Below are 72,089 nucleotides of genomic sequence, written 5' to 3' on the forward strand. Positions count from 1 at the left end.
TAGGTGGGAGTGGACAACTGCAGGAGGCCATGAAGACTGGGACAGATGCAGTTTATGGAGCTGCACAGGTCTGAAACATAGGTTGGTGTTGGTGTTAATGTCATCTCTTACTTTAATGTTGTTTACAGCCAACTGAGAACACTGATTCCAAATAGTCCGCTTAGGTTTCTATCGTAGTGAGAAGTTATTGTTTTGCTCACATTGACATTTTTGAGGCTGCAACGTCATCTAGCGACGGTTCATGAAACACTAAAGTCAAAAAGGCTACCCACTCACCGGCCTGTCGCTTTAAAAGGCGTGGCGTCTGCGTGACAACTCAGTGCAACGTAGCTAACACCCACTATGCAACATCCTGGTATAACGTTAGATGTACTTCAGTTTGGCGCTTGAGACCCGGAAATTAAAATAAAACGTTAGATAGGTAAGTACATTTGGGGTTCCCGAAAAGTCCCCATATATCCTGCATATAACGTTGAAAGGGGACTAACCACCTTACGACTGTTTGTATGTTATCTTTGAGCTGACGCTGTTATTAGCTCTGCAGATTGAAAATGGCCACAGATGAGCTCTCGTCCAAGCTTAGTCGTCGCCTGCAGATAGAAGAAGGAGCCGAGGATCCTATTGCCGTTGACGTCCCCGAACAGCATAATGGGTCGGAAGTGAAACCGAGCACGGCCAACGCAGACTCGGAGCTGGGCGCAAAACTGGTGCGGCGAGGAGAGTTGAACGAAGGGCAGGGTCAGCACGGGCAGCCCATTATGAAGGTCTTCAACCCATACACCGAGTTTAAGGAGTTCTCCCGAAAGCAGATAAAAGACATGGAGGTGATGTTCAAAACGTGAGTGTGTGTTAGTAATGTACAATCATACATGATTGTTTTTATATGATTAACCAGGGGTTCCTCTTTTTAATTGCATGCGAGTCCAGGAAGTAACTGTTAGACTGTTGAATAATTTTACTGTAATTACACCGAATAATACAGAATAACACAACATTTAAATATTAATTTAAGTATTAAGTATTTGTGCTTTTGGAAGTAATGGCACTTATGAAGATGCATTTAAGAAGTAAACGTATTTCAGGTGTTGACATAATATGTGTGGTTTAAGTGATGACAGGGCAGGGATATTATTTATGTCAGGTGTAAGGAAATCAAATAACCGTCTCTCAGTAAATAAAATTAAGTGTTAGTAAATGGAGCACATGTTGCGCCATATGAGGCTGTGCCGGATACTGACGGTGCCGATCATGTACGTCACGCGTGACTGTACATGGGATATGCGCCTCACAGAGGCTGTGCGTGGCACATATACCCGCAAAACCCCTGTGTGACACGCCAAATTTTCAATAATTTTAGCACATATGGTGTGGCATGTCTTTATGGACCTTGCTTTGTGCATTGGTGCGCAGTCATATTGGAACAGGAAGGGGTCATCCCCAAACTGTTCCCACAAAGTTGGGGTCATGGAGTTGTCAAACATTTATTGGTATACAGAAGGATTCAGAGTGCCTTTCACACAATCTAAGGGGTCAAGCCCAGCTCCTGAAAAACAGCCCCACACAATAATCCAGTGCAGTCAGACAACTATCATTTTTCTGGCAACTGCCAGACCAAGATTCATCAGATTCAATCAGATTGCCAAGTGGAGAAGTGTGATTTGTCACTTCAGAGAACATGTCTTCACTGCAGAATCCAGTGGTGGCGTGCTTTGTACCACAGAATCTGACTCTTTGCATTGCACTTGGTGATGTATGCCTTGGATGCAGCTGCTCAGCCATGGAAAACCATTCCGTGAAGCTCTCTACATACTGTTCTGAGCTAATCTGAAGGCCACATGAAGTCTGTAAGTGACTGACCTACAGACTGACCTCTGTGCATTATCACAAATATTTGTAGAAGCAGTCTGCAGTTAGAACATCTGAATTCAGTTATTTGGATGGATGAGCGAATACTTTTGGCAATACAGTGTACATGTGACTACCTATAGAATCTGATGGTGTTATCAAATACAAGACGCTTGGTGCGACTAATAAAATAATAAACTTGCTGGGGACAATCTTGACAAGGGTATGAGACACTAAAATGTAAAAGAAATATATCAGATGTTGAAACTCAAAATTCAATTCTCATATATTTCTGATGAATTGAATTGAATTAAAATAATTGAATTTCATTTAAATACTGTTTTCACTTACCGGTGCCTGTGAATCTGACTCCATTAATCCATTTCACTCATGTCGTTGCTCCACCTCTATCTTCATTATCCCACCACATTATTATTATTATTATTATTATTATTATTATTATTGTTATTATTATTATTAGTTAATTGAATTGGGACAATGCACATTAATCAATACTGATGCATTAGTCATCAGTGTAAATGCGCCGGTCTTAGCAAAGATGCGTATTTGCAGCCGTAGTCCCGAGGCAGCTACACAACACAGACAAAGAAGACTTTAAAACAACATTCATACAAAAGACAATTACAGAACCAGAAACAGACAGACAATGTCAACACACACCAAAAGGACACAGACAGACAGTCTCGGAACAGACATGGTCCAAGAATACAGAGAGCATACATCAGATTAAGAAAACAATTTAGGCTATGTGAGTGCATGTCTGATTAATTTTTAACCAGTGTTTGAGATTTTTTTTTAAAAAAGAACAAGTAGTTGTCGTTGTTCCGGATGTGTGGTGGTAACTTGTCCCAGTTATGTGTACCTCTTACAGATAAGACTGTTTGGGAAAATTTAGTTTTACGCCTCGGTACTTTGCAGTAATCTGTAGTTAGGGCTCTCGGCCTTTGTCCTTCAATGTTTTTTCTCTGGATGAATTCATTCAGCGGTAGGGAGCAAGAGCATTTAAAACTTTGAAGATGAGACAGGCATCTATAAAGATTTGATAGCTGTCTAGATCAAGAATATTACACTTTTTTTTAGGACATTACAATAATCAAAGTGAAGAGGTTCCCTGTCTAAGATTTAAACCGCCTTCTTGAAGAGAGACTTGATCAGTTTTACTGTGCTTTCATTTACGTATTTCCAGGTTGTAAAACAGTAATTTATGTGTGAAAATTTCATGGTATGCATATCGACTTGGAGGTGAGAAAAGGTCTAATGATAGAACTGTGATAGATTGAATTTAATGGCGTTTGTGATTTTTTTTAACATGTGCTTTAAATGATAGGTTCCAAGATATTTAAACTTAACTTAAACTTAAAATACTCAATGGGCAATCATTCTCTTAATTGGGTTTTGTCACCATGTTGATGGTACTCTGCCCAGATCTATGGACAGATTTATCAAGTGTGCAATGGGTGTGCGAAGACCTCTCTATGATGTTTTACAAGGTTACAGTCATGACCAAAAACATCTCTAGCCTTCATGCTTTTCAGAGATTAAATGATTTTTAGGACCTCAGGAACATTTATTTCCCTTGAGCTAAAGACTGGCTTTCTGTCCTCTAGAGGGTTATGTGGAGTGTCTGGACATTTAAAATTCATTGTCAACTCCTCAACTGAAAAAAAATTGTTGAAACTGCCAACAATGACATCCAGGTCGTTTATAAGAATGCCATTCACCTGGAGCTGCATGTCATTGGGTGTTGTGTCTTCGATTCTTCCTGCTGCTTATTTAGTTATTCCCATATCAATTTTCCATTGCCATTTGCCCCATCTATCATTTCAATGAAGAAATCTGCTTTAAATTTACAAATTAGTATTGTTACTTTGTTTCTAAGTGCTGTAAATGTCTGGTGGTCATAGGTAAGTCCTGAGTTTAGAGCTTTTTTCAGTGCATTATCTCTTTCTCTCATCAACTTGTGTAAATCATCTTTCACCCAAGGTAGTGCCTTTTTATGCTCCACTTTTGTTGTGAAGCGATCCAGAACTTCCATAACACATTTAAAAAAGTGCTGCAACTCTCCTCAACTCCGGTATTCATTAATAAATTGGACCAGTCATCACTTGTAAAGCATACTTCAGATTTTGTTGTTCACTTTTAGGTATTGTGTGGTAGCTGCTAACTCTAATGGGGCTAGTAGGACGTTTCCAATTAAGTTTTCTTGAGCATAGAATGAAATTATGGTCAGAGATCCCAGACAAAAAATGAAAAGTATTACTGATCCTATCTGGTTTATTTGTGAATATTAAATCAGTGTTGTTTTAGATGTCTTGGTTATTCTTGTTGGACCCTGAATGATTTGAGTAAGGTTGTGATTAACTGTTAGTTGCTTCAGAAGCAGTTCTTCACATAAACCAATATTCCACCCCCTTGCCCTACTCCCCTATCTCTCCTAAACACCTTGTATCCTGAGATACTGTTGACAGCTGTTGGTGGTGAAGAAGTTAACCAGCTTTCAGATGTGGTATCAACGTTGGAATCAATCAATAAGTGTTCAATTTGGTTGGTGTTCCCTAATATACTACGAATGTTAATATGGACCAGTAGTAGGCCTTTTGTCTTAGAATGTGAGTCCCAGATGATTTTAGCATTGTTAAGAGTCTGAAAGAAGTGCATTTTGTGTTGTTTCTTTATTGCTGGATTCAAAGATTTCAGTCTAGTTGTTGGGAATGTGTCAAGGGTGGAGGGGAGTGTCAAAGGTCAGGCAGGGGAAAGCGGGTGGGTCTTTGGAGGGAGTTGTTCATGTTCAAATTTTTACTGAGTTCTGTGCATCATGTCAGAAAGGTAAGAATCAGTTTAATGGAGAACAAATCACAGGACAGGAGCTCGGTGCCAGAGAAATTAAAGTAGGCACTTGGTCCAAGAGAGAGGAGAGTACAGGACATGTGCTCAGCACATCGTTCCCTGGCTACCTAGGCCTATAGCAGCATAACTAAGAGATGCTTCCCCTAACTATAAGCTTCATCAAAAAGGAAATTCTTAAGCCTGACCTTAAAGGTAGAGGGGGGTGTCTGCTTACCGAACCCAAACTATAGATGGTTCCACTGGAGATGGGCCTGATAGCTGAAGGCTCTACCTCTCATTCTATTTTTTGAAATTCTAGGAACCACAGGTAAGTGTGCACTTTGAGATCAAAGTGATCTGATGGTATGATACAATGATGTCTTTATGATATGATGGAGATGGGACTTTAGGGGTCTTGTATGTATGGAAGAGGATTTTAGACTTAATGATCAACTATAGCAACTCATAATGTAATAATGGATTATAACGTAAAAACGACTCATAATGTAATAACTTAAATGTAATAAAAGTTCATAATGTAATAAAATCATGAGCACATAACGTACTTTAATGACTTTGCACATAATGTAATAATGTAATATTTTATTACATTATGAGCCTAACTGGTGCCACTCATAATGTAATAACAGCTCATAATGTAGAAATGGCTCATATTGTGATAAAAGTGTTGCATTATCATCATTTTTACCTCAGTCATTTCTGCACAGATGGAAGGAAATGCTTTCACCCCTGTCTCTCTGTCACTATTTCTGCAAAACTTAGATGCAAATACCTCTGCCCCCAATACATATACGTAACAAGGATGAGAAGCCTAATTGGTCAAAACTGCACACACTAATAATGAATAAGCACTGAAGAAGAGGTCTGTGTTTGACTATGATTTGTATATAGGGGGCGCAACAGTAACCAACTTAAGAGCCGGCAGGAGACGAGGGTAAATTAGGGAAGGAGGGGGACTGCATTTCATTTAGTTTAAAAGAGCATTTTTTTTTTTCGTTTACTGTTGCTACAATAAATATAGGACACAATAATAATTGAACACTCTTTCCTTCCATGCCACCTGAAGAAGACCTTCCAGTTGCTGTCTTAATGCCATTTAAATAAGACTTTTAAGCGTTGTTTTCTATTTCTATTTAAATCTTTCTACTATTTACATTAAATATAAAATGACATCCTGCCAGGCCTGTGTGTAAACACAGATACCCAAGTAAAAACATAAGTCCAAATAAATTTAACTAAACAATATGCATAAATAATACATGATCGTAAATTATAGCTGCCAGCAAAAATCAAGTTCAGGGGGCGCCATTTGTCAGTGACTGTGTCTGTGCTTTCTCAGATCAAGGCTCAATCAGTGAATGTTTTTCATTATTATTTATTTTGTTTATACTTCTCCGGGTACTCCAGTTTCCTCCCATCTTCCAAAGACATGATTGTTAGCTTGATTTGTGATTCTAAATTGTTTGTCTCTGTGTTAGCCCTGCAGTGGTTTGGTGATCTGTCCAGGTTGTACCCCGCCTCTCACCCAATGACAACTGGGATAGGATCCTGCAACCTCCACGACCCTAGTGAGGATAAGTGGTTCTCTCCTCCTTGAACCGTCACCTCACCGTGGTGGATCCCAGGGGCTATGCTTTCTGGGGTGTTTTGCCCCCTATGCTGAATCAGACAAAGAAAGGTTCAGAATACCCTGAAATGGGCGGTTTACCAGGGCCCCACCCTGGAGCTATTCCAGGGGCTGGAGCTGGGGCTGGGGCACATGGCGAGCAGCTGATGGCCGGGCCTTCGCCCATGGGGTCTGGCCGGCCCAGCCTGAACTTGATGCATGGGGTCTTGTCCATGTGGACCCACCACTCACAGGAGCAGCATGAAAGGTCCGGTGCTCTGTGGATCAGGCAGCAGACCAAGGAGGGGGTCTTGACTAGATACAGTCGGCCTCACCTTGACACATCAGCTCTGGAATCCAAGTCCTTGAGAGGGGTTCGCTGTGTGAGAGGTGGAGGGCTGCGATGGGCTTTTTGTTCGCCCCTAGACTCTCTGCCTGCATGTTGAGGTTCTCCCAGGTGGTTGCTTCCCTGCATCTTTGGTCTGGGGAATAGGTCCTGACTATTTTTTGTGGTTATGCACCAAACAGCAGTTCAGAGTACCCACCCTTTTTGGGGTCCCTAGGATCAATGCTGGACTGCACCCTGACTGTGGACTTCAACGCTCACATGGGCAAAAACATTGTGACCTGGAGGGCTGTGACTGGGAGGAACTATCGGTCAGCTCTGAAAAGATTCTGGCAAACCTTGTTTCTGGCAAAAGTATAGACAATCCCACAACTGCAATGTGGCTATGTGAAATGGCTTCTTGCCTTGCTTTGGAGACACCTTCATGCAGTGAACAAGGACAGTGAACAAGTGGAAAGCAGTGAGTGAAGCTGAATAAAATGGTAGCACCTAATAAGATTAATATTAATTTTCTTTACTAATATTATTCATAAAGTGTTGTAACTGTATTGTTAAAAAAAGTAAAAATATGCAGTACTCCTGCCATTAGCATTAGCATTGTCTTATTCTTCTTAGGTTACTATTTTTAATTCTTCTAAATTCTTTGGTTTGTGTTTTAAAACAGACCTTTTGATTGTCCAACACAGATTTTTAGTGGGGGTCATGTCTGGGGATTGAGCTGACCATTCTAAGACCTAGATACTGTGTTATATTTGGCAAGAGTTCAATGTGCCATCACAGACAGTGAGATGATCAACACCAGTAGCAGTCATGCATCCCCAAACAATGATACTGCCGCCACAATTTTTTGACAGTAGGTACATGCTGGAGATAATGCTTCGCTTGGCCTTCTTCTGTGTACCCTCACATTAGCAGGAGGAAGATGCAGTTGGAAACTGGACTCATCTGACCACAGAATTTTCTTCCAATTCCTGACTGTCCAGTTCTTGTCGCCCAACAACGCTGGGCTAACCTCTGTCTCTCATTGATCAGGGACTTCTTGACAGCCTTGTAGGACTTTAAGCCATGATCTATAAGTCGGTGGAACACTGGACAACAGTTTGGTTTGACCACTGCTGTTGGAGCTCCTGTGATGTCATTAGGCAATTTCCCCTGCACATACAGACCAGGATGCGGTAATTTCTTGCTGAAGAAACCCTTGGACGCCCAGATCTTGGTTTGTCGTCCAAGATATTGGTTTGTCTGTATTTCTGCAGGTTCAACTGCTGAAGGACTACATCTGCACTTCCTGGCAATCTGGTGTCAACTGTACCCATCCTGGCTGAGAATCTGTATCTTCAGTTGTATTTCCCAGGTTAGGTTCCTTGTTTTAGACATTTTTGTCTCTGAATAACTTTCAAATGTACTGGCTTTATATGGAAAGAAGCACTGCAACAGAAAAAATGTGTCTTCTATTAAAAAGCACAGCCTTTATTATTGGATCTCTGGTACCAAAATGACCCAATACTAAAATTGTCTTACGTATTTTTATGGAGCCAATCAATTTTACATTTTTAATGGCTGTTTTAGGATTTGTTTAATATTTTTTATTATTATTATTTTTCTTTTTGGCATTTTAGCTTTTTTATAGAAAGTCAAGTTGAGAGGTAGACAGGAAATGGAGGCAGAGAATGGGTTAAAGACACGCAGGAAAGGGCGCCCAGTGCTGGATTCAAACCGGGGCTGCCTGCAGGGAGAACTACATTCTCAACACAGAGGACTACAGCCTCAAGACATGGAGTGGGCGCTCAACTGGCTGAGCTAAATACCACTCCAGGATTTGTTTAATATTTTATCTGTGACGTCTAGCTGTCTTCTCATTAACATAGGGCAAGGTGTCAATTTGCCATAGTCTTTCTACATTCCAAATGAAAGATGGAGTGTGATGATGAGTTTGGACTTAAGTGGCCGGTGCCTGCAGAGCCCATCCTGGTCTGGTATGTGTAGCCAATGGGCCACCACAGCCCCATGAGAATTGGCTCTATAGCTGTAATAAGATGTGCATAGTCTGAACCAGTGAGTATGGGCATGCATGATCCACGGGTTGTAATGGAACAACTCTGACACGGTGATACTGCTCTTGTAGCTGTGTGTGCTCTGACGGGCCAATAATGTCTGCATAGAATGCACCACGGATAACATGCTTTTGTTTTGACTGGGTGATATTGGAAATTTCAAGAGATACATGCTCCATTGAATTGCACTATATCTTGTCTTACTGTACGTAGTGAAATGGTCTCAGCTGTGACCCCAAAGTAGAATGGACCTGTTGGCACCATCATCAAGGACTGCATGTGTTTTTAAAGTCTTCTTCCCATTGTGGAGACATATGTTGACAACTTTCATAGTTTCACTTTCATAGTCATTTGGACCCTGTAGGGACAGCAGCATTCCCACCAAAGTATGGATGGAAAGGGAGAAATCCTCTACATCACTTACAGATACACCTGGGTGTTGCAAATGATCCAAGAGGATCTGATATTTATACTGTTCAGTAAGATGAACTCCTAACCACTCTCGAAGACAGGGAGTGAAGGTCTTGGTATTCCATATGCAGAAGCTATTAACAGATCCATACTATTGGGGGGGGGGGGGGGGGGGGGGGGTTGTGAATGGAGAGATTGTGGCTGCTGGGATGACGTAACTTGCACTGGTGGTAGTGTACCAGTCAAAGTGGGCTGTCAGGAGCTTGGCCAGTAACTGAAGGTGCAATTGTATGCTGGATCGTAAGAGAGGGTTGTGATACACTGACAGAGGCATGGTGACTGGAAGACTGGGCAGAAACTCTGGGAATGGACAGGATTGCAGCTTGAGCAATAGCTAATGGGGGCAATGTGCAAGATTGAATAGAGTCTTTGAACAATCAAGCTGTTTGAGTAGCCGCTACAGAGTGCAAATTAGGAGCCTGGACAGGATTGGTTGCAACATAGGCAAGGTTTGGGGAACACCCTTTCCAGGGTTCCCCAAACCTTGCCTTGTGAAGAGTTTGATTGTCAGCATGTATGATTCTTAAGGGGGCAGGAGTGAATATTCTGATTGGAGGCTGATCATAAAAGGAAGATGTGGCAGGGAGGGAAGGAGAGCGGCAGCTTTACCAGGCAGCTTTACCAGGGTCACTCGTTCTTTCTGGTGAATTTGTCTATTAATCTCAACCTGTATGACAATTCTTTCTCTTTGCATTGTGTGCCTCTTCCTGCCACTGTTGAGAAGCTTTGACTTTCTTATCAATAAGTTTCCATTGTTCATGCAGTTCCTCTTCCTCTTGCCTTTGTCTTCGAAGCTTCTCCAGCTCATCTCTCTGCCTCTTTATTTCAAGTATGCTGACTTGAAGGTCATTCGAGCAAGTCATGTGGCTGCTGCCAGAACACCTGCTATTGTGAGATCTAGTAAGGAGACTAAAGGTTGTTTTAATATGAGTCATCTTACTATGAGAACTATGGGAGCCACGGGACTGTGTACAGCCTTTGCTGTGACATAGAAATACCATAGAAATCATGCGGGATGTATTTTCCTTTTAGGTCTTGTCCCCGGGTCACAAAGAGGTGGCTTTGAGATGACATTTCAAGGTACTGATGGCAAAGAGATTTGGTCCTCTTTGTGAGAGGTAGATAATGGGGGTTTAGGTGGAAGGCTAGACTTTGTTTGATAAGTGGGTATAGATAGCTTAGGTGATGTTTGAGACATTTGTGGGGTGACTTCCACATAAAGCCGGGTTGTGTCTGTTTCGCCTTGGGATCCATCTGGACAGTGGATCAGTGGAGGGAGCTTGACGTTTAGTGGGCTCAGGTGCAGGGCATTGTCGGTTTTATACAGGGGCCAGTGCCCCTGTAAAATCGCTCCTGGCCCCTGTTGTGGCCCCTGTGCTGAACAGATAATAGATTTATTAATTTCTTACGGCGACATGCTGTGGCTCGAAGATCAGAACTAACGCGATGAAGCGTTCTACACGGACTCTTTGGAGTGCTACACGCACAGCCTTACCCGCTTCTGAAAGACCGGCAGCGCAAATTTGGAACTTTGGATGTGAAATCGAACAACCAACAGCCCTGCATGGACTACTGCAAAGAGGCCAAGATTGGAAAATTATTCAATTTCATAAAGTCAGTGATCAAATAACGTCACATATTCATGTTTTACTGTTGTTGACTACAATGATAAAATCTGTTTTTATTGCGCTTACTCATGGCTCGGTCTTGGTCTTGTTTAGTTGTGTCCTGCATTTAATTAACAGAAAGCTAGTGAAGTCACTAAACATGATGTCATGCTCGGGAAATGGGTGAAATAACCAACAGCATGTAGCCTACTTGTTTATTGAAAAACTTATGAGATTATATGCTACAATCCTCTCCATTTTTTTTTTTAGTAGGCTATCATCATGAAACGGAGTAAGAAGGACATTATGTCCTTTTTTATTTCTATTTTTCCTCCTTACTGTACATAAAGAAATAGTGAGATGATGAGTGTGATTTAGATAAAGATAGTGTGATTTTACATGTAAGTCTCATGCTGTGAAAAAGAACTGCATGTAGCTAAATGCTTAGATAAAAAAGTGTCATTGCGCAAATAAGTTACCCCATGTTATTTTATGCAAAAACAGAAATCTTATTTTACAAAAAGACAAACATGGTTTCAAGGTTTATTGAGCACATTGTATTTTATGTTTATTGAGACAAAGAATGTTTGTCTTATTGTATTAATACTTAATGTATTTTGTTTTGGTTTTAAATAAACTAAACATTTTAAACGCTTAAATATTGGCTTGTTTTGTCCATATATGTGCCCCCCTGAAAAAACACTGGCCACACCTTGGCACCCATGGTAATTTTAATCTAGAACCGCCACTGGTGCAGGGGGCTCATTACTAGGCCTTATATTATCTGATTGTAGACTGTCCATTGTCACTGTGTGGTGTGTGGCTCAGTATCCAGCTTCAAGAACCAATTTGTACTGGATTTAAGGTTCTAACCACAGCCACACAGACCATGCAGGAAACAAGGTTGCATTCATTTCTTAGTTTTATTTTCTTTCCATCAGAAATGTTGGACTGGTAACAGAACTGGATGAGTGCCAATGATGAGTACTGATGGTTCTACAAGACAAAAAACAAAAATACACTATCTTCTCCAAGGTAAAATTTAAACCGAATTGTAGCTTCCTGTTAAATGTAGATAATTCAAATAATGAATCAATTGAATCTAATAATGATGTAATTAAAGAGCTAAGGCTGTCACAGACAATGTCATCATGGATGTTAAAGTCACTTACTATGATGACTATCTATTCTAAGCGCTAAATCACATAAAAGTAAAGTAAAGAGCAATTCCGAAACAAAAAGAATTGTGTTTTTGTGCTTTACAATCTGGATGAACAAGATTAAGGGCATATTCGCACCAGGCTCATTTAGTCCGCTTGAAACTGACCTTTTCTCTGGTGTGGACCTTTGGGGTAGTTGTAAATAACAAATCAGCGGACTCTGGTGCAGACCAAACAAGTGACCCGAGACCACCTCTGCAGCTGGGACTCGGTTCACTTATTTGGTCCGCACGGGAGTCTGTAACGAACCCTGGTCCGCTTTGTTTGTCCTGTGAATGCAATCCGAACCTTTTCCGAACCAAATGCAACATGTGAGTGCCTTTTTGGATTAAACGGGCTTCCATTTGTAACAATTCACAACACAAGGGGTCCTTTTCAGGACAACAGTACCTTTTAATGTAATTAATATCTTACGCCTTTGAAACCACCAATACAACACACAAAAGCCCGACATGTGTAGGGTGTCCTGCATTTAATTAACAGAAATAATGTCCTTTTTTAAATTATGTAAATTCAGAATAATTCCAAATCTAACTAAAAAACTAATGTTTAAATTATATTAAGTTTGTTTAACTTCACGGCCACCAATGCCATACAGTTAAACAAACTTAACCTAATCTATTCGCTGCAGGTGTCCAAAGGAAAAATAAGCGACAGTTACGTCCGCAAAAACAAGAAAAACACAAAAATGCACGTTTGCTAACTGGTATACCAGGAACAAAAAAACCGAGAGAATCTACAAGGCAGGCTTTACCTGGACTCCGACGCACTTAAAGTGAAAAAACTTTGCCAAAGGTCCCACCAATAATTTTTGACGGGACACACATGGGTCTGTTTACAATGTTGGTCCTCTTGTCAACAAATGCAATTTGAATACAAACCGAAACAAGTATTTTTAAAAAAAGGTCTGAACCAAAGCAAGTGAACTATCGGACTTTCATGGTGTGAATACGTCCTAAGAGTAAGACTTTAAAATGAATTCAAGCTTTGCTTAGGTCTATGATTAATAGATAAATAATAGTTGAAAATTGGTGCCACTCCTCTACCTGTGCTTCGAGGAATTTTATAATTATTATGGCAGGATGGCATAGACTCATTTAAACTGCCATTTTCATCCTGCAGCCATGTTTCAGTCCAATTACATACATAGATCAATCTGATGATCAGTTATTGAATCATTCACTAAAAGATGTAACAAGAGAGGTCTGGTGTTTAAAAGACCAAATTTAATTTTCTTATTCTTCTGTTGCACCAATTAATTTGTATAATGTTCCTATGAGTAACAACAACCCTATGTTGTTGTTTGTTGAGAGTTTTGGGTGTGAGACAGTCCTGGAGAAGCAGAGAACTGTGTTAATTGCAACTCTGCCTCCTAGTCGAAGTTGGGTTGTCATGGTTTTAGGGGGTTAATTATAGTGAGCAATTAGGTTGATAGAAAACCAACCACACAAATGTAACAGATATTTAAACTATCCTGACAATATGCAGCCCTAGAGGGCTGCCCAGGTCTTCCATGCCCAAATCCGACTGTGGATATAGGCCTTGGCTGAAACATTTATGTGTGTCTACTTTTTGGGAGAAATGGTTCAAAATCACTTAACATTTATTACCATACACTACATTATACAAGTCCTCAGGTTTTAGATAAACATAGCTAAAACTAATGCAGTATAACCGTACAGTCTACTTGAACTTTAACCCTCATGAAGCGTTTTTTAGTTTATTAACTATTAGTTTTGGTAACTATTCTAAAATGCAATTTTGAGTCAACTGTATGAACTCGATGTGGCATTTTGGAGGATCTATCTTGTCAGTGAACTCTATCATGTCATGACAGTTGGTTATATTGTTTTCTCTGTCCTAATCATTTCAGTGTTTGTGGGCCAAATAACTGATACCTGTCTTGGTATGCTACAACTATGTTCAACAGCACAATAACTGCACCCTACAAAATGTGTCCCTAATAACTGTGAAGTAACTAAATGCATAGATTACTTTTGTCTATTTGCCTCTCTTAACTTTTTCTCTTCATGATAAATACTCCTTATTCTATTCAAAATGTGTTACATTTAATGGAGGATTGAGTGGTGATATTTTCCTGAACATATGATTTGATTTTAATTAGTTATTAAATTGCTTGTATTGCACTTGTATCTTTACAAATACTAGTACAAATACTTTAAACAATAATGATATTATTGTCTTTTTTCAAATTAAGTCAACGTATACAATAATTCGTTAGTTTTGATCTGCACTGTGTGAAAATAATTCACAGTGAGGTAGGGGTTACGGTTGGTTAGTAGAAATAAATGGTAGTGTACTTTGTGTCTCCCAAAGTGATGGAAACAGGACTGAGTGTGTGTGTATCTGTTGTTTATACAAAAATGTGGTGTTAAAGAATTTCCAGCAAAGTGTGAAGGAAAACTGCAGAAAACATTTTTAGGGCGTGTTTTCCTGTGTAACAAATGGTAAATGGTCTTGCTCTTATATAGCGCTTTTCTACCTACTCAAAGGTACTCAAAGCACTTTTACAGTCAGAGACACATCCACCCATTCGCTCACAGAAGCCCCCATGAGCCATAGCCGCCCCCTATACCGAACACAGTTAATGCAATAAACATTTAGTTTGGATTTGGCTAATTGACCATATCATATCTCATATCTTGCATTATTTTTGCGATTAATGTTAGACATGTCACACAGCTCAACATTTGGTTATATGTTAATTCCTGAAACTCTATTCAGATGTTTTTTTTTTTTTTTTTTAACAGTTTTCTGTGGAGGATTTTTTTTTTCTCAAACTGAGGTTTTGTTTCTGCATGCCCACAACATTTCTGTGAAATGTTCCAGCACACATTCTTCAAATTCCTTTCATGTCCATGCCTCTTCAGGCAATTGCAATACTTTGCAAAGCCATTGGGGGCGGCTATGGCTCAGTAGGTAGAGCGGATTGTCCATGAACCGAAGGGTTATGGGGGGTTCGACCCCCCGAGTGTGCCATATGCCGAAGTGTCCTTGAGCAACTGGCACTGGTGTGTAAATGTGTGTGTGCTTGTGTGAGCAAATGGGTGGATGTGTCTCTGGCTGTAAAAGCGCTTTGAGTACCTTTGGGTAGGTAGAAAAGCACTATATAAGAGCAAGACCATTTACCATTTAAGAGGGTACAGAACCAATCAGACGTGTACAGTTTTCATCATGTGGATTTTGGTTGCAAAGTGTGTGATATGCACTGTTTTCTAAGACATTTTATGGATTCTTTGGGGAACAGCTGCTATACATGGTGATTTGCTCCCTTCAAACATTTTTGAGGCCCCTTCTGAAGAAGAGCAGTTTAGACCCCAGCACTTTATGACTGCACGCCAGTATCTAGGGATGGGCGATACTGAAAATTTTAGTATCGATATCCTATAATCCATTGAAAGTGGTGCCACTGTTAATGGCTGTTAGTGAGACACAAGTTTCATCGCAAAATTATTAAAGTTTTTCTTTAAACTTAATTTTATTTTTTATTTCATGAACATCATATATTTGTTCATAAAATCATCACGTTTTAATAATGTGTAAATTATAATAGGATATTTTTATTTATTTATTTATTTGTTTATTTTTTATTATGTACTGTGCGAAACACATACAATACAATACAATACAGACATAACCCATACAGACATGGGGTGCAGAGGTACAAGCAACACAAGGGTAAAAACAGAACAAACTAGACAGAAAAAGACAGCCTGAGGCCTTACAAATCCCTTCTCCATAGTGGAGTATGATTTTGTGGCATTTTTATTTCTAATATCCTTGATTGTGACAGCATATCAGTGCAGTTCTTGTCGAAAGAGTACAGTGTTTGGCTTAGATTTGGCCCATTTGTTTTTATGGATGAGATACTTCTCCAAATTTAAGACAGAAAAATCCCGAAACTTTGTCTTAATCATAGAAATAAATAAAAATGTCTTTTTCCTGGAAACTGCTCATTCTCCCAGTTGTCTCTTGCACAAAATGTTGGATGTCTTCCCAAAAAGTTCTACTGAAGGTACTGTTAGAGCCGTTTGTCATATATGTAGGCATTTGTGTTCAGTGGGTACTACCTGAAATCTACAGTAGGTGGCGCTCTGCACTTTGGCCGGATAGTGTTAAATACAACCGGTAATTACTCTGCAGGTGTGCTGCTGACTGGGGGAAGCACACAGTTTTTGACCGCCGTCATTGTCGCCACCACCGGTATTGTTGTTTGGTTATTGCATTGTGGCAGTCATGTGAGCCTTTGTTTTGAGTTTGCATTCAAGTTATAAAGTAAAAGTGTGTAAAATTCAGTCGAGGTCATTATTGGTTAAGTGCGCAAGATTGGCAATAAATGTTGGTGACTGCATACGACGCTCAGGTGTTAATTCATTCATTGGATCCGGAAGACGACGCGTCAACTACGAGAACCAGTGCAGCAGTCCTCTCAGGTGGCTTAGATTCGTTTTGTTATTTTTTAAGAACAAGTCACTACAGGTACAAAGATAAAATACATGAGAAAGAATTTCATCTTGAAGTCCACAAAAATCACATACATTTTCAATATCCAGTGTTTTCTTTGCAGGGTAGATGTGATGTAAAATTTTAAATGAAACTTCTTCCACATTGTCATTAAGACAGAACTTATCCCCAACTAGCCACGCTTTATGCCAGTTAATCTCTCCAAATCTTGCAGTCCAGTACATTTGACCTCCAGGCAGAATCATAAGCAGCTTCCCAAATACCTTTTAGAGCAGGATTTTTTTGTAATGTATACTTCACCAACAAAAATACTGCATCAGCAGTATTTCTTTTGGTCCCTTTGAGAAGCTGCAACACAACTTGTGGTAGGCCATCCAAAATCTCAGCATACTTTGGTAGAATTGGCGACTGAAATTTTAACAAAAATTCTTCATAGGAAAGTAAAAGATCTTGTTCATTGATAAGTTGGTTAACTAATAAAATTCCATGCGCCATTCAACCCTTGTAAAACAACAATTTAATTTTGTAAAGGATTTCTTCATTATTCCAAAAATAATAGCTGGTTGGTGAGGCGTTATGCTTGTAGATCAGTTTCCAGGCCAGCAAAGCTTGTTTGTGAAAATTTTAAAGTTTGAGAGGAAGTTTTTCAACTTTGTATTTACATTTCATCATAAACTGTATTCCAAATAATGAATTTAATATATGTGTGGCAAAAGAGTTCCAGAAGGTGTTCTTCTGTTTGCATAAGTTAATTAACCAGTTAATCTTAAAAGAGGAATTTATTGTATCAAGGGTTAGCACAGCACATCCAAGCCACCATCTCTCTTGGCGTTACACAGAATAATTGTTTTTAGGTAATTGCATTTGTTCCTCCAGATAAAGTTAAGTAAAATTGGATCTACCTTCTTAGAAACTGCTGCAGGCATTTCTAGTGGTTGAGACAAATATACAGATCTTGATATACCTTCAGCTTTAGATGACAGTGTGTGACCATACAAGGATAGATCCCTTATTAAACAAATATTAAATTTTCTTTCTGTTGGTTGAATTATTGGTTCAAAGTTTATCTCTGAGCACCTGTTTTCATTTTTGTCAAGCATTACACCCAGGTATGTCACAGTTTGGTTAATGGGAATATCACTCAATTCCACCAGATTACATTGTTTAAGGGGAAACAGCACAGATTTATTAAGAATCATTGTAAATCCAGAAACCTCAGAAAACTGTCCAGTTTGTTTTGATTAGACATAAAAAATTGTTGTGTCATCCACTAATTGAGCCAATTTGAATTCTCTATCCTTATATCCTGAACCAGCAAAAACAAAAAAAAAACTTAGTGGGTATGCTTGTCTGATTCCGCAATTAATATTAAATCTGGGTGTTGCCATGTGCTACCATAATTGTGCTATTACTTCCTTTATAAAGTGTTTGAACTGCCCTCAGAAACCTTTTTCCAAATCCAAAGCACTAAATAACTTTAAATATAAAACTGGTGACTGTCTCAAATGCTTTGTAAAAATCAACAAATGGAATAAGACTTTCATCTGGTATAAATCCATTCTAATCTATCATATCTAATATCAATGGAATATTATTTACAATGTTCCATCCTGGTGTAAACCCAGATTGTTCAACATCAATCATATCAGCTAATCCTATTTTTAATCTTTTAGCAAAGATGAGAGCAAAAAGCTTTGCAGCATTATTCAATAGGCTAATTGGTCTCTATTTTTAATGCTTAACTTGTCTTTTAGATTTTGGAACTGGTTTTATCAATTCCTGTCTCAAAATGTGGGGCAGCTCCTTTTTCTCTAAAACCTCTTTAAACAGTCCAACTAAAAATGGTGCAATTGATTGTTTAAAGCATTTATAAAATTCCCCTATTAACCCATCATTCCCCAGAGATGCCCTCTTCCTTGAGGGCATCAGTACATTTTTGCATCTCTGTTATAGTAATTTTCTGGTCACATATTAATTGGAAATCTTCATCTGTTCTTCTAATATCTGATTATATGGTTTGGAGGAATAATGCCATTTGTCTTTGTTCAAGGATCAGCCAGATACAGCTGCACGTAAAGCTCGATACATATTGTGAAATTAGCTTTCCATCTTCACATGCAGTATTAATTTAAAAAAATATATTTTTTAAAATTTTTAGTTTGCTCAAGGAAAATATTTCGGGATTCCCTTTTTATAGATTGAAGAAATATTTGGTGCATTTTGTCTCCCTGTTCAAACCATTTCCTTCTGGATCTGATGAAGGCCCCTCTAGCTTTTCCCTCAGAAATGTTATCCAAGTCAGTCTGCAAGTAAGCCAATTCTTGTACTTCATCAAGGGCAACATCAATTTACTCTGATAATGAAATAATTTGGGTGACAAGTTGTAGTTCTTTTTCTTTATTGTAGCTGCTGATCCTTCTGCTCAATTGTTTGGCTAACTTTCTTGTTTAATATTTCATTAATTCCCAGTATAGTTATTTTTTATTGTTGAGAAAATTATATTATTGTGAAGTTTACTGTTGGACAAAATAACGAGAGATATCTGCCAACAGAATGATCCGTCTGCCATCTTTATCATATATTATAAATTTCCCACCAAATTTTCCCTGGAGTATGATAACCCCTGCTGAGCAATTGCTGCCATGAGAAAACCGCACATTTCTTCCCCATTGACTTCTCCAGTGTGAAACATGTACCTCAGAAGAATGGGTCTCTTGGATTAGATTAAAATCTGCATCTTTATTTTGTAGAAATAGACTGTATATACTATGGACAAACCTATCGTTACCCATTGGATTCTGAACTTCGAAAATGAAGCCCGAAGTGGGCGGGGCCTGCAGTAACCATGTTGGTTGTTCTTTACTCTGGGTAATCCAAATGTGTGTGGAGCTAAGGTAGCTTGAATGTTGAAACCCACCCACCCAACTCTCCGCTAGCGGATTAGCTTAGGCTACCAAGCTAGGCCAATCACTATCTTAAGTGCTAGCAGCCAGCTAACACTGGCCTCACTCCCGGTTTGATACCATTTAGACTTAGACTTAGACAGACTAATGATCCACGAGGGATTTTACTTTGTCACCGTAGCTTCATTGCACATAAAAGTAAAAAAGCATAAAAACCATAAGAAAGATAAAATTAAATAATACTTATTTTATTTTAGTTAAATATAATCTTATCTAGTAAAATAAAATAAACGGTGTAGTCAAAAAAATCAAATATACAAAAAGTAGTGTCCAAAGCAGTGTCCAAGGTGATGTGGTTGTTTGGCCAGTTGCATAGCAACATGGTGGTTCCTTGTCACTGAGGGAGGGATGTAAACACCAAGATTAATTTTAAAAAAAAAAGAAAAGAAAAAGTCTTATAGTTCTGTTACTAGTTAGGTCACATTTCACTAAATTCTGTTGCAAGCAAATACTATACTAATGCATACAAATGAACTGTTAATCATAATAATTTACAGATTTAGCAATATTCACATTTTGGTTCCTCGATCTTAATTTACACTACTGTCTAACTTCAACTTTTTACATATAACCTTGTTTTAACATCTAGACCAGTGTTTTTCAACCTTTTTGGAGCCAAGGTACATTTTTTTTCTTTTTTCATAAAAATCACAAGGCACACCGCCAACCAAAAATGTTGATACTCTGCATAGTACTTTATATTAACAATATAGTCATTCTTATCAAAGTGTCTTGAATATGAATCAAATAAACACAAAGAAAAAAGTACTTTATCGTCTGTTGTATTTTTTCTTTCAAATAAAAAGTGCAATTTAATTAACAATATGGTCATTCTCATCAAAGTGTCTTGAATAGGGATCAAATAAACACAAAATTATTTTATCATCATCCTTCTTCTTTCAAATAAAAAGTGCACTTAAAATGTCAAAAATACAGCCTTAACATGAAAACTCTTAATTCTGTCCAAAAGCATTCTGTTAGCAGGAATACAGAAATATAGTGTAAATTCTGACAGAAGCAATAATATTTGTAAAAGCTGTCATTGTTCCACACTGAGAAATATGAAGAGTTGCTACTAGCTTTAAGGGCTCTCTGTTTTTCTCATAAAAGTTTTCCATTCCTCCGTGTATTCAGGCGAACAAAATAGTCTGCATTCTTGTTTTGAAGCGAAGTGTGTTTCATTTGCAGATGGCGTTTTAGCTTGCTTGGTACCATAGCACTGTTGCATTGCTTTTCAATACACACCAAGCACAACGCAGTCGGTGTCGTTGTATCCCCGGTGAAAGTAAATCCAAATGAATGATAACTCTCGCTGTAGCTACATCTGGGTCTGAATTTTGTCCAGGGCCCAGTTTGGAGTTAGCATTTTTCCTTTTCAAAAACTTGTCCATCACTGTCATTGCATACTTGGTAGCCATCATGCTGTCATGCAGGATCATCCCTATGTCCCTCGGGTCCTATGTTCCCTGCTTTGTATGTGACTGGGGAACATAGGACCCTTTTTTTAAAAAAGAGTTAGGGTTAGGGACAGGGTTAGGGACCTTTTCGAACGAACAAATCTTTTGAATGAACGAACTGTATCAAAGTAACTTTATGAACTGATTCGCTCTTAGTTCAGTTGAACAGAGCTCAACTGCGAGCGCATGGCCCGCGTGTGCATTTTCTGACTCGTGACTCTTTGTGAATCTTCGGCCAATGACGCAACTAGCCTGCAGGTGGCACCAGGGGACTGTGTGTGTGTGTATGTGTGTCGATGTGGGGGTGGGGGATTCATAGAATCACTCCGGCTGAGAGTTCTCCGCCAGAGTGATTCTAGTCAATCCACATGAAAACAAATGCACACACGCAGTTCCCATTATTTTAAGAGACTTAGGGGAGAGAGGAGAGAGAAGAGCTAATAAGTGCTCAAGCTGCAGGAGCAGCGACGTGCAGGCGTTTATTGAGAAGATTTAAAATAAATTTAAATTCATATTAACAATTTTATTGATTGAATTGGATAGATAGATCTACCATGTTTTATATTCTTAAGCTATTTATTTTCTTTTTTTATTGCATATTTAAGTCTATTTAAGTTGATGTTGTATTTTTATATTTTTAATGTAAGCTGCAGAACTCTAAGTTTTTATGACATTTTGATATCTTGATTGCATTTCAGTTTATATTTCATATGTTAAAATATACAGAGTTTACTAGTGTTTGTTAGTGTTTGTCATTTTTCTTTTTATTAATTTTTTCACTTTAATAATTTCTTGATTTCATTTCAGTGCAATAAAACATAGTCAACATTCACAGAGTCACATATAACATAAATATATATTAATATAACTGAACACAGCCCAACACTTTATATCATACCAAACCAAGTCTGTCGTTGTTACCCTAAAACTGATCATATGGACCAAGTAACGTGAATGAGACATTAATGTTTCCTAATTTACGCGGTGGATTAATATTTCCCAAACTGACACACTATTTAAAAGTATCATTAATTAGTTTGATTGTTAGCCTCCAGTTAGCTTGGCTAACAAACCTGAGCCTCGCTGGAAAGTTAGCCTAAGGCTGATTTATTCGCTGGCAAGTTAGATAGTTAACTTCAGCCAGCAGACTAGCTATGTTGGGCCTTGACACCAACCATATAAATAATTCTCCAAATTCACTTACCAGATGTTATTGTAGGAGGTGCAGCAAAGCAGACAGCTGTTATTTTTTTTATTTAAAATTATCCAAAATGGACATCTGCCCTACTTCTCCATTGCTGTTAGTGTCTGAGATTTGCATAATGTTGTGGGGTTTGAATGGTTCAGCATTATGTTACCACAACAATCAGATAGACAGCTGCTGTGTTGATGAGGCCTCATCCCCCACCCCCCTGATGTGATGCTGCTAATGTCAGATCTGCCCTCCTTCTCCATTGCTGTTAATGTCTGAGATTTTCATAATTTTGGCGGTTTGGATTAGTCAGTATTATGTTGCCATAGATGGGTTTCTGTGCAACGTCATTGCACATATGCGCACGCAGCCAGGGGCAGAAAGCGGGACATTTCTTATTTGTTTAGGATGGATGTGAATAAAGCAGTGTCTGGACAAATATTTTTGAATGCCTGAAGATCTTCCACTGTAATTGCTGAGTGAAGGAGGAAATGTACAGATGTAAGGCTACACATCTCATTACATGAGAGGGAATACTTTTAAAATAACATTTAGGCTATGGTTTTATTAAAATACTTGATATGTAAATATTGCGTTGAATTTATCCCTGGAGAAGAAAATGTGAAATTACTGGTGTATTATTACGTAATTTCAGTGTGTGAAATACCCATCAATATTCGGGGGGGTTCCCCGTCTACAACAAACAAGAAGCGAGACTGGTCCAATGGATAGATCTTTTAGAAAAAAATTAAGTAAAATTGTAGGCTCACAATATCTGCTGTGTGAGACTTACCCTGCAATGCATGTGCAGATGGTGGGTTGGAGGTACCCTAGATCTCTGTGCATGTACACCCAGGTATCATAAGGTTTTGCCTTTACTCCATCTCTGGATGGGCAGGACACCTGCCCTCATAGCACAAAACCCTGAACTTGTGTCATAACATTTGAAGTTTTGCACATAATTATACGCTTCCAAAAATTTGTATGCACACAAACTGTCCTTAGTGTACATGCTAGGTTTCTCAATTAGATAATTGTATATGTTGGGCCAACTTTGTTAGCATTCACTAACATTACGACCCTGCTCTTGATCCAAAACAACCGTCACAACCTTTACCAGGTTGTTGAGTGGAATTCATGAAATGACATTTTATTGCAATTGTGTTAGGGAGAACTTAAAAACAATACGCCATTGATACCAGCTTTTGCCCCCTGGTTGCGCGCACACCTAGTATTGTTTGTACACAAGAAACCCCTGCGTGTCGCTGCAACCAGATACATAGCTGCTATGTTGCTGAGGCCCCATCCCCCACCCCCTTCATGTAATGCTGCCATTGTCAGATCTGCCATCCTTTTCCATTGCTATTAATGTCTGAGGGGGTCATAATCTTTTGCCATACCATGTTTGGCTCCTCTGTTTGTGTGGGTTCTGTTGCCATGGCTACAGGGGCCAACTGCTGCTGTCTGCTCTCTGACCAAAGGACAGGTACAAATACTGTACCCTAGGTTCTGTCTTCCAAAAAACTGCTTATATCTCGGGAACGACAGGTCGTACGGGGAAAATGGACCACCTGTGTGTGCATGTATCTGTAACTGTAATAATATAAAGTTACCTGTGTATTTGTGTATGATGTCCCTTGATCCCTTCAGCCCCTTTGGCCTGCGCGGTTGGATGCTCCGCACTTAGGTGTGGAGCTCACATGTCTGCCCGGGTTCTTGATTTTGTTTTAATGTTATTTATTGACTACACAGAGGGCGGAAATGTTTTTACTTTACATGTAGCCTTAGAGTCTGTAACTCTGATGAGGCTGGCACAGAGACCTGCAACCATATGCTGATCTATGCTGATTGTTAATCAAGAAAAGGCAAAAGAATAAATGTGCAGTTGGAATATTTATCAGTTCACCCATATGCCAATTAGGTTTTCGATTTTATTTTAGTTTTATTTAATTTTATTTAGTTTAGTTGACTACTAAAAATAACATTGAATTTTTGCTTTTAACTTTATCTGTTCTTATTTTTCTGAAAGTTTGTCTTTGTTACAGTGGTTAATCTATAGAGCCCTTTTTCATACATATTATTTGCACTTTTCCAGTCCTGAAATTCAAAAAGTATTGCAAAGTAAAGCATGCATTTCTGCCACCACAGAAACCTGGTATCTCAGAGACAACTAAATCTGCATAAACAAAACTAACAGTATCGATCACATGTTAAAGGACATGCTGTGACAAACCAAACCAAATGTTGATCTGCTCCATTCTAGGTATGATGCTGGGAAAGACAACTATATCGACCTAATGGAGCTGAAGCTAATGATGGAGAAGCTTGGAGCTCCACAGACACACATCGGCTTGAAGAACATGATAAAGGAGGTGGATGAGGACTTGGACAACAAACTTAGCTTCAGAGAGGTACAACAAGAACATCTTATTAGATTTAATCACAGGATGTGCTGTTCAATTCTCTATATGCATGACTGACCTTATTTTCTGTTCTCCACAGTTCTTGCTGATCTTCAGAAAGGCGGCTGCAGGAGAACTGGCAGAGGACAGTGGCCTTGGTGTGCTTGCTCGCCTCTCTGAAATTGATGTCTCCACTGAGGGGGTTAAAGGAGCTAAGACCTTTTTTGAAGCTAAAGTAAGCTGAATTCAAACTTCAAACTGCCCACTGATCTGGCAATCTAATATCATGTAATGTGTGGTCCACTACTAGTGTATGCCTGAGTAAAATACGTACATTTCCAATGGCCTCATCTTTCAGTTATGCCTTTACATCTCCTACATTAGTTACACTGTTAGTTAGTGATCAGATGCCAACAATTGCCTAGCAGTGAGCTTACAACTGTCACTCAGTAGGTAAGAGCAGATTGTCCATGAACCACACAGTGAGCACTCAATACCCAGATAAGGGCACACTATGATAGTGTCCTTGACCAAATACTAAGCTGCTTGGCAATGCTATGTGAATGTGTGTGAGCACTCAATGTGTAGAAAAGGGCTATGTAGATACAACACTAACGCCTAATGTTAGCTCTTGAATGCCAAACGTTTGTGTACATGCCTTCCCAGGTCATAATCACAACATCATGAGTTCCATTTGAAGTTACATTCTGCATACATTAGGGTGAGAAGAAACCATGTGCAAATTTAACAGTCGCTTATGTGTGTGTGTATGTATATATGTGTGTGTGTGTATGTATATATATATATATATATATATATATATTAACAACTACAGACCATCCTGGCCTGTAGTTGTTAATTTTTGGCCAAAGATGGTGTTGCATCATCTGCCATCTGCCCTGTTGATTCAATGAGATGATTTCAATTTTGAAAAGATGATGATAGGATAATGTTAAGTTTTTGCTACTGTTTAACACACGATGTTGCTTCTCACAAATCTTGACAGAAGATCTTCGTAGTGGTATCACATAACAGCTGTGTGTTTTTCCTCAACAGGTCCAGGCCATCAATGAGTCCAGTCGGTTTGAAGCAGAGATCCGCCAGGAACAGGAGGCCAAGAAGAAGCAGGCTGAGGAGCAGAAACAGAGAAGAGCTGCTTTCAAAGAACTGCAGTCAGCCTTCAAGTAACTGCTTCTCTTTTCTCAGGAACTTTCACTCTCTGTGCTGTACTGTTTTGTCAGTTTGTTGATGGTGTGTTTGTATTCTCCATGTAAGTCAGGTGAGCTCTTGAGTGCCATACATGGAGGTTACTGTTCTAAGAATCAATGGACTGCGTATGTTATGAAAACTCAGTGTATAACAATTGTTCATGTGTCTCCAATCATCTATTCATTTAGCTCTTAAGCTAAATGGTCTCAGTGTTCAATACAAGTTTGTTGCATCAGATTGCAGAATTGACAGTAGATTAAGTATTGGAAGATTCTTATGTTATCTGTCATCCACCACTTCCCAAGAAGTCAGTTTATGCATTATTGTCGCCTACTGTGTTGGTGCAGTGGATGTACTGAAATAGACGGATCAAAAAATACAGTTAAAAATTAATTTTCATCTTATAATAAACTGCTGTGCAGTGTTTTGATGTCTAATAAATCTTCAACCTCATGGATTTGTGTTCGTGGACCATGTGTGGCCCATCTGATGTCAGCCCATTTGACTGCTACTGCTACTTGTACCACGTAGCCCCCATGCTTTACAGCTATGATGTGGTTTTATAACACAATGAAAGTTCAAATCAAGCTAGGAATGACGAATAGAATAGAATAGAAATGTATTGTCATTGTTTGGCAACTATTGCAGCAGCAGCATCATACATTCATTCATGAATACAAATATCAATAAAAATAGATTAAAAGTGCAACTTGTGCAGACATTTCAAGTGTCAAGTTAGAATGACATGAACTAAATATTTGTCACTGTATTTGAGTAAAAAAATACATGTTCCGAAACAATGTCATCACTGATAATTCTATATATTGCTTAGCCCTTATATTGCCGGATACTGAGATGTGTACGTGGGAATGTAGGGGAAGTGGGGGTGGTCCACACAAAAGATGTAATTTAGTATAGACTTGAATGCACTGTGGCATGGTTTGCCTACAGAGTCCATTGTTGTTAAGTTTTGAAAGGTTGCCAAGCTCTGTAATTTTACCATGCTCTGAATTATGTTTTCCTACAATAGGGCTGTGTGGGTGTGCAGTGGATTTTTGGTTTGATTTGTGGTGGTTCAGTTGTTGTGGTCATTCTTCAATGTCGTCTTTTGCATTAGCCCTCTTAAATACTCTACAAACAGCTTTTGAATTAGGTTATTTTAAAATTGCGATGTTCTCACCTAGAGTTTTCTGTTATTCCAGTCAGCTGTTGATGTTCATCAACGTCATTGATGAGCTTTGCAGATCTTTATTGTAAACTCTGCTTTAATATTACGAAGAGCTGTCATAGAGTTTGAAGTTCCTTTAAATCAGTCTTGAAAGCGCCTGGAAAGAAGTCTGGGAAACTGTTACATGGTCCAAATGTGATGCGTTAGTTGAACATAAAAACGTTTAACCTGGGTATTTGTACCCAAATGTGCAACTGTGAAGTCAAGCCAGTTTGACATGAATCACGCAATTGCCACAGCGGCAATTCAATCTTTATGGAATATTTATTGAAAGAATATTTCTTTACTGGATAAAATGGACAAAACCTCAGGAAAAGTATAAGTAGGATCTTCTTCTTCCAGGATGAACTGACTGGGCACGTGTTCAGAATAAAACAGAAAAACTACATTATGACATCAGTGTCATTGAAATAGTTAAAGTGAAATGTAAATTTTGACATCCAAAACTATGCAAATATGGAACAGGATTTTTTAAAATGTTTTTGAATGAATGGCATGCCTGCTCACCCAGACCCATATGGATGTTTGACACAGAATATATAATGTGCCATTATAGACGTTAGACTAGAACAACTTCTGTTTAAGAGGTCACGGTGTCATACAACTTTTGTCAAATTAATAGTAATGTGACCATTTTGGCAGAGCGCGATGTCACCATCTCACCATTTCAGCAAGTTCCTGCTGAAATGGTGAGATGGTGACATCGTGCTTCCTCTTTTGTCTAATGCTGCCTTTATGTCTTATCAAAACTAGATGACATGCATTCATATCCTATCAAAACATCTTAATATAATTTTTCTCAAATCCTTGTTCATGTATTGAAACCACTCGCAGTGGAGAAGGACTTTCCTGCTGATTTCTTGTAGTGGCTTACTTGTTCCACTTTGATCCACTCTGTATATTGTAATTGGATTTTAGCAAAATGTTATCGTAATAAATTTAAGTCAGTATTCAGGTTTTTACAGTGTTAATCCTGAAAATTGGTAGATTACTTAGAAAATGATCCTATAACAATGCAGCTCCTATACTGATAATGGAAAACACAAGATGGTATACAAAAATGTGGGACCACTGTTTGGTTTTAAAAAAAACAACAACATATGAATAGAAAAATGCGTAATTTGTTTTCAGAAATCATTTCAATGCAGTAGAACCACTAGAGACACTGTTCCTTGTTAGGAAATTAATATGTGGCAACCTAAAACATTGACTTTGATTCATTGTCATAGTGATCTTAATGGATTTTTTAATGTATTTTTTTTTTATTTTTTTTTTTTAAAGGAACCACTGCCTCACACTTTTTTCTCCCTTTTAATGAACTGATGTGCAAATAGTGTTATTTAATGACAAAGAGAAATGGTACATCAATGCTTTGCAAGTTTTAGAATATTGTCAACTTGAATTAATGGACCAGCATATAAAACTGCATAGGACAGTGACAAAATATTATTGATTATTGGTTGTTTATTGATTTGAGTGCTGTTGTATTGTAATATTATATTTTACAAAATCTTTTATCCACATAAGTGATTCTAAGCAACTGAAGTAAAAAAAAATAAAAAAACAGTTAAGGGAGACACTTTTCCCCACAGTGATAATGCATATCAACCGGTGTACTATTGCATCATTCTATGAATGACCTAAAAGTGTATACAACCATCTGGCCAAGAACAACATGTATTTTAAACCATTTGTGAAATGTTTGTATTGGATGAGTGTTTTTCCAAACACATTAGTCAGGCATCACATTTTGTAATCCTAATATTATCATTTTCAATAATGTAGCAAATTCTTTTAGGACAGATTGTCCAGTAATGGAAAACATAAGTATTGTGTAAAATGTTAGTTACTACTTCACATAGTGTTATTGATTCTGTTGAAACAAGCATATTGTGGGAAAAGTCCTCAAAAATGAATTCATATTAATACAACAAATATTTAATTGCAACATTGCATTTCTTTATTTTTTCAAATTGAGGGTTTCCTTAAAAATGTACGTAAATTCATTGTTCTTGAGTTAGCACAAATGACAGTTGGGTGCTGCTATTTCATCACTGAGCTCAGAACCAGTCCAAACCTCCCTGAGGCATTAGGGAAGAGTGCTGAGAACACCACCCCCCTAAGCAGATTTATAAAGAAAAGAATGAGGTATAAACAATACTTAATGATTATTAAATGCCAAGAAAATATTTTAAAATATAGTAAATGTAGTGTACACTCACTGGCCAGTTCATTAGGTACACTAGTGAAAACAATTGTATTCTAACATAAGGGTCCTGAGCTTAATTACTCTTCATGACTGTAATGCTCAGTCTCTGATGAAAAGGTGAAAGAAAGGTGGTTAATCAACTGTGTGATCACACTAGAGGACACAGTTTATGTCGCTGGTAAACTGTATTGAGTTAAAATTGGTTCTATTATTGATAGGATTGTCAAAATAATAGTAACATCTGGAAGTTTAATACAGTACAATTCAATAGTTCAAAATACTCCTTCAACATAGTCCAAAATGAAACTGCAGTTTCTATTTAAAAAAAAAAAAAAAAGCCTCAGTACAGGGCTGTAAAAGTAGCAAACATTTGTTTTTACAAGTGTATGTAATGAACTGGCAAGTGCGTATACATGTCTACATTTCTACATAAAAATGCATGCAAAACATCTCAGAACTGAAGTGGTTCTGTACTTAGAACTGGGCTAAAATTCCTCCCAGTCGCTGTAAACTGATCAGAAGTTTACTGGAGATATTTAATTGCTTCTATTGCTGCACAAGGAGATCACACCAGACCCCGAAAACAAGGGTTCACATACTTTTGCACCTCACAGATATGTATAACTGTCTTTTTTTCTTAAATTAAAGTACTGCGTTAAGTAGAATCATTTGTTTGACCAGATTCTCTGTCTACTTTCAGGGCTTATGTGGAAATTCCTGATGTTTTGAGTATTGTGTAAAACACATCTGAGGGTTGCAAATACTTTTAAGCTGCACTATATTTTTGTTTTGGTTTGATTTTTATCAGGCAGTCACAAAACACAGACCTGGAAGTGGCTTGTGGACTGTTTCTGTTTCCAAACACTGGGACATTTCCAAGCGTTTTTAGTCCATAGGCCCATAAATCATCTAAAATTGGTAATGCAAGGGGCCAAATCTGACAAAGCTTGGGAGATGTTTGCAGATTTCAACTTTTTGTTTTCTAGATGGTTGTGGGATACTTGTGGTTTTAGGTTTTATCAGCTCTATTATGCATCTTAACGCTAACTCTACTAATATTACCTATTACTTATTACTACTCACGTGATGGATTTGATGAATTTTTAAACTTCCACTGAATTCTCCCAACACCTTATCCCTTGGTATTTTATTGTTGCTTAAATGTACTACAATTACTGCTGTCATTAACCTTAGTGCTTATTGTTCCACCGCAACAACAATATCAATGGAAATGACACATTTCTAATGTTGTAGAAATCTGTTGGCTGATTTTAGTTTTTGACTTTCCTTTTGTTGTTGGTACAGCATTCTATTCTATTCTATTCTATTCTATTCTATTCTATTCTATTCTATTCTATTCTATTCTCTGGAATATTAGGAAGTTTCTGTTCTATAAAAACCCTTATACCCTTGAAGAATCTTTAAAGGCTCACTTGCAAATCCTGATTGTGTTCCAGTGCCCAGTTGCAGCCCTTGATCTCCTCCCAGCTCACTGCTGTAATCCTCAACTGTGGTCCATATGTGTATTGAAAGTAAAAACATGATTTAGAAGGGAATTTGTTTGAGATGAACAGTTAGGAACATTTTTTCCGTCTAATGTATGTTTGTATTTTCTCCACATTTATTTTTAATGTATGCATATAAATAAATCTCTAATACAACATTATTTAGATTTTCAATAAATTTACCCATTTGTCACAAATGTGTCAGTTGTGTGTACTAGGTACCTTTCTACCATTGTTGTTATATGACTGTGAGTCATATAGCACGTCTTTTCTTCATATATTGTACTGTTCTGCCTCCCTTGCTCCTTCTTTTTATTTTTCATCTTCCTGTGTCCTAGGCAGTGATTGGAGGAAAACTGTTTTTGTTTTTTTTCCTGTGACTAAACAAGACTGCTGGCCATCATCTTCTGGATTTTTATTTAGTTTTTTATTTTATGAGTAAGTCATTAGATTAGAATGTGTTGGTTAGTTGTGTGGATATTTGCTTTGGCCATTCTCATCCTGAAGCTTTACTTTATGGCAAATACTTGCCTGGCAGGGGAGATACCGTGAGCAAACAAAAAGAAAGCCAGGAAAGAAAGCACAAGCAATTTGTGCTGGGAGACACTGGTGGAGAAGGGTCCGCGAAAGCCATGTGACACTGACTCTGAAAATGATGTGAGGTGCTAATGTAACTCAGTCCAGAGACTGGATTCTTTCAGTATATTTGGTAAAACTTTCTATGAAGGTTGTATTTATAATGCCCTATGAATGCACTCATAATATTTTATAAGGTGTCTATAAAGCATTATAATGGTCATTATGCTAGTCATTAGGCTTGTTCTGCTGTCTGTCAAAAATCATTAAAAAAATCAGAGTCAGTAGATATATCAGAAGTCCATTAGGCACAGTAGGAGGTGACTTTTTTCACAAACATTGCATGGCCTTTTGACAAAGATCCCATGGATAAAGGTGCAGCATTACTGCGCAGATAATATTAATCGGGAGATGGTTATCAGATGATATAGATGTTTTAGCATTTCCAGACAATTATCTAGACAATAGACTCGATTAACGCTTAGTGACTATCTCAAGTACAAAACAACTCCATAAATGGCACTGTTCAACCTTGCCCTCCCTCTATTTAGATGAACTCATAAGTATTGCAAATTCTCTGTAAAAGCCAGAAACACAGTAGGCTCTGAGTCTCTCACCATCCCTTACCTTCTTTCTTCCTGCAATAGAACTATACCCTATACGGTAACACTTTCTATGAAGGTTGTATTTATAATGCCCTATGAATGCACTCATAATGTTTTATAAGGTGTCTATAAAGCATTATAATGGTCATTATTACATCTATACATATTCACAAGTCGTCATAACCAACTTCACTATGCATTATGACAACTGGTTATGAATGATTATAATTTTAATCTGAATAGGGCTTTATAAATATGTCAATATCTGCCTAGTCACTTGTTAGGTTTATGATGCATCATAACTACTTTGCTTTGCTAAATGTGTATAGTGATGCATAATGAGTTTTGACTACTACTATAGTACTTTATATCTGTAGCTATACGTATATGTAATAAAGTTATAATAATGTATATATCTCCCTACAGCACACAGTTATAAACATCTATGCAATATCATAAGTGCTATTTGTCAGCTCTGAGTAAAGTGACAAGAATATGACACTATTATTAACAGATATAAGTTACTATGCGTGTGTGTCTGAAAGAGGGTGGAGACAGAGAGAAACTCAAGGTTCAATGAGATAAACCTGGTCCCGACCAGGTTAGGTTCATAGAGTCTGTTACTATGGTAACTGACCGAGAGCTAAAGTTACCTCTCTCTGTGAAACAGGCTAGAGTTACCCCGCTTTCTCTGGTTTGAGTTACCTCCTTTTGTGAAACGGAAAACTCAGAGTTTCCCTCATTTCAGGGTTAATAAATTCAGAGTTTTCACTAAACCTGCTTTGTGAAACGGACCTCGGGTTAGGTTCATAGAGTCCGTTACTACAGTAACTGATCGAGAGCTAAAGTTAAATGGAGAAAGAGAAATTAAATAATATAGTCACCTAAAACAAGACCTTTTGAGAGCAGAAGCTTGACATGAAAGAGCTCGGACCTGATCAGCCGAAAATCACAGTTAATCAGCAGTCCAAAGACAGAGGGAGACAGTACACTCTGTATTTTTCCAAGTCCTGGTTTAGCAACAAGACTTGGCTAACTGCATGTAGCGAGGCTAACGCTTTATTCTGCTTTCCCTGCCTCCTTTTTCAAAGGTCAGGACCTGACCCAGCATGTATTAAGACAGGTATGACTGATATAAAGCACTTTTAAGAAATGTCAAAGAAGCATGAACAATCTGGGATCCACATGGAAAATGCTCTGTAACTAACCTACATGACATTATAATGTTGCTTTTGTTGTTTTCATTCATGTAAATACACTGCTATGATACATTAGTATATGTTTTAGGGCCAGAGCTTAACTTAACTACACTACAATTAATGTGTTAAAAAAAATTAACGCATTTTAATCGCACATATTTTGCATCACGTAACGTTTCTCACTGGATGAGTTTCAGGCAAAAAGATTATAGGCCTACTGGAGCACAAAAACAGCCGTCGACACACCTTGATAAACACACCGGATCCATGCCAGTTTACAGTATTCTCCCATATTTTAGCTGCTCACTACCAGAGCTTCTAGGGCTGGGTATTGTTAAGAATCTCACAATTCGATTCGATTTTGATTTGTTAGGTTACGATTCGATATCGATTAGATTTTGATTGAAATGCTTCGATATCGATTCAGTATCAAGTAGAAATACACAAGTAAGAGTACCAGATCATTTTTAAAAATAATTATTTATTTAGTTTCATGCCTTATGAACAGACATGGTATAACTCATAGCATGACAACACATGACACTGCTTTAATACTAAACTGCAGTGCATGTACATTTAAATTATGTGTTTCTTTCCTCTTGGAAATTAGTAATAAACATTTTGAGTAATAAAACATCAGCTCAATAATACTAGTACATGGTGCGTACAAAAGTATAAAAAAAAAATGACAGTGTTGTATTAACACTGAACTAAAGTTCATGTAACTTAAATTATGTCTGTCATGTGTTTGCGTGTTGGTATGGCGTATCGTGGTTCAAGCACGTGTACCATCTTCTTAAAACCCTCGTTTTCGACAACACTGTACGTCCGCAGGTCCTTGCATATGAAGACAGCCACCGACTGCGTTATCTTCTGTGCGCGGGCAGAACATGGCGCCAGTTTGCACATAAGGGAACTGTTGAGTTGCATTTGTTTTGAATCCATGGATTTAGCGATGGGTTGCTGCAGAACGTCTGCATGGTGTCGGCTCATTTGATTACGCAGGTTTGTTGTGTTGCTACAGTATGTCAAAACTGCCTGGCAAAGTTTGCACAACACCTTACTTTTATCTCTTTCCTGTGTTCCAGGTTTACAAGGGAATAGCAAATGATTCCACATGTCTGCTTTCAGGTTTGAAGGCGCTGGCTTAACGCTGCTGCTTCTCACTCCGGTCACCATATTGTTATGGTTAGATCTAGTGCAGCCCCCATTGAATTGCAGGGAAAATAATCGCGATGAATTGCTGAATCGATATATTATTACCCACCCCTATGAGCTTCATTAAAAAAAATAACATAAAACAAAAAATCTCACAATGCATTTCATTATTATAGGACTTAAGCCTCAGAGCTCTCTGTCTTCAGACTGTCCTGACTTGTCCCAGAACATCACACAGGAACAACATGGAGCTGCCTGTGTGATTGGTTACTGAGTTTTATAAATGTTTAAATCAAGCTGAGTTCATCAGTTTATGCTACTGTGATTTGCATCCATAGTCTGTTGGTCTTGGTTAAGTACCACCTTGGAAAAAAAGTAGACAATGTTTTGTTGCTTAAGGTTTTGTATTCAGTCATTACTCAATGGTAAATACCAAAATCCATGTGAAAAAAATGCTTCTCACTGTTCTCAGGTCAAATATTTATAAGTGATTAAAAATGCAATTAATTGTGATTAATTAATTACAAAGCCTCTAATTAATTAGATTCATTTTTTTTTTATTCAAGTCCCGGCCCTAATACATTTGCTTGTTTTTTGTTATATGTCTATTTTGGAGTTATAGCCCCCCTTGGAGAAAACTCCACCAGCCGCCACTTACAACATTAACAGGCTGGTTACTGGGTTCATTGTCCGACAGGAGATGTGATGATGGGGCTATGATGTTGGTCCATGTATCTACTCTGTAAATTAAGAAATGGGAAAGTAAAGTAATAAGTAGTACAGTGACTTTTCAAATGCAGTAACTAGTAAAGTAATCTCATTACAATTTACAGAAGTAACTAGTATAAGTAACTAATAACTTTTTTTGAGTAACTTCCCCAACACTGTCTCCGTTCTCCCATCAACCTTTGCGTACACTGGTTGCTTCTGATTGGTTGGAGCTCAGAGTGTCCAAAACTGACGGGAGTGATGAATGAATCTAAAAAAGTGTTTTACGTGTGAAATGAAAATAATAAATCTAACCAAGCATTATGTATGTTAAATCTGTTCACTTTCAGATCCTGAATCAGTCTGGAAAAAAATATGTGATTGCAGAGTGTTTCATACAGAGGTGGAAGGATACCTTTTGCGTCAGTATCAGATGTCTAGGGGCGTGACAGATCATCGGTGGTCGAGGATTATGGGTAGTGTAGGCTTTTCCGCTATCCAAAACATATGAATAAAAGTATAAAGTATATTTATCAGAATCAAAGGAGGAAAAGTTAAAAGTGAGAGCCATAACATGAAGCTATTTTATTGTTGAATTATCAGTGATACTTTGATGTGTTTGTGTTGAGAAATAGGCGACCGTCTGTTGATCTCCTGCTCCATTCTACCCTCACGCGTGAACAAGATCCCGAGGTACTTGAACTTATCCACTTGAGGCAGGACTTCCTCCCCAACCCGGAGTGAGCAATCCACCCTTTTCCGACTAAGAACCATTGCCTCAGACTTGGAGGTGCTGATCTTCATCCCAGCCACTTCACACTTGGCTGCGAACCGCCCCAGCAAGAGCTGGAGGTTGCACTTTGATGAAGCTAAGAGGACCATCATCCTCAAAAAGCAGGAACGAGATCCTCTGATCACCGAACTCGACACCCTCCACCCGGCTGCCCCTAGAAATTCTGGCGGAGTCCAACCCTCCCTGGGAACAAGTCCGACTTGCAGCCGGCTACACGGACCAAAGTCGCGCTCCTTTGGTACAGGGACTGAATGGCCCTTAGCAAGGAGCCATCCACCCCATACTCCCGGAGCACCTCCTTCTTCAGTCTGACGGCTCCCTTCACCTCTGGTGTTTATTTTATTTTATTTTATTTTATTTTATTTTATTTTATTTTATTTTATTTTATTTTATTTTCTCTTTTATATTTTTATATATTCTCAACATTTGAACATTTCTTGTTTACACTTTTTGTTTAGCAGCTGCATCGTATGCCTTTGAGGATAGTAATTTCAATCCTGTATTGTGTTGCACATGTCAGAACTGACAGTGAAGTTGATTTGACTTGACTTGATTTAAGACAGCCGCTCATGATGTCTTGACGATGACTTGTAGCCTGTCGCTTTTCCATCTTCTTTCAGCTTTCCTGAAGGATGTGGGTGTCAGGATTAAGCCAGGTCTGAGTTTTAATTTTAGATTTCCTAGTCTTAAGGGGGGCAGTCTAAAATAAGACCACAGGTAGAGTTGAACTGGGTTAAAAGCTATAAGGGTAACTGGCCAGGACATTGTGAGATAAAGAGGAGGCTGCAAAGGCCTCAAAGAATTTAATAGCTGAAGATTGATTGTTGCATAAACATTCAATCAGTGAGTGTTGTGGACTGGATGGCTAACAGAATGATAAAAAAAATAATAGATAAAGTGGTAACAATGTTCATTACTCCAAAAAAGGCAAAACAGTCTTACTTTGGCAATTGTGACTTTATTTCTGAGAATTTGCTAAAGTGAAATAACATATACACATGCCCAAAATAAGAGGAATAGATGAGGAACACTGTAGAAGCTTATAACGCATTAATGACCGGCAATGTAATAACGGGCAATAATGTAATAAATTTGCCATTTTTAAAATGTAATAGGGCAAACACTTAATAACTGGCCAATAACATAATAACTGGCCAATAAAAGCCCTGAAACTTATAATAATATAACTTTTGGCCAATAACGTAATAACTTAGGTTATTAGCTGGTTATTACGTCATTGACCTGTTAAAAAAATCTTTGTAAATGTAATATGTTCTCTATGTCTGTCAGTTCTTTTTGCCATTTTAGTTCCAAAACGTATGTTTACAAACACAGTTACTCATAGAGTGCATGGAGACCAATACGGTGGCCGACAAGGGCCAAACGGACAGCAACAACCCAATACGTCTCAGTTCGAGAAAACAGCTTCATATACAGAAACGTTGCAAAAGCACCAACTCTAAACGAGGTACAAATGGTGCAAATGAGAAAACGTGCTGCAAAAAACAAAGACGGATGCATCATCATGAAAAGCGCTGCAAATAGAGAAACGACGCAAACAATGAAACAATCTACAACCCATGAAACAGTCTGCAAACCATGAAACGATCTACAAACCAAGAACGTTCCCCCTGTATTTTCACGCACAGTGGATCAATAAGCTGTTAGTGGGAATTTTGGTATCGATCCGATACCAAGTAAATGCTACTCTAGTATCGTGGATACCGATACTTTTCTTGAAACGTCATGATCATTGAGTAATTTCGTAATTTTGCCCTTAATTAGTTGATTATGATTATGATAAACAGGACAAATATTTAGGCAAATAAACAGTTTTTCCTAACTAATTACAGTATAAAACAACTTAACAGTACAAAATTTAAATAATTCACCTTACATACAATTGTTTTAACCATCAGCTGAGAGGGTGTGTGCGTACCCAAGCACGCAAGTCAAAATAGAGGACAGGCTGATATTGTGTGTCTGAATTACCTGAATTTACCAGTATTCATGAGAGCCTTGTTCTAACCTTTTTCAGAGGTTTTTAGAGGTTTAGATCACAGCGATCTGTTAAAGTATGGTTTTTGAAATACCGTAACTCACATGGATTTGCATTATTGACAAAATTGCATACGATACGAACAATGTAACAAAAATATAAATATAATAATGTCAACAACACAACAACAATGGAAAATTAAGTCAGTCAGCACAATAAGTCAATAAGCAAACATGAGCAAATTTTGCACAGAGATGGAAATGTTGGCTCATTAATTTTTCACCACAGAAGTGAGTCTATTTTCCAATGCATTTTAATAACAGCATCTGTTCCAGCTGTGTGATTGTGCTGTGATGCTACGATTTGAGGATCAAACTCTATCCATATCCACCTCTTACTACAGGTGAGGATGGAGAAGCTCCTGTCACACACAGACTTGGAGAGAAGCTGGACTCGCTTGAACTCTGACGAGCAATTTACTGATGCTTACTATCGATATTTAGATTGATACGCCCAGCCCTAGTTTGCAGATCGTTTCATGGTTTGCAGATCGTTTCATGGTTTGCAGATTGTGTCATGGTTTGCAGGTCGTGTCATTGTTTGCATCGTTTCTCTATTTGCAGCTCTTTTCATGATGATGCATCTGTCTTTGTTTTTTGCAACACATTTTCTCATTTGCACCACGTTCCTCTTTTTGTACCCCGTTTAGAGTTTGTGCTTTTGCATCGTTTCTGTAGTTGAAGCTGTTTTCTCGAACTGAGATGTATTGGGTCGTTGCCATCCGTTTGGCCCTTGTCGGCCACCGTAGACCAATGACAGGAAAACTATGCCTCTTTTAGGATGATGTATTCTCAAATGAAATTACCACACATGAAAATCTTTATTAAACCTTCTTAATGTTACCAATGCCTACGTTAGGAACATGAGAGCACACGAAAATGACAGAGGATAGGAGGACCAGCCGAGGTGTGCTCTCAGTGGCAGGGAAATAACAACCGGTCAGACCCACCAAGAGCTGAGGTGGAAGAATACTGAAGGGTATATGGGAAAGAGAGGCATTATGTAACACCAATGCCCAGTCGCTGGTGGTGCCCAAATCAACATCAAGTGTGGCATATACCAAGGACATGCGCTATCACTACTGCTCCTTCTAAAAGGCGTTGAATAAAGGCAACTGGATGTTTTGCCATTCATCCGAGTAGCTTTTTCAGTTCTAAAGAACTGAACTGAAGAAGGTACTCAGATGAGTTCATTCGATGCCCTTCGGATTACCATGACCTTGATGACTGAGAACTTTCACAGACATATCACTACTGCTGTTTTGCATAGGCCTCAACCCTCTTAGTCAGATCATCACAAAGAGCAAATAAGAGTACCAGTTCTGAAGTGGAGCAACAGTACCTGCTCTACATTGATGAAAGCATTATGGAGTGTACCTCCAGAGAGTTAGGCAAGTCCTAAAAATTCAGCTGAATGGTAAAAACAAGATCCAAGCCAACATGTGCGCACTACCAGTCATCTTACAACCTGCTGGGATCATAAGCTAGCCAGAGGAGGAGATAGAGGCCACAGATATCAAGACATGAAATCTCTTCACCATGCTTCCATGTTTCATCCCACATCCAACACCCTGAGACTGTACGTTAAGTGGAAAGAGGGAGGCCGAGGACTAGTGAGCATCAATGCCACGGTCCAGGATGAAACATCGAAAAATCAGACTTCATCAAGAAAATGTCCCCAAATGACGAACTGCTATGACAATGTTTTAGAAAGGGTTGTTGTCAATCAGTTGGTTGATCATTTAAACAGGAATGGTTTGTTTGAAGAGTTTCAGTCAGGTTTTAGAGCTCATCATAGAACAGAAACGGCTCTGGTTAAAGTTACCAATGATGACTTGTCTCTATACTTGTCCTGCTAGACCTTAGTGCTGCATTTGACACTATTGATCACAGTATTCTACGACAGAGACTTGAAAGTGTGATCAAGATTACAGAAACTGCATTAGACTGGTTTGAATCATATCTGTCAGACAGATTCCAGTTTGTCCATGTAAACAACAATTCTTCTATATATACCAAAGTAAGCTATTGAGTTCCTCAGGGTTCTGTGCTAGGACCAATATTATTCACATTATACATGCTTCACTTAGGCAATATTATTAGAAAGCACGGCATAAACTTCCATTGCTATGCAGATGATACCCAGCTATATCTATCCATGAAACCAGATGAAACTAATCAGCTGGTTAAACTCCAAGCATGCCTTAAAGACATAAAGGCTTGGATGACCTGTAATTTTCTACTTTTAAACTCAGACAAAACAGAAGTTATTGTATTTGGCGCTAAACATGTCAGAGATTCATTATATAATCACCTGGTTTCATTGGATGGCATTACCTTCCCCTCCAGTACTATTGTGAAATACCTTGGTGTTATATTTGACCAGGATATGTCCTTTAATTCTCACATAAAGCAGGGGACCAGGACTGCTTTCTTTCACCTTCGTAATATCATCCAAATTAGGAACATCCTTTCTCAGAGTGATGCGGAAAAACTAGTTCATGCATTTGTATCTTCCAGGCTGGATTATTGTAACTCGTTACTGTCTGGCTGTCCAAGTAGCTCTTTAAAAAGCCTCCAATTGATTCAAAACGCTGTAGCAAGAGCACTGACAGGAATTAGCAAGAAAGATCATATTACTCCAGTATTAGCTTCTCTTCATTGGCTCCCTTTAAAATCTAGAATTGAATTTAAAATCCTCCTCCTTACATACAAGGCCCTGAAAGGCCTAGCTCCATCATATATGAAAGACCTCATAGTACCATACTGTGCCAACAGATCACTGCGATCTGTAAGTGCAGGTCTACTTGTGGTTCCTAGAGTTTCTAAAAGTAGAATGGGAGGTAGAGCCTTCAGCTATCAGGCTCCTCTCCTATGGAACCAGCTCCCAGTTTGGGTTCGGGAGGCAGACACAGTCTCTACATTTATAGTCAGGCTTAAGACTTTCCTTTTTGACAAAAGTTTTAGTTAGGGCTGGACTTACCCATCCCTTAGTTATGCTGCTATAGGCCTAGGCTGTAGGGGTGATGATGCACTGAGGACATGTCCTCTCCTCTTTCTTCTCTGGCTCCCGTCCTCTAATATTTTATCATTTTATTTTCTATCTCTTATAATTTACTAACCACTATGTCTCACTAAGAACAGGCCCTAACTACAAGACCCATCGGCCATGATCTACCGGCATAGAACAGACCCAAGGTGCAGACTTGTGCAAAGGTGCCCTTGAGCAGGAACACAAAAAGGTTGAAAAGTTCCAAGGGTTGAGAGAGCAGCTGAAACGGATGTGAAAGCTTAAGGTAAGCATGGTCCCCGTGGTAGTAGGAGCACTTAAGCCAGTGATAATGTATAGCAACAGTGAATTAATAAACTCAATTACATGTCTGTGCGTGTGACTAGTGACCAACTGACCAGCTGCTGGTTTGTTGTGCAGAATGTGCGCTGCATGGTGGTGCGCGTAACCAAACAAAGATAGGATGCAGCAGCATTGCTGATTCTTGACAGTCAGATAACACGCACAATAGGCAGAGATGTTATGCATTTTGAACATCTGACAGACCAACCACTGATTTTTACGTCCAATTTCCGCCATGTTTAGCTCATCATTGTCTCGTTATCATCATAAAAAGGGACGTCAACAAAATAAATTCGTCATCGTTGGTGAAAACAACACTGCTCTGAAGCCAGGCCTGGAGCTGGGGCTCGTGGGCAAGTGCATGGTGACTGGGCCTTCGCTCATGGTGTCCGGCCAGGCCCAGCCATAACTGGATGAATGGGCTCACCTCCCTGCGAGCCCACCACCCACAAAAGGAGCATGAATTGTCCGGTGCTTTGTGAATTAGGCAGAAGACCAAGGCAGGGGTCTTGCCAAACTGATCCAGGGTTATGGAGGCTGGCTCTTGAAACATGGAATGTCATCTCTCTGGCGGGGAAGTAGCCGGAGCTTGTGGAAGATGTCGAGCGCTGTTGACTAGATATAGTTGACCTCTCTTCGACACATAGCACAGACTCTGGAATGCAAGTCCTTGAGAGGGTTTGGACCCTCTTCTTTGCTGGAGGCGCATGAAAGGGTTGGTGTGTCTTTGTTACTGGTTCTCCACATAACTTTTATGGATCAGGGTGAGTGAATGAATAATGTATCCAATGTAAAGTGACTTTGAGTGTCTTTGATAAAGCACTATATAAAACCAATGCATTATGATAATGCAGCAGTTTTCTCACAATATGAGCCATTTTTACATTATGAGCCGTTATTACATTACGATCCATATTTACATTATGAGTTGTTACAACCATTTTTGCAATGAGGATCTTGAAGTCAGCATCTCTTTAATCCAAGAGTGCACAGAATCTCAGACAACACAAGGTTATGGGAGAGGAAAAACAAAAAAAAAAAACAGAAAAATGGAACAGTATTTATGTGGTGGATTATCTTCACTACATGTCATGCCACCTAGCAAAAAGTAAGTTATCTCTTCTCTGGAAGGAGGGAATCATTTTTTTGAAATGACACCAAGTCCTTGCACTTTCCTAGAACTGAGCTGTATATAGAATCTATAGAAACAATGCACTTATTCATACATGAATACAACCTGTTTACTAAACCTAATATTTTTCTGTCAATTTCCAGGTATGAGGATAGTTGTCTTTGTGACAGTTAGGGCCACGAGTAGTTGTTTACTGTTTGTTTGGTCCAAGTCAAGTGATGATAAGTCTTCTAAAAGGCAGAGTGCAGGAGATAATAGGATGCGGCAAGTGCGAAAATGTCTCTGTGACCTCTTTCCAAGAGTGACTGACAGGTGTGCAGAGCCAGGTGGTGTGGATGTATCAGGACAATTTTGGGCACAGTATGAACATAATCAATTCAATTTTATTTATATAGCTCCAATAATAATACCAATTGTCTCAAGACGCATTACACAAACCTCCAGAGCAAGTCTGAGGGCAACGGTGGGAAGGAAAAACTCCCTTTTAACAGGAAGAAACCTTGAGCAGAATCCAACTCATATGGAGGGACCCATCTGCCAAAGGCCAGCTGGGTTGGAACAGAGAAGATAGACAGAAAGGAAGAGCAAGAGAATCAAGATAAAGAAACGCCTGTCATCAGAATCAGAATTACTTTATTGATCCCAGGGAAATTACTTTTCGTTACAGCAGCTCTTACCCAAAGTGTACCAGTGTTAAGAACAAAGAGCAATGTAGGTTAATGTAGGAATAAGTAAGAGAATGTAAAGAGAATGTAAAAAATATATATATATATATAAGATATATATATATATATATATAACATGTGTATATATATATATCTATCTAATATATACACTACCGGTCAAAAGTTTTACAACACCCTAATTTTTCCAGTTATGTATTGTAAATCAAGTCATGCAAGTCCAATGAATAGCTTGAAATGGTATGACGGTAAGTACTGAACATTTCATTATACAAAAAGGCCTTTTTCAGGGAACGTGAAGTGGGTTAACAATTTAAAGCTGTTCTGCAGCAATGAAGGTTGAATCAGCCTTGAAAGCTGGTGCTACTAATTCCTACAGGTGTTACAACTTTTCTTGATCACTTACAACCCCCTCTGTCTGCATAAAAGCAGTGGTGGACCACACTGTGGTACCAGACCCTCATGAGCATCAGGTGAACAGTATTGTACTGCAGAAAGTAGTGTGTTGCTACAAAAATGGCGAGAAAAAGGCAATTAACAATGGAAGAGAGACAGACCATCATAACACTTAAAAGTGTTTCCTACAGGAAAATTCAAGAAAGTCAGTGAGTACAGTTTTCTGCACCATCAAAAGGCACTCAGAAACTGGGGGAAACTCTGACAGGAAGCGATCTGGCAGACCCAAAGCCACAACTGAATCAGAGGACAAGTTTCTGAGAATTAATAGCTTGCGTTATAAGCAGCTCGTAGGACAACAGCTTTAAGCACATCTTAATAGTAGTCGTAGTAAGCAAGTCTCAGTTTCAACTGTGAAGAGAAGACTTCGAGCTGCAGGTTTGACAGGACGAGTTGCAGCAAGAAAGCCATTGCTAAGATGTCAGAATAAGACAAAGAGGCTCTCCTGGGCCACGAAAGACCGCCATTGGACTACTGAAGACTGGAAGAAGGTATTATGGACTGATGAATCAATAGTTCAAATTTTTGGTTCATCATGCAGGATCTTTGTACGCTGTCAAGTAGGTGAGAGGATGGTTCCACAGTGTGTGACATCAACTGTCAAACATGGAGGGTGAAGTGTGATTGTCTGGGGCTGTTTTGCTGGATCCACGGTCGGTGTCTTGTACAGAGTGAGTGGCAACCTGAACCAAAACAGCTACCACAACATTCTGCAGCACCATGCACCTAGTTGGGCAGAGGTTCATCCTACACCAAGCTATGCCAAAACTACCTCAGGAAAAAAGAACAAGATGGTAAGCTTTAAAACATGAAGGGGCCAGCACAGTCTCCAGACTTAAACCCCATCGAGCTGGTTTCGGATGAACTGGACAGAACAGTGAAAGCCAAACAACCTACAAGTGCCACACATTTATGGGAACTTCTGCAACAGACTTGGGAAGAACTTTCTGAAGAATATTTGATTTCTTATGGAATTATGGAAAGGATGCTGCAAGTGTGTTCAGCTGTTATATCTGCCAAAGGTGGCTACTTTGAGGAGTCAAAAGTTTAGAATACATTTTGGTCTATAAATTGCAAATGGGTTCATTGAGTGCAATGACACAATAAACTGAATAATTTTCATTTAAAAAATGGAAAAAGTGAGGTGTTCTAAAACTTTTGACCAGTAGCGTATGTATTGTTATAATAATAATATGTACAAGTGTAAGTGAACCTGTGTTCCGAGTTGTTGCTCTACAGTGGCATTGAATATGGAGAGAGATACATATATCGAGCTGAAGGAAACACGTAGGATCTAATAATACGACATATGCTGATGATTGATGTCATGTGACAGTTTGAGAGTATAAGAGGATTCATGGGCAGGTTGGTGAATTGTTCATTTAGGCGGGAGTGGGCAACTGCAAGCCATGAAGACTGGGGCAGATGTAGTTTATGGAGCTCCACAGGTCTGATACACAGCACTCCAGACCGTGAAGACTAGGCAGGTTGATGGGGCCACGACAGCAGACACTGTAGTGAGTTCACTTCTTATATTGAATGAGTTGTTAGGTGTTATTAAGGGTTACGGGGCAACGCCTGAGCCTCCAGTCTTTTTTTTTTTTTTTTTTTTTGCATTTGTCTGCATAGTTGAACACCACAGGGTGTCAACATTATATGAGGTTGATGCAGTTATATTCTTGCAGCTGAAAGCTTTATTACTTCAGTGCATGAGTGCGACCATCACCAGCCCTCCCTGGGAACTATCCTGTTGATCTTTATTGAGTGTAGTAACCTTGTGTGGCAGTGCTACACCTCAGTGAATAGAGGGGGAGAACAAAGGACAGAAAAGATGTGGAAGGATAGACAGTGGAGGAGAGGCATGCGGTGCTGGTAGGAATTAGTGGTGTGTAGGGTTCTGTGCTTCCCAAGTCACCTCACTTAAGTAAAACCCCACCCTCCGCCCGCAGGACAGGCCGCAGGGCGGCCAGAGACACCTCTCCAGCTGAGAGGACCCCCCCGGGAGCCCAGCAAAGCCCCCGCAGATAGGCACTGGCCCGGCACTCAACCAGGGACGGGCCATCCGGAAGGGGGGCCAAGGTGCCGGCCCCATGCCCCTGGCTTACCCAGGCCACCAGGGAGACCACAGGAAGAGGGAACCCCCACCCGCCAGGGAGAGACCCCAGCCCCCCACCAAAGGGAGAAGGGAAGCACCGAGCCACCACCCGCACCAGTCGATACCGGCTCAACCGAGTTCCCAAGGGAGTCGCCACAGACACGTCGCCACGCAGCGCTGGGAGAGAAAGCCCGGCCATGAGGACACCAGAGAACCTAGGTAGGTACCCCTACCAACCGCCGTGGGGCCACAGACCACCAGCCCAAGATGCCCCTGCCAGCGGAGGACCAGGCCCTCTGAGCCATGCCAAGGGATAATTTAAAGTGACAGTGTCCCTATTACTTCTTCAGTCCCTGATGAGGAAGCAAGTCCCTACACCGTGACTTATATACCCTGGGTGTGGTGTGGTGCATTAAGACAGGGGGTAAACAGGAGGGTCGGGTGGGTCAGAGGACTGCAGCACACTACTGTCCTGCAGCCTGCCCTGACCCTGACCTATCCTGGGTGGACCCCCAAAGTGAGGTACATTAAAAACTTGGGATGGGTGTATGTGGTGTACCTAGCTATGGGTGTAATATGTGTCATAGTGTATGGTGGAGTGTGAGGTGAGTGCAATTTAGGAGGCAGGCAAGTGAGGGCCAAGTCCCTGGCGGCAGGGCTGAGCGCAGCAGCAGCCCATGGGACCCACAGATGGGGCGAGGGCCCCCGGGACTCAGAATGTCCCCCGACCAGACCCTGACCCCAGCCCAGAATAGCAACCAGGATGCAACAGACCCCCAGGAAACCCCAAAGAACCAACATCGACTAGCCGAGCAATGGCATCGCCTAACCCCCCATCCACCCCCCTGGGTGGCAGGGGTGCCCCCAAGGCGGACAGAGACCCCACCCACCGCAGCCCCCCCAGCCCCAGCGCGACAGAGTGACCGGACACGCCCAGGGTGGTATCCAGGCAGCCCCCCGCACCCTCAGGCATCGACCCCAAGGCGCCAGGCGTGGCCCCAACTGCTGGGGCCCCCGGACCCCAGGAAGGCCCCCCCGACCAGCGAGGGCTCAGCCACCGGCAGAAGGGAGTGGGGGACGGAGGAGGAGCCGGGCGAAGGGAGGAGGGCGCTGCAGAGGGGAGGGAGAGGAGGGGACAGGGAACTCGCCAGCCCAGACCGCCACGGCCCGCCAGGAGATCCAGGAAGAGTCGGCCACCGATACACCACGACCCCAGGACATTGAGCAAGCGCCGAAGCCACAAGGAACCCCAGGCAAGTCTCCAGCGCCATCCCATGTGGGGGAGAGGGAGGCCAACCGGGTAAACTGCTCAGGGCCAGAAGTCAACCCAGGGGTGAGAAAGAGTAGGGCACCCCTAATGTATGCTCAAGGTGTTGAGGTCCGGGGATCCTCCTTAGTGAACCTGGATGAAGAGGGCAATAAAATGTTTTCCATAACGACAGTCATCACTGTAAGAGAAATATTATTATAGCATTACAGTAAGTGAAACAGAAGTGGGAAAAGCTAGCAGGCAAAGTCGAGATGTAAATTAAAGTTGAGGGAGTCGCAGAATACAGACCATTTTTTGGCAAACAGAGTCAATTGATTTTTTCGGGTAGGAGATATTTTCTCCAATGATATATAATTGGAAAGAAGGTTCAACCACTGGGAAATGTTTAGTGACTGTTTGTTTTTCCAGTTCATTAGGATTGTTTTCTTGGTGATGGTGAGAGCTACAAGGACAGATTGTGATAGATGGTGAGGAAGACTGATTGTTTCCAGGTCACCAATGAGGCACAAGTTAGGGGTTAATGGAATTCTGCAGTCCAAAATTAAGGCGACTTTCTGTGTTACTAGTGACCAGAAGTGCTGTGCCGGAGTGCAGAGCCAGAGAGTGTGGATCAACTGGATCAGCTGTAAATTCGAGTTTTTTTGTCATTTTAAATATATTTTGGCAGATCTGAGTCCAGAAATCAAAGTCTGTAGACAGGGAAAGATCGGCTTCCCATTTTGATACTGGTACATGTATGGAATGGGTGGTTGATAGCAGCTTATATATTAAAAAGAGGGTTTTCTTCTTTTTTGCTGTGAGTTTTTTAATGTTGGTGACGAATTGTGGTGGCTCTATGCAGTCCTGGAGCACTGGGATTTTCTTCCTGATTTTCTTGGTCACCTGTAGGTATTGGAGAAAGTTTCCATTTCTTATTTCAATTTTATCAAATAAATCTGTGTGATTCATAAGTACGCTCCCCTGGAAGAGGTGATGGAGGTGGGTGATTCCTTTATGCTTCCAAGTGCTGAGGTGAAGAGGGACTTTGTTATTTACAAAGTAAGAGTTGTGCCAAGTCGGGGAGAACCCACAGGGTTCCAGCTGGGATCCTGTATGCATATGTTGTGGCAGTCGGCCTGTTCTATTTCTAGCCACAAATTGTAATCTGCCTCTGGGATTATCCATTTGGTGATGTATTGCAGCTGATTTGCCAGGTAGTAGTTTGTAAAGTTCGGTGCATCTAGTCCTCCTTCCGATTTATTTTTTTGAAGGGTGGCGAGGCTAATTTTTGTCTGTTTGTTTTTTGAGTAAAATTTGGTTACGGCAGAATCTAAGTTCTGGAACCATTTTGCTGTGGGTTTGAATGGGATCATGGAAAATAAGTAATTAATTTGTGGCAAAATTTTCATTTTAACTGTTGCTATGTGTCCCATCAGAGAGATGGGAAGATTGGTCCAGCGCATCAGGCCATCACAGATTTTCTCCAGGATTGGATCAAAGTTAATTTGCACTACTCTGATAATTTAGGTGAGATGTTTATGCCCAGGTATTTGATATTTCCCATGGAAAAGGGAAGTTGGGGTTTATGGTCTGCAGGATCCCATGCTTTGTCCGTTATTGGTAATATTGTTGATTTGGACCAGTTGATTGAGTAATCAGAGAGGGCTGAGAATTTTGAGATACAATTATAAGCTTCCTGTAATGATCTTTGAGGTTGTTGCAAGTGAAGTAAAACATCGTCAGCATATAAATTGATCTTATGTTCAGAGACGGATGAGTGGATACCCTGGATACTGGAGTTCTGACGTATTGCTGATGCGAGCGGTTCAATGAATATAGCAAACAGTAGGGGAGACGGGGGCATCCTTGTCTGGTTCCCCTCTGTAAGGTGAAGCTTTGTGATGTGATACCATTAGTGGTGACTGTGGCCTTAGGTGAATTATACAGTTCAGCAAAGGCTTCCAGTGATGAAACAATGGCTTCTGTTTTTCTACGCTGGGATATGCTGATCAGGTTAAGGAGCCTTCTAACGTTATTTGTAGATTGTCGGCCTTTGATGAAACCTGTTTGGTCATTGAGAATTATCGATGAAATTACTTTCTCTAGTCTAGATGCTAGTGCTTTGGAAATAATTTTGATATCTGTATTAATCAATTACACAGGGCGATAGCTGGAAGGGAGTGTTGGGTCTTTATCTGGTTTTAAAAGTAATTTAATTGCAGCAGTATTCATTTAGGATCTTATGCAACCTGTGTTTTTGATTTCTGTAACAGTCCTTAGGAACAAGGGGGCCAGATCTGACCAGAAATGTTTCATAAATTCGGGAGGGAAACCATCTGGCCCAGTAGCCTTGCCCGTAGGCATGTTTTCTAATGCTGTTAATAGTTCTTCCATGGTCAGTGGCGAATCCAATATGTTTCTTTGTTCTGCCGTCAGTTGAGGTAGATTGAGGTTTTTGAGGAAGGCCTGAATGTCGTCAGGATTCAGGTTGGTAGTTGAATATAATTTGAGCCTCCAGTCTACAGCTTGCTGCTGTAGACTGGAGGCTGGGGGCAAAGCCTTACGTCGCTAAAAACTGTGAAAAAAATCCCATTGGAAATGAATGGGATGGCCAAAAAAAAACACGCAAAAAAGACAGTTTTTCAAAGGTCTACTGCTCAGGCATACTTTCACCTACAGACTTCATTTGAACTTCAAAATGTAGACACAAGCCTTGTGTATTGGTGTATTATTTCCTCATTTTGAAAGGTCTTGTTGATCAATCACTGTTCAATGACGATGATCTGTTTACAAAAACTCGTTTTAGAGTGTGGAATGTTCGTACTTGACAGTACGTGTGTGAAATCGCCTGACATTTTTCTCTTTCCACGCTCGACCCGACCACAATTTACACACTAGGCACATGATTTTTTCCACAGTTGTAGACAAACTTGTTTTGTCTCTCACAAAGTGCTCAACAAAGCAGTGAGACGTACAGAATTTAAACTGCGAGCCTCTTTTTGCGGTAAAGTACCTATCTGCTCTCCATTCACTTCAATGTAAAGCTTTTCTGAGAAAAAGAGAAGGGACTTTTGTCTTTAACTCACGAGTATGTCCAAAATATTTACTCTACCAGGACAAAAAAACATATCAAAGTCTTCAGGAAGTCTTACGATGCCCACGGTGTGCTTGATTTTCTGATAGGAGCTACCGTTTAGTCACAGTAAGCCCAAATGTGAGACCAGCGAATAGAGGGGAAATCTAGCTTTTTTCTGTGTCCCGGCTCCACGCGCGTCCGTCGTCATTGACAACCACTGTGAGTCGCCACGGCAACCCCTGAGCCACAGCTCTGGGCCACAGCTGAGACCAATTCATCAGTTGTCTCTGCTGTTAATACAGCTGATCCCTGCGTCCCATACATTTATGTTACAACAACACACACCAACACACACACCTTTGTGATTACAGTTACACACATACAAACTCTTCACCCTCACCCACACACACACAGGCACACACATGCATACACAAACACACAGGTATCTTTATGTTATCACAGTTACAAATAAACACAGGAAGAGTAGTAAGATACACAAACATGCGTGCGAAAGCGCACATTAATCTCTCACATACAGGCTAACTGTGCTAACCGTAAGCTAACTGTAAATCTAAATGTAGGCTAAATGTGCTAAATTACAACAACACACAGCCACACACACTACACAGGTAACTTTGTGATTACAGTTACCCACATATATACACACACACTCCTCACCCTCACCCACCCACACACACACGTGCGTGAGCACTTATGCACGCCACACGCTTAAACACACATGCACAAACAAACACACAGGAAACTGTTTTTACAGTTGCACTCAGGAAGAGTAGTAGCATGTGCAAACATGCGCACGAAAGCGCGCATTACTCTCTCACACACAGGCTAACTGTAAGCTAACTGTGCTAACCATATACTAACTGTGCTAAATGTGGGTTAAGTGTGCTAACTGTGTAACATGTGGGTCAAGTATACGACATGTGGGTTGACTGAACTAAATGTAGGCTAACTGTGCTAAATGTAGGCTAACTATGCAATCCGTAAGCTCCTCACCCACAAACAGACACACTACACAGGTAACTTTGTGATTACAACTACACACACAAATGCGCGTGCAAGCGCACCCTCCTCACCCACACAGACACACACACACACTACACAGGTAATTTTGTTATTACAGTTACACACAGACATACGCACGCACTCCTCACCCACCCACAGACACAGGCGTGTGTGCTTAAGTGCACCACACACATTAACACACATGCACACACAAACACACAGTGTACACATATGCTGTTCTAAATGTGGGTTAAGTGTGCTAACTGTGCAACATGTGGGTTGACTGTACTAAATATACGCTACTGTGTTAAATGTAGGCTAACTATGCTAACTGTAAGCTAACTGTGCTAAATGTACGTTAACTGTGCTAACTGTAAGCTAACTGTGCTAACCGTAAGCTAATTGTACTAAATGTAGGCAAAGTGTGCTAATTCCAATGTTGACAGAGACGGTACCCCCAGCATTAGCTCCCATAGCCCCTTCAAAATTTCCCAGAGGGAATTTTCTAGTTAATTTTGTGATTGTGTCCCGAAGATATAGATTGATATTTCTGATGTTAATCTTTGATATGATGGCTAATTTTAATTGATGGTATTCCAAAAATGTATTGCTCCCAATGTCGTATCCCTGGAACAAATGGGCAAAAGGAACCAGAGTGTTAGTATGAAAAATGTGTCTGAGATGTGCGATGCCCTTTACAGGCCATGTGTGAAAGTTAAGTGTTTGTGATTCTGTGGCATTTCCATCAGGCTGTCAGAGCTGTGGCGTTGAAACATTTGTGGCCTTTGATGGATTGACTCATAAATGGAATGTCTGAAATCTGAATGTCATTGCTTGTTCAATGTCTAACCAGATGTTATCTGAGTGATGAGTCCATTTGTATATATACCCTAACTGATTTGCCTGTAATGGTAGAAATGTGGGGCGTCTAAGCCTCTTTGTTATTTTGATTTCTGAATGGTGGTGAGTTTGCTCTGAGGTGTTTTATCTTTCTAGTGGAAAATTAGATTGGAATCACTGAGAGCAGATTATTCTAGTTTATTCTAGGTAGTACTGACATTTTGACCAGCACTATCCTGCCCAGAGTAGATATTGTTAATTTAATCCAGTGATGGAGATTATTGTCTGTGGTTTATAGTCTGGGGTTGAAGTTCAGTCCAATCAGCTCTGACAGCCTGGGGGAAATGTCGATACCTAAATATGTGATGTGACCCGTGCTTAAAGGAACAGGTAATGTATGGACTGTCGCATCCAATCTGGTGTTGTGTAGTGGGAGTAGTGATGATTTGTTCCAGTTGAGAAAACCTTGTCGTTCCGAGAGGTCCCGTCCAACTCCCACTGTAACAAGGACAAAAAAGCCCTCACCTCCGGGTTTGTCCAGAACGACATTACTTTTCCAGCCATCATTTAAAAAAATGTACCAATGCAAGAGCAGAAAGTTGAAAGTGAGCAGCTTACTACCAATTAGTAGTAATTCACCTACCGCCTGATCACAAAGAAAGGACTTTTGTTAAGGTTCTATGTCTGTCTTTTATTTTGTGATCATGTTTTGAAGTTTCCTGTTTTATTTTGTCATGTTTCCTAGTTTCCTGTCCATCGTGTTTCCTTGTGGTTTTGTCATGTCTGTCTGTGTCATGTTGTGTATCCTGTTTTATTTTGATAAGTTATGGATTTCCTGTCTTGTGCCTCCTTGTCTCTTGATTGTTAATTTGTCTCACCTGCGTTGTTTGTCCTCATGCGTCTCACCTGTGTCTTATCAGCCCTGAGCTCTGCCTTTCCTTTTGTTCCTTGTCCCGTTGTTAATGTTAGCTTCATGTCTCCACGCCATGTTCCATGTCATGTTCCATGTTTCCTTGTTCTTGTTTTTCCTTGCCATGTTCCTTTTCCATGCCACGTCATGATTCATTGATCTTTTTGGATTTTGTTTTTTCCTGCCTTGCAGTGCCTTTTGTTAGATTATTAAATACTTCTTTTGTTTGAGCTTCCTGCCTCATCATTACACACCAAGCATGGATGAGATTCGGAAAGCAGTACAGATACAGAGTGACAAAGCAGGGCCAGATAATATTTCAGCAGAAGCAATAAAGGCTGATTGGATTGGACACCACCATAGAGATACTATATCCACTCTTCAGAAAGATGTGGGACAAGGACAAAATGCCATCAGACTGGAAAGAGGGCTTTATAAACAAGATCCCCAAGAAAGATGACTGTCCAACTATAGAGGGATAACTTTTCATTAGTTCATTTCCTGTAAATGTTTATTATTTATTCATTTTTATGTTTTGGCAAGTTATGTCAGTGACCACTGGGGTTTTCTTTCATTAAAGTAAGGGTACCAACAATGTTGAGCATGTGTACATCAATATGCAATATATACAATATATCAATATATATTGAAACATTAATTGAATCAAATCTGGCAATTACTATTGCAGTGCTACTTGCCAAGCTATTTCCTTCTGTGGTCTGTGAGTGCCAGAAGCCTGAGCCACATTTAGGGCTCTCAAGTAACACTACCCACAGTAGTATCACTGGCTATCAGCTCCACAGGATGGCTAATGTTTTCAGACAACAGCCTCTGATGACGGACCAGTATAGCACAGGTAGGACAACAGCATGTATTTTCCTTTCTAATCTAAAATCTATGGAACTTCAGGCATCTGGTATTTCTGTAATTGTTACATCCTTTGTGGAGTGAGATCTTTAAGTTTCACCAACTTTATCAGACCCATTACAGAATTATGTGACAAGCATAATGTTTACATAATGTTTGAAAGACAAAATTGACTCTGAATTATATGGTACATTATGTCTGTATTCTACCTAACATTTAACCATACTGAAATATATTGTGACTGTAATTTTTATTTTTAAATAAACCTAGAACCTATACTAATACAGTATAGCAACTTCAGTGTGTGTTGAACACTCATGCACATTATGATGTGTAGAAAGATTTTGTTTTTTAAATTTCTTTTCTCAAGCCTCTCCCCCTTTTCTAGATCATGTTTGGCAGTGATTCTCCATTACTTTACCAGTGCTTATCTGCACGTTGATGAGTTATTTACATATCTGTCCATTTACTCATATTATCCATTATAAATCTCCACTTATCTGTTTCCTCAGTACTGCATTCACTGTCTGGTCTACATTCTGAGTTCATTTTCTCTTTTCATGATTTAGACTCTTCTCTTGGTGTTTCACTATAGGTCCACAGGTTCTGCCCTCCATCAAGCCTTTTAATGCACTGAGAACATCCTCTGGAGCACTTTCTTCCTGTTGACCCCCACTGCCAAAACATCTTATCTTCTGTTCAACCTATTCATTCAAACTGAATACTTCCTTCAGTGATACATTCTCTAACAACAACATACACACAAATACGGAGTTTCACTTGTCTACAAACAGCAAGATGATTCTTCTTCTGCAGTGTAGTATTATACCAACACCAACACTGCACTGGATTCGTAATTCTGTAATAATAATTTTAATTAACACATAAATAAATATCACATTATAACACAATTTCTATAAATGTCATAATATCAATCGGTATCACTTTACTACAAATAAATTCTGAAATTTCAACTTCATTGTCAAATAAAGGTAAGGAATTCTTTTTGTTAAACTGTTTTAACTTGTTTGACATATTTTTGATTTCCCTCTCAGATGATGGAATCAAACCGAAAAACTCTTCATCTTACTCAAACACAAAAGGTTCTAGGACTCACAATGAGCTTCACAAGGAACTGCTACTGGCTCACAAAAAGTAGGTACCACTCAGAAACAAAATGGCCTAATATAATTACATTAATCATCATTTCTCAGTTGAGTATATGCCCAATAATCTAAAATGATCTTTTTCAATTCATTTGCTTTGAATCCACCATCAAATATGATCTCTTGGCTCTCTCCTAAGTCACTCTAGTCTATAGCAGCTCTCATTAAGAATACATAAGTGTCTCTTTCTTCCTCTAACAAACTTGCAATCATACACCCTCTCCATGCTGATGAAGTTCAGTTGAAAGGTGAAGTACTGTAAAGTGATATGTGCTGTTCTACATAGCACCACCATTGTCTTTTTGTTACCAGTGAAAACACTGGATCTTTGTGTTGTTGTAAGTGTTGCCTATTAATCTGACCGCATTCAAGGCTTTCTACATTAATTTAGCATCTCACATATGGTCAAACATGTGAGTCTAATATTAAACACTAAGAACATGATTCTTTGCACGGTAAAATAAGCATCATGCATTCCTTTTTAACCAGTAAATGTTAAATGGCCTTGTAATGTAGTGCCTTTCTACCTATTTGTTGTTAAAGTATTTTATAGTCACAGACACATCTATCCATTCACCCACACAAGCACACATTCACACACCAGTGTCTTGCTCAAGGAGCAATATGTGAATACCAACATTCAGTAACATTTCAGACACAGCAGATTTGGCAAGAAGGAAAAAACTGAGAAAAAAAAGATAAAAAGTAAATTTTTTTTCCATTGTTTAATTATTATAATTTTTTTATTTTATTTAGGTTTTTAGAAGGATTCCAGACATACATGAGCATACATAATAAAAATGTTATAAAATAGCTGGCATCAGTAACAAACACGTGACTGTTACAATAAATAAAATAGTAATTTTTAATACCACGAGAATCATTTGCAGGCAATAACAGGCATGTGGCACCAATGGACACGAAAACAGAATGGGTTTCTTCGTTTGTGATGCTTTTCCAGGCCTTTAATGCAGCTGTGTTAAGTTGTGAATTTATTAATGGATTTTCTACAATAAATAAGTTTGACAGGATATATATACATATATGTGTAGATTAGACTGAAGGAAGAGGAAGTGAGGATCATTTCTCTCATGAAACATGCAATGACAGCTAAAAATGTTCTTTCACATCTGAGTAGACGATAAGATGATTCATGTTTGATCTTAAATTGGTTGCGTCTAACAGATTGCAGATTTGGCAAGAAGGAAAAAACAGGAAAAAAACAACAACAACAAAAGAAGTATTTCTTCTGAATTGATAGAAGCATAGCACATAATCCGCACAATTAATGTTGTATGTACAGAAAACAAAAGTTAAACTGTAAAATTCAGAATAAATAAAAAAAGATAATAAAATAAAGCAAAAATAAAGCAATCCTAATAATAATAATACTAAACAATGATTGTTAAAATGGTAGCGAAGGCCCCTCCTAGAGGTCTCGGCAAATATTTTCAGTCTTATTTATAGTCTATTTTATCTACATCCGGACGGATGTAGATTTACCTATTACTGTAAAGTACAAGTAAAACATGTAGCTGGAGCAGACAGACTACTACTCAGTGTGTTTAACATAACATAAATTATGTAGTTATGATTATGCATTATTAAAATAAAAGGTTCCATTACAATTGTATAGTTGCACAGTAGCTAGAGCAGCATTATTTTAGCTAGCCTCTGGCAAATTAAAAGTCAAACAGCATTTTTTAATGTTAGAAAAGACAACATACCTCTGCAGTGGTACCTTGTTTCCATCTTCTCTTTTCGAAGCTTTCTGAAAGCCCAACTCTTTTTCCACAGTGCATGACGCAGGCCAGGTTCAGGGTCAGGACAATCAAATAGAGAATCAACAATTTTTGTTATTATTATTTTTTTCTGTATTTATTCATTTTTTATTTACAAGACAGAGCACGAGTAATGGGTGCCTGTCAAGGCTGCAAATGTTTCACTATTATTTTTTATTATTCATTGTTTTATTTGTACTTTTGTTTACTTTTTTTTGTCTTTTGAGAACTTGCAGCAGCACCCACTCCAGCAGGAGGCACCCCTGGCAGTTGCCTTAATGGTCGATGTCAAGAGCTCTGCATGTAGCTATCATTATAGATCAGCAGTTCAGTTTGAATATTCCACTTGACAGTGACCCACCATAACTAAGAAAAGACCCATCACCATCTGACAGCATAATTGAGAATCAACTAGGTAAAAATAGGAAAATGGTTGCATCATTTGTCATATGATCCAGTACTACAGTAAGTGACTGTCGCTTAGCTGGTAAAGTGGTTTGTCCACAAAAAAAGAGGTTGTCATAGATCAGTCACACATTTTCCTTTCAGTGTTTTCCCATTTAACCCACCTCTGCTTCAGTCAACCTGCCAGCCACTCTCAGCTCACCTGTGCACACTGTTAAAGTGGCCGGGAGAGTTCTACGCACTGCCACTACAGAAACACTCTCTGCCATCTCAGAAACGCAAAACGCGATGCAATCTCAGAAACGCCATGCAAGTTCAGAAACATGATGCAAACTCACACAACGGAAGTGTCTCCAGAGGACCCTAAAAAGCAATGGATCATGTTTGTAGCTGGTTACTTTGCTGTACAGAACATCCCAGGAATGTGTCCTTCACTTTATTCATGAGTGAATTTTGAGGATTACTTATATGGTGAATGTTTTTGCCCAATATGCCTTTTCTGGTACCTGAAGTTAATGAAACTTCGTTAATTAGATAATTAGCCAACTAATTAGTTTGCCTTAGGCTAGCTCCAGTGTGTTACTGAGGCTAACTGGAGGCTAGCGTGAGCTTGTTACCTTAATCAAACCGGCACCGAGGTTAAAACATGATACTGAAGTTGTAGATTTTAGAGGGATGATACTTTTAAATAAAGGGAAACTGTTATAAAATATTATTCCACCACGTAAAGTAGGTGTAGGAGCAAGGGATGTATTTTGGGTTGCATACCTGTCAATCAGTCACCAGTAGGAGGGGTTAGGTGTGTGTGTGTGTGTGGAAGTGGGCATGTGTGTGTGTCACCTGGGCATAGCAGTAGTAATTTAAATCACCTGTACCTGTTTGTAGTTTTTTTTTTTTTTTTCTTGCAACAGAGGGGGTGAGTAAGGTGCCATGATCAGCAGATGTTTAAAGCATTTGGATTTTGGACCTGTGACCTCTGCTCAGTTACACCATTTTGCAGATGCAAGTGAGGTCGGGTATGGAACAGTTACCTACTTGCTCTTTGCGCAATGCCAATGCACAGCTGTGTAGTGTCTTTGTTATGGGAAATGCCAGGGTGGCTCCCTTAAAGCCAGTTACCATCCCTAGAGCTGACTGCATCAGTGGTAGCAGCATACGTGGACATTCAAGAACCTTCTCTTAAGTCTATGGAAGAAGAGAAAGGAGGTCGAGGCATCCTTTGTTCAGTCAGGTTCAGATGAAAGAAAACAGAAGGATACTCTGAAGAAAGCGCTGCAAAGTGTCTAGAGTTTGTTCCCTGTTTTTCTCTCTGTGGAGGAGCAAAGGCAGGCTGAGCTGGAGATAATCAGATCTTGCCAGAGGAAAAAAATTCCAGAGGAGTTTTCCAGCCTGCAAAAGGGACAGATGTGAAATGGACAAGCCATATATACAAACTCAATTCTATGCTTGAAGACGGTGTCTTGAGAGTTGGAGGACGGCCCAGTAGGGCAGCTAGCTATGCCTGAGTCAAAACATCCAGTCATACTGGACAAGGATCTACATATCTCTGACATTATCCTTAAGCATGTGCATAAGGAAGTCGGCCATGGTGGTAGAGCTCACATGATGGCAAAGCTATGTCAAACATACTGGATTACTGGCGCTGGTGTGGCTATAAGAAAGACCTTGGCAAAATGTGTTATATGTTGACAGGTGCAAGGAGTTCCGGGCATCCAGCAGATGGCAGGCTTGTTACGCAACAGGGTTTCTCCAGATGACCCACCATTTACCTCAGTGGGAGTATAATGTTTGGAATCATTTGAGGTGAAACATAGAAAAAGCCAAGTGAAAAGGTACAGAGTTATATTCACGTGCTTAGCCTTAAGAGCTGTGCATATCGAAGCAGCAGCATCACTGGATAATGACTCTTTAATTAATGCCTTATGTCGCTTCATAGCAAGACAAGAACAAGTCAAAGAACTTTGTTCAGACAGTGGTACCAACTTTGTCAGCACTGAGCGAGAATTGTTAAGGTCTTTTGAACAATAGAATCCTTCTCAGATCCATGAGGAACTTGTGCAGAGAGACATTAAGTGGAGCTTTAATCCTCAAACTGGTTTCCATCATGGAGGAGCATTGGAGCTAATTCACTCCATCAGGAAGGCCGCAGCTTCAGGAACGTCAAAAGTGGACCAGAGTCAACAGGAATTTCATTCCTGGAGACATCATACTTGTCGTGGATGATTCTGCACCCCGTAACTCTTGGATTATGGGGACAGTTATCGAAGCTGTTCCAGACAAGAGAGGACTTGTACGACAAGTGAAGATCACAACAAGTGAAGGCAGAATGGGAGGGATTGTCACAATACTTATCAAAATTACTTGTTTTGACGTGACTGACTTTGAACGTGACTTTATGAACGATGGTGACTATATCACTCTTGACGTATTGACCTTGAGCTGGTAACTTCTGGCATAAAGGAGCTGATGGACCATGTAGTGAAAAACATTAAAATTGAACACTTCATTTATATGTTATATGATCATTTATATGTCTTCTGCATTAATTATGTAATTATTTTGTTCTAATAATTAGGGGCTGGAATGTAGGAGCAAGGGATGTATTTTGGGTTGCATGCCCGTCACTCAGTCACCAGTAGTAGGGGTTAGGTGTGTGTGTGTGTGTGTGTGTGTGTGTGTGTGTGTGTGTGTGTGTGTGTGTGGAAGTGGGTGTGTCACTTGGGCATTGTGGAAGTAATTTAAATCACCTGTACCTGTTTGTAGTTTTGCAACAGAGAGGGGGGGTGAGTAGGGTGCCGTGATTTTTTTCTGTTGACCGCTATTGCAGTCATAATCGTAATCTGTGACATAACATCTACAGAGCATCATGTAAGTCAAATCTCATATGCATGTTTATTAAATAAAACAATCAAAAACAGCTATGGACGGATGTTTTGTTTGTGCATAGCGTGTTGGACAGATCACCCTACATTAGCCTCTTGGCGGCTAAATGTTGCAATGGATAGCTGCTACCACACTAGGTAATGTTTATGTCTTGTTGACTTTTTCCATACAATCAATGTTACGGTAACAACTTGGTCTGGTTTGTGTTGAGCTGTGTTGGTTGCAGTAAGATATCAAATGTCATATTACAGCATCCAGACATAACATTAGTATAGAGCAGCGTTATTGGACTGGAGTTAGTCATTAAAATTATACAGTAATAAGAATACAAATAAAGTAATGCCCTGTTGCACAGTGATAAGAGTTATGTTAAGTAAGTTTTAACACATTACTTTACATATCTGTTTGTGTATAGTTTTCATCTAGGTGATCCAGTCAGGCTGCAGTGATGTTCAACATGAGATTAAAACCGGAACTAACAGGACTTCTCGTCAGTGCAAAGACTAATTAGAAACTCATGACTCCATCACTGATTCGTTATTACACCCCACCTGTGTTAACTTTAAGAATTTATGGCATAATCTCACATTTAGAAAAACGTCATACTAAACTATTGCTTCAATAGCAGTAATCAGAACAGAATTTAAATAAAATTAATTAAACACAAAATGGTGAAGTAAACAAGGTCCGTACAAATTTCAGTGGGCTTAATAGTGGGGTTACAAGAATGAGGAAGAGCAGAGATGTAAGTGGGTGCATGTCCTCCTTTATCATGATGACAAGCTCGATTTGACTACTTACTTAAACTAAAGGTCTAAATTTAGTTTACTATTGATTAACTTAAGCATTTATTTTTAGACGTATAGGATACATGAACATATAGATTACAGACCTGCCAACCTGTACGCATTTTGCATAACAGGTAGACTACTTAATTTGACATCAAAATACGCTTGTACAGTCTGCCTCTTTAAACTACTCAAAAAGCTGCTGACATCTGTGAGTGCTGTTAGATATGTGCACGTGCAATACTCATGTCTGACAGCACGATGCAGCAGTGTGGTGTTGAAGCAGTTTCAACCAATCATCGTAGTGGCGGAGAATAAGGAGTCTGCCGAACGTTAGTCCCGCTCCCCTCCTGCCCTCTGCCTTCCTCCCCATCCCTACTCGCAGCAGCTGGCAGTTAAAAAAGTAAACTAGTGTGTGTGAGTCTTTTGGCATATTTGTCATATCAGGGTCAATAGGGAAATAAGCACGGACAGTTTTTTTTCCTTTTCTTTTTCTTCTAGCGAAATTAGCGCGAACGGCGTGTGTGTGAATGAAGTACCAACATTGTAGTCAAGTACTGTATGATTATGAGTAAATGTACTTATGTACTTAATTACTTTCCACACTGTTTTTCTCTTAAATGAAGGTTTGTCTTATTTTAAGGTTAGGAATCAGATAGAGTAGGCCTGTATATAAGGAGGGATGGGATTGTTTCTACAGTCTAAACATGTAAGACAATTCTTGCAGCAACAGCCCTGCCACTATGGCAGACAAGGATGACAGAGGGGCAGGCCTCTAAGAAGCAGAGGGTCCACGTCTCTGGAAGTATTTGGAAAAATATAAAGATCAGCAGCTATGCCTGCAACCATCAAAAATCCCACATAATGCATTTTGTAGTGTGAAATTATGATGTGGACATAAGCCACCAGGGAGCAGCTGGTAATATATGAATTAGGCCTGTGATGTGTGCCTATGTGTTGTACGTCAATTTAATTATCACATTCCTGAAAATTTAAATATATATATTGCATTATACAAAATAAATTATTACGTTTTTAATTAAAAATAATTCAATGCTGTTAACTTGTAACAAATAAACGTGCAAAAAATAACAAAGAAAATTAAGTCATTACTATTAGAAATAGGACTGATTGACAAGTGGAGACATCTAAATCCATCCGTCGAAGACACCTAACATATTCCAGGATTGACTTTTTTCTACTATTTGGAACAGACAGCGGTAAGCCTTTTGTTGGAGTTTGCATGTTCTCCCCGTTTCCATGTGGGTTTTCTCCGGGTACTTCGGTTTCCTCCTACCTCCAATTAGGCTGATTGTTGACTCTAAATTGATCCTAGGTGTGCGTCTGAGTTTGTCTGGTGACCTGTCCAGGGTGTACCCCGCCTCTCGCCGCCGTGACCCTAGTGAGGATTAAGCGGTATGGAAGATGAGATGAGTAGTAAAGTACAAAAACGCCACATTGGAACAATGGACCGTTGCCCGCTATATCCTATGTCGCTACAAGTGACCAGTGATGGGAGTAACGGCGTTAAAATAAACGGCGTTACTTTTTTCAGTAACGCGGTAATCTAATTTAATACTGTTTCCATCATTACAACGCCGTTTCCGTTACTGAAAATTAAACGGGGCGCGTTATTTGGTTCTCAGCCACGGGAGCCGCGAAGCTTTTTTTACGAGGAGAGGAGGGAGGGGCGAAACAACCGCATAGGTGATGATGATTGGCTAAGGTGGAGTAGCTTTCACAATAAGCCAATCACAGACAGTATCTGCAATGTACGTGATGACGTATGACGGAGGAAAAAACAGTGGTAACCACAAAAGCAGTATGTCTACCAGTTGGGGTCTGAGGGGCAATAAATATTCAAAGTTCTGTGTAAGTACGTGTCTATGTAATTCTACTCTATGCAACTGCCTTGTGAAACCTGCTAAAAAATTACTAAACATATTTAAACTTAAGAAAAAGTGAAGAGTAACACAATAGTTACTTTCCCTGGTAACTACTTACTTTTATAGTGGAGTAATTCAGTTATTAACTCAGTTACTTTTTGGGAGAAGTAACCAGTAATTATAACTAATTACTTTTTTAAAGTAATGTGCCCAACACTGCAAGTGCCCCACTGGAAATTAAATTCTAGTATAGCACTAGCCTCACAAATAACCAAAGAAGAAATTCACTCAGCTATTGCTAGACTGAAAGCTAATAAATCTGCAGGCGTGGATGAATTTAACTCGGACTGGTACAAGAGTCTAAAGGAGGTTTTGACACCTATTTTATTAAAAACATTCAACTGGGTTCTGATCAAAGGAAAAACACCAGCTTCGTGGAAAGAAGCGATTATATCGATTATCCCTAAGGGAGATAAGGATAAATTAGACAGTGCAAATTACAGGCCAGTTAGTGTATAAACTGTTAACTTCAGGCATTGCAAAAAGGCTTGAGAAAATTTTACCCAAAATAATCAATATGGATCAAACTGGATTTGTTCTATCATGTCAAACGAATAATAACGTCATAAGATCTCTACAAATGATCAGATATATAAATCATAATAAAATACAGGCTATGTTAGTTTAGATGCAGAAAAAGCATTTGACTCTGTGAGATGGAAATTTTTATTTATAGCCATGGAGAAATTTGGTTTTAGTTAAGTAATTATTAGGACACTAGAAGCCCTATATAATAATCCATCAGCTAGATTAAAAATCAACGGGGAGCTCACAGACTCCTTTCTGCTGGAGAGATCCACAAGACAGGGCTGTCCCATAAGTCCACTTCTATTTTCAATTCTTATAGAGCCTTTAGCACAATGGATCAGACAGAACAGGGAGATCAAAGGTGTAAAAATGCCGGCAGGTGAACAGAGGCTGGCCCTGTTTGCAGATGATATGCTCATCAGCCTTTCAAACCCAACAGAATTTTTACCAGTGTTGATGTCTGTATTACATGAATATGGATCATACTCAGGATATAAAGTAAACAAGAGGAAAACTCAGGTCCTTGGTGTTCACTACGATCCTCCTCAATCTCTACACTCCAGATACCATCTGAATTGGGATAAAAATTCTGTAAAAATACCTGGGAGTCCTTCTACCCTTAGACATATCTACACTTAAAGAACTGAACTATGGCCCCCTCAAAAAAGAAATTACAGCTGACATAAACACATGGAGCCTAATCCCTTACCTAAACATTAGTTCTCATATAGATTCAATAAAAATGAACATTTTACAGAGACTTTTATATTAATTTCAATCAATACCAATTGAGAAACCAGAACAGTTCTTCTGGGAGTGGGATAAAGTTCTTTCAGGATTTATATGGGTGGGGAAAAAGCCAAGAATAAAATACAAAGCTCTACAATTACCGAAGGAAAAAGGTGGATTGGCTCTCCCCTGTCTGAGAAATTACTATAAAGCAGCTCAAATTCGGCCACTAGTTGGATGATGTATACCAAATTATAAATCGAGATGGAAAGAGATCGAAATGTTTATGGGGAAGGGATTACCAGTTTATACTTTGGTTGGTGACCCCTCATCAACTAATCATCTTTCGGACCCTAATATACCGTGTATAATGGGCTCCCTAAAAACATGGAATGAAATAGTTAAAAGGTATCATTTGAAAAAAAAAAAAAACACTGAAATATTTAAATGATTTGCATATGATCCAGATTTTATACCCAATAACTATGATACAAGGTTTAAAAATTGGATAGGGAATGGGCTTACGGCACACTGCACACTTCTAGGATACAGTTCTAAGCTTCCAGGACCTTAAGGATAAATTTGGCCTACAAAATAAAGATCACTTTAGGTATTTACAAATCAAAAACTTTATGAACAAAAAATTCCCAGCGGACGCCATCTCAAGGAAGAAATTTTGAACATTTTTCAAAGGACTTGCAAGAATGGTATCCTCCAAAAAATAATAACTATATTTGGCTCTCCAAAATCTAAAAAGAGAGATGGGAAACAGAGGGAAGCCTCACAGTATCACAGGAAGAGTGGGACAGTATGTCTGTGAAGGTTCTCAGTCATCCAGGTCATGGTAATCCAAAAAAGCGTTGAATAAGGTCAGCTGGACTTATAGAATTTCTTGAAGACTGAGGAGAATTTTTGGTAAACACCGCATCCCAGTTTATTTCAAACCTGGAAACACACTAAGACAGAAACTGGTCCACCCCAAAGACAAAACACCTAGACAGAAACTGAGCAATGTAGTGTACGCTGTTCAGTGTAGCGAGGAATGCACAGACTTGTACATTGGGGAAACAAAACAACCCATCCACAAGCGCATGGCCCAACACAGGAGAGCCAGCTCTCTCCTGTGACTCAGCAGTCCACCTCCACCTGAAGGACAAAGGACACTCCTTTCGAAGATACCAACATCAAAGTCCTGGCCAAAGAGGACAGATGGTTTGAGAGAGGAGTTAAGGAAGCCATCTATGTCAAAGTGGAGAAACCTTCTCTAAACAGAGGAGGTGGACTGAGATTTAATTTACCAACTATTTATAATTCAGTTTTGACTTCTGTCCCCAAGAAGTTTCAACAACATTCACACATTGAGCCTCCAGGCTCCCATGGACAATAGCCTCGTTAGAGCTCTATTCATAGGATAAGTTAGCCTAGGCACACAGTTCCCCCCCATTCAAGGACAGGTAAGTACAAACCATTATGGTAATTAGTGACCCCAGTTTCTGGTCAAGCAAGTTCCTGGTGGGTGTTACCCAAAGAGTTTATTCCTATTTAAACCTCAATTTCCCACTAGTTTATCAGAACTGAAGAAGCTACTTGGATGAGTGGCTAAACGTCTTCAAGAAATTCTACAAGTCCAGCTGACCTTATTCAACACTTTTTTGGAAGAGTGGGACAGGATCTGCAAACAGCAGTGGACAGTTGCAAGCTCCCCCTCCTGGAAGGAATTCAGTTAGAAGAATGTGACTCAATTCTTTAGCACTCTGGTGCAAATGACTAGCTATTCAAATCAGACTGCCTGCTGGAGGTCCTGTGGAAACACATTAGCAAACCACTATCATGTTTTCTGGGGCTGTCCCTCTGTGGCTCCATTTTGGAGAGGTGTCCACTGGGTCCTGGAAGCTGTTTTTACAAAGAAAATATACCTAAACTTTAAAATGATGTATCTGGTGATCTGAATGTACGAGAATACACAGAGCAGGATAAATACCTGCTAAGAGTGTTATTAGTGGGATGCAAAAAGGCTCTGACCAGAAAATGGCTTAAGAAGGACAAACCAAAGATAAATTAATAGATTGATGTAATCTATAATATGTACGTGATGGAGAGTATCACATTTAGGCTGAGACATCAAAGTGATATTTTTGAATAAAATTGGTGTCGGGTGTAAGACCTGATTTTGTATAATTGGCATAGGATTAGTAAGGTCATATCCTCCGAATTTGATAGTTTTTTTTTCCTTTTCCCAAGTGCAGAATCTGTTTTTTCGGTTTAGATGTATGTGCCCATGCAAAAACAAAGATGTGGCATATAAAGACAGTAAGGGTGTGGATGTGTCTATGTGTGTATGCGGTATTTATGTTGATTTTGTTGTCTTATTTAACACTTAGATCCTCCCCATGTTATGTGTTTCTACCATAAATATCTGCGTGTTTGGAAACTAATTTAAATGATATCCTCTTGTTAATTAGTATTCCTGCTCCTCTGGTCCTGGAAGGGACCTCCCCCACCCAGTTCTTGCAAAAAAGCAATGTCAGTAGAAAGCTTCCCTAAATGATGATTTTCTTATACTTTCCTGTAAACCATTCACATTCCAGGTTACAACGTGAAATGTGATAGGAAGAGTTCTTACTAATTTATATACCATAATCTATACTGAATACCAAGGTAGAAGCTTTAAAAATTGAGCTGCAACTAGCGCTGATTTTTACCTCTCTACCAAACTTAACAAATGACTCTTCTTTACAGATTTTATCAGTCCACTAATTTTATGTCTTCTACTTTATGCTTTCACAATAAACTTAAATTAAGCTTAAATTAAAATTCCACTCCTTATCACACATGTTGAAAAAGTAACAGAATTTTACCTATTTTTCCTAAACGAAGCGAAGACAGAGAAATTCAAGTAAAGTCATTAAGTAAATAAATGTCAGGCCGGGACTCAAAGCAGGACTCTGGACTCAGAATGCAGAGATGACAAAGGGACTTTAATTGGAATGCTCAGAGATCTCTCACAGAGGGACAAACAAATGGCCACAAAAATTCCTGGACGTAAATCTAATCAGTGAAAACAAAAAACTCTCCAAAGGGAGGAAATTCAAATTGAAGAAACGAATCACAAAATAAACACAAAACACTCCAAATGGAGGAAACCTCAGAACTGAGGAAATAACTAAGAAAAGACTAAACAAACCAAAACTATCTCTCCGAGAGGATTCACAGGCTTACTTGAAAATACTTTGGTAGAAAACATGAAGCGAAGCACGAGAACAGGTTGACGAAGACAACACTCTGGCACAAGACAAGGGGAACACAGACTACTTAAACACATGGAGGGAAATAGGGGACAGGTGGACACAATCAGGAATCAGGGAAGACAATCAGACTTGTGACACATGAGGAAGGGCAAGTGACCTGAAACGAGAGGAGCGTTACTTTTCAAAATAAAACAGGAAATGACAGGACAAAACAACCCCAAGACAAGACGCCCTCACCACGGTGTGACAATAAATACAAGTGGAAAGAAATTATTCATTTAATAATGGATAGAATAGTAATACTAAATATCCAATATGTGCTAATACATTACGTTCATTAATCCTTTTACTTTCTCGATTCTGATCCTCCATTTCATATTTCTTTCTCATCCACACATAAATACATCAATAACAACCACAAAAAAACACAACAAAGAAGAGCACACACACACGATTACAACAACTACTAAACAACAAATAAATTGTGTAGTAGTTGTAACAAATAAATAAATGAAGAATTAAATAAACTAGAAGCAATTTGCATTTCTTGCAGAAATGCAGTGTGGATGCCCTCTGCCGAACCGCCCGCTGCATCTGTTGAAAAATGTGGAGACACACACATTGCGGCGGCCATCTTGAGCATCGTGCAATGCATTGTGGGAGTCGTAGTTTCCGCCACTGCCTTCTGCGACATTTGTTTGCAACGGGAGTCTCTCTGTAATTAAAAAGTGCTATTACTTTTCTTTCTGACAAACTGCAAAAAAATTCCCATAGAAAATGAATGGGACAGACGAAAAAAAGAACCAAAAAAAAGAAATTTACACAATTTACACACTAGATACAAGATTTTTTCCACAGTTGTAGACAAACTTGTTCTGTTTCTCATAATGTGCTCCGCAAAGCAGTGAGACGTACAGAATTTAAACTGCGAGCCTCTGTTTGCGGTAAAGTACCTGTCTCCCTGCTCTCCATTCACTCCACTGCAATGATTTTCTAAGAAGAAGGGACCTTTGTCTTTAACTCGCAAGTATGTCCAAAATATTTACTCTACAAGGACAAAAAATATATCAAAGTCTTCAGGAAGGTCTTACGATGCCCACAGATTCGTTCTCTTGTACTCTTGTTTTTCTGATAGGAGCTACCGTTTTGTTACAGTAAGCCCAAATGTGACACCAGCGAAAAGCGGAAAAATCTAGCTCTTTTCTGTGCCCTGGGTCCGCGCGCTTCTGTCATCATTGACGACCACTGTGAGTTGCCACGGCAACCCCTGAGCCGCAGCTATGGGCTACAGCTGAGACCAATTCATTAATCGGTTGCCTGTGCTGTTAATACAGCTGATCCCTGTGTACCACACATTTATGTTACAACAACACACACCAACACACACACCTCCCCACCCACACAGGTAAATTTGTAATTACAGATATACGCACATGCCCGCGCAAACACACAGGTACATTTATGTTACAACAACACACACAAACACACACAACATACACAAACATGCGCAAAAGCGCGCATTAATCTCTCACACACAGGCTAACTGTGCTAAATGTAGGCTAACTGTGCTAACTTACAACAACACACACTACACAGGTAACTTTGTGATTACAATTACACACACATGCATGCGCAAGCGCGCCCTCCTCACCCACACACACACAATACACAAGTAACTTTGATACAGTTACACACATACATGCGCGCACAAGCGCGCCCCCTTCACCCTCCTCACCCACACACACACATGCACACACAAACACCGAGGTAACTTTATGGTAATAGAGCTACATACACACACGCACACACAAACACACAGGTAACTTTGTTATTATAGTTACAGATACACTCAGGAAGAGTAGTAGGATGTACAAACATTACTCTCTCACACACAGGCTAACTGTGCTAACTGCAAGCTAACTGTGCTAACCGTATGCTAACTGTGTTAAATGTCGGTTAAGTGTGGTAACTGTGCGACATGTGGGTTAAGTGTGCTAACTGCAGGTTAACTGTTCTTACTGTAACCTAACTGTGCTAACCATAAGCTAATTGTGCTAAATCTAGGCAAAGTAGGCAAAGACGGTACCCCTGGCATTAACTCCCGTAGCCCCTTCAAAATTTCCCAGATGGAATTTTCTAGTTATTATTATTATTCCGCTTTCTTCTGCCATTGGAGTCTATGGCAGCCCATAGAGCCGATGGTAAAAAGTTGTGAAATTTTGCACATAGCTTAATGACAGTTGTATGTTTAATTTGACTGAGTTACATGTTGCAAGTGAGTACGATCTAGCCAGTGCCAACAATGGGTCAAATTTGGAAGTACATTTGCGCACGTAACTTTTGAACTGTACGGCCAATTTTCAAAAACAAGGTAACGTTGGAATCCTCGGATCATGCTGAGTTCCACCTATCCTATGACGTCATGATGCGTCATGACAGATTTTCCGCAATTTTGGATTGTGTCAAAAACCTTTAAAACTTTTCACGGGTCGCAAATTTTGTCCGATTCTCACGATAATTGGCACAGACTATCTTCAGACCAATGCGCACAAAAGTTATGAGATGGATTTGTCAATTTCCACTTAGTTCGTCCGCTGAGGCCAATTGAAATCAGCGGCGACTGCACCGTTTTCGATGTGAGCTCATATCTCCACAACAGTGTGACATATTGACATCGCATTTGGCAATATGGGTCCTGACTCAGTCCTAAGTGGACAAAATGAATATGGTGTCGTTTGGCCTCTAGGGGGCACTGTAATTACAAAACTATTTGTTTTTTCCCATACCTCTTTATGACTTATATATATATATGTATATATATATTTTTGAAATTACTTTGTGACATCCACAGGTACTGTGGGGTGCCCCATGTGAACTTCATGCTAACTTTGGATGTTACCCCGGTACCATCAGCGGCGAAACCGCCAAACAGGACGTTTTCTCACATCTCGGCAACGCTTTGACTTCCGAAGACCAAATTTGGCTGGACGCTTCAAGACTCTGTCTGAAGTAGGCACAACGAATTTGGCGCCGTTCAGCCACTAGGGATTTCAGAGTACATTTTTGTGACTGCTGATGCTGTGGAATATCCCCTTTCAGGATCTGGCAAAGCTTTTCATGCAATCGCAAGAATTTGGCCAACATATTGGATTTTGTCAAAAACTTTTAAAAAGTTTCACGGGTCGCAAGTTTTGTCTGATTCAAATGCAAATCAGCAGAGACATTCTTCAGACCGATCCGCACGAAAGTTAGGAGATGGATTTTTCAATTTCGATTTCGTTTGCCCGCTACTGCCAATCAAATTCGCAGCCAACCAGGAAGTCAGCTCGTATTTCCACCAATCCTTCGCCGATTCACTCGAAACTTCTCGTCAAGGCTTATGGCCGGTGTGCTTGGACCCCCAATAGCTACATTAAGTTTATATGTAATTCTTCTGTGTTCTGTCGATTTTTATTTTTGGGAATGAGGGAGAAGACCACGTCATCTGTGTTGTGCCATTTTTTATGTTTAAGAATGAATAAAACAAAAAACAAACAAAAAATGCCAACATTGCTTCTCCAGTGTCCAACCAGTTATAAAAGGCGCCGAGTCGCACGTTCAGAGCCTGAACGTGTATTTGTCATCGTATTTTTTGTGCTTTCTGAAAAATTAAAAATTATAAATAAAACCTTTATTGGGCTATCTCTTCCCAACATATTGTGAAAAATAAATTATACTGTTGTTTAGAATTGTAAATACAAACTTTATTTTGATCTCGCAGACCGAGCCGAATGAATACGAACACGGACGAATTTTCACGATCATGCATTTGACAGGAAGTGACGTCACCCGGAAGCGCTGGATCCTCGTAATGTATTGTTCATCCTGTCCTGGCGGAGAAGGAAGACTAAAAAGGCAGACATGTGTCTATTGAACTCTATTGGACTTTGTAACTTAAGCCTACCAACTGATCTACTACCTCCACCACCGCTCAGCTGTTTCTATTACATTTGTTCTAGTTACAAATGTTGTTGAAAACAGAAAAAAAAAAATAAAATAAAATATATATATATATAAAATAAAATAAATTAAAATTATAATAAGGTCTGTTGGGAAGCTGACCGGAGCGGCATAAGTAGGAGGCAGAATCAAGGCCGTTTGTTTAGAAAAAAATCATCGCAAGGTGTTTATTTACATGTGCTTTTAGCTTTGTTGTAGCAACAAAAGTATATACAACAGAAAAAAAGGTAACTGAACAGTTAACTGAGTTGAACTAAATAAAACTCAACTTATAACAAATGCAAAATTCAACTTAAATCATGTGTAAATTGCTATACCTGATAATCACACTGTTTCCCCCTCGACAGACAAAAGGCCTCTGCTTAAATAACCTCTCCTCCTCCTAACCCAGCCTCCCTGGCTGTACCACTACGGGAGGAGACTCCACAGGCTCCTAATAAAACCATTTACAAAACTAACCTCTGACCTGACTACAGTAAAACACCTTTACCTGCATTACCGATGATCCATATCACTTTTTAGTAATTTCCCTTACCCTTACCCATTTGGACTAGTCCAATGACCTGCCCAAAATCATATTACCTGAGTATAAAAGCAGGAAATATCGCCGCACTCCCTCCTTTGACTCTGGCCACATGGTGAGTATGGTAAGTAACACAAATGAATATCAACATAACTTATTTTAACAAGAAGTAAATCAATAAACTATAACTAAATCTAACAATATGTGTAAGTGTTTATTTTAACCAAGATGTTGAGCTACCAAATACAACCATACATAATACAAAACACAAACAAACCCGGGATAGTCTGTATCTGCAAAATGGTGATTACTGATGGGGAAAAAAAGCTGAAACAAACAAGTATGGTTAAACTAAACTAAAGATGGTAATAATGAGACAAATGGTCTGACCCACTTTGTCACAAGGTCCATATGAATTTTATATATTTCATAGGCCCATATTAAGTTCTCCCTTAAGTCCACAAGTCCAGACACCTCCTGCACCAGAGTTAATTTGTTTATCGTCGTCATATTTCAATTCATAACATTTTTTTTTTTTTGGCCACTTTATCAGAACTTTACCATCCTTTAACCCCTTCAGACCTGCATTTTTTCTGCCTGGCAATTCTTTTTTTTGTCCAACTGATTAATTCATCTCTAACAGAGA

At 39.5% G+C, this 72,089-nt stretch overlaps 1 protein-coding gene and 1 long non-coding RNA gene across 3 annotated transcripts in view; one reads left to right on the forward strand and one right to left on the reverse strand.

Annotated features, from left to right (window-relative positions):
• Positions 1-277: 277 nt before the first annotated feature.
• On the forward strand, positions 278-31,070 carry efhd2 (EF-hand domain family, member D2). 2 transcript variants are annotated; one of them, XM_047579396.1, is made up of 5 exons: positions 278-421; positions 537-838; positions 24,378-24,525; positions 24,617-24,751; positions 25,573-31,070. In XM_047579396.1, the coding sequence occupies exons 2-5, from the start codon at positions 552-554 to the stop codon at positions 25,702-25,704; spliced, it is 702 nt and encodes a 233-aa protein (XP_047435352.1). In that variant the 5' UTR covers positions 278-421; positions 537-551; the 3' UTR covers positions 25,705-31,070. The 2 variants fall into 2 exon arrangements, with proteins under 2 accessions (XP_047435352.1, XP_047435363.1); XM_047579407.1 differs by having other exon boundaries at positions 293-421; positions 545-838.
• A 36,105-nt stretch (positions 31,071-67,175) lies between these two features.
• The window catches only part of LOC124997982, a 10,498-nt gene continuing 5,584 nt past the window's right edge, over positions 67,176-72,089 (reverse strand). The window contains exon 2 of the long non-coding RNA XR_007111011.1: positions 67,176-67,636. This is a non-coding gene — a long non-coding RNA (uncharacterized LOC124997982). The remainder of the gene's footprint in view (positions 67,637-72,089) is intronic.

Source organism: Mugil cephalus, chromosome 1 (assembly GCF_022458985.1).
Source record: "Mugil cephalus isolate CIBA_MC_2020 chromosome 1, CIBA_Mcephalus_1.1, whole genome shotgun sequence".
Classification (NCBI taxonomy): domain Eukaryota; kingdom Metazoa; phylum Chordata; class Actinopteri; order Mugiliformes; family Mugilidae; genus Mugil; species Mugil cephalus.

What these genes read in the sequence shown, in the direction of transcription:
- efhd2 (XM_047579396.1), top strand. Translation starts at nt 552, where the DNA reads ATGGCCACAGATGAGCTCTCGTCCAAGCTTAGTCGTCGCCTGCAGATA. An exon ending in ACAAACTTAGCTTCAGAGAG is followed by an intron (nt 24,526 to 24,616) that starts GTACAACAAGAA and finishes TGTTCTCCACAG; the next exon opens with TTCTTGCTGATCTTCAGAAA. An exon ending in AGACCTTTTTTGAAGCTAAA is followed by an intron (nt 24,752 to 25,572) that starts GTAAGCTGAATT and finishes TTTCCTCAACAG; the next exon opens with GTCCAGGCCATCAATGAGTC.